The 72,089-nt window shown below is 44.0% G+C and overlaps 3 protein-coding genes across 3 annotated transcripts in view; all 3 read left to right on the top strand.

The window, feature by feature from the left end:
• The first annotated feature begins 9,040 nt into the window (after positions 1 to 9,040).
• On the top strand, positions 9,041 to 9,775 carry LOC115193466 (olfactory receptor 7D2-like). The gene has a single exon (XM_029752152.1). It carries the CDS (start codon positions 9,041 to 9,043, stop codon positions 9,773 to 9,775), a length of 735 nt encoding a protein of 244 aa, XP_029608012.1.
• A 24,681-nt stretch (positions 9,776 to 34,456) lies between these two features.
• chchd1 (coiled-coil-helix-coiled-coil-helix domain containing 1) lies at positions 34,457 to 39,557 on the top strand. Its single transcript, XM_029752849.1, has 3 exons — positions 34,457 to 34,770; positions 35,612 to 35,730; positions 38,285 to 39,557. The coding sequence occupies exons 1-3, from the start codon at positions 34,632 to 34,634 to the stop codon at positions 38,396 to 38,398; spliced, it is 372 nt and encodes a 123-aa protein (XP_029608709.1). The 5' UTR covers positions 34,457 to 34,631; the 3' UTR covers positions 38,399 to 39,557.
• Positions 39,558 to 57,708: 18,151 nt separating this feature from the next.
• The window catches only part of LOC115193808 (neurotrypsin-like), a 24,781-nt gene continuing 10,400 nt past the window's right edge, over positions 57,709 to 72,089 (top strand). Inside the window, exons 1-5 of the mRNA XM_029752848.1 lie at positions 57,709 to 58,147; positions 63,280 to 63,322; positions 68,824 to 69,066; positions 69,910 to 70,048; positions 70,172 to 70,350. Coding sequence (XP_029608708.1) covers positions 58,070 to 58,147; positions 63,280 to 63,322; positions 68,824 to 69,066; positions 69,910 to 70,048; positions 70,172 to 70,350 — 682 coding nt within the window. The 5' untranslated portion in view covers positions 57,709 to 58,069. The remainder of the gene's footprint in view (positions 58,148 to 63,279; positions 63,323 to 68,823; positions 69,067 to 69,909; positions 70,049 to 70,171; positions 70,351 to 72,089) is intronic.

Here is a 72,089-nt window from a genome sequence, read left to right as displayed (position 1 = left end):
TCGGAAAGATATCAGTTTGTCTCTGTGAATGGTTCGTCCTCTGACAAATCAATTGTAAATTTCGGTGTTCCTCAAGGTTCCGTTCTAGGACCACTATTGTTTTCACTATATATTTTACCTCTTGGGGATGTCATTCGAAAACATAATGTTAAATTTCACTGCTATGCGGACGACACACAGCTGTACATTTCAATGAAACATGGTGAAGCCCCAAAATTGCTCTCGCTAGAAGCCTGTGTTTCAGACATAAGGAAGTGGATGGCTGCAAATTTTCTACTTTTAAACTCGGACAAAACAGAGATGCTTGTCCTAGGTCCCAAGAAACAAAGAGATCTTCTGTTGAATCTGACAATTAATCTGGATGGTTGTACAGTCGTCTCAAATAAAACTGTGAAGGACCTCGGCGTTACTCTGGACCCTGATCTCTCTTTTGAAGAACATATCAAGACTGCTTCAAGGACAGCTTTTTTCCATCTACGTAACATTGCAAAAATCAGAAACTTTCTGTCCAAAAATGACGCAGAAAAATTAATCCATGCTTTTGTTACTTCTAGGCTCGACTACTGCAATGCTCTACTTTCCGGCTACCCGGATAAAGCACTAAACAAACTTCAGTTAGTGCTAAATACGGCTGCTAGAATCCTGACTAGAACCAAAAAATTTGATCATATTACTCCAGTGCTAGCTTCCCTACACTGGCTTCCTGTTAAGGCAAGGGCTGATTTCAAGGTTTTACTGCTAACCTACAAAGCATTACATGGGCTTGCTCCTACCTATCTTTCCGATTTGGTCCTGCCGTACATACCTACACGTACGCTACGGTCACAAGACGCAGGCCTCCTAATTGTCCCTAGAATTTCTAAGCAAACGGCTGGAGGTAGGGCTTTCTCCTATAGAGCTCCATTTTTATGGAATGGTCTGCCTACCCATGTGAGAGACGCAGACTCAGTCTCAACCTTTAAGTCTTTACTGAAGACTTATCTCTTCAGTAGGTCCTATGATTAAGTATAGTCTGGCCCAGGAGTGTGAAGGTGAACGGAAAGACTGGAGCAACGAACCGCCCTTGCTGTCTCTGCCTTGTCGGTTCCCCTCTTCCCACTGGGATTCTCTGCCTCTAACCCTTTTACAGGGGCTGAGTCACTGACTTACTGGTGTTCTTCCATGCCGTCCATGGGAGGGGTGCGTCACTTGAGTAGGTTGAGCCACTGACGTGGTCTTCCTGTCTGGGTTGGCGCCCCCCCCTTGGGTTGTGCCGTGGCGGACATCTTTGTGGGCTATACTCGGCCTTGTCTTCGGACGGTAAGTTGGTGGTTGTAGATATCCCTCTAGTGGTGTGGGGGCTGTGCTTTGGCAAAGTGGGTGGGGTTATATCCTGCCTGTTTGGCCCTGTCCGGGGGTATCATCGGATGGGGCCACAGTGTCTTCTGATCCCTCCTGTCTCAGCCTCCAGTATTTATGCTGCAGTAGTTTATGTGTCGGGGGGCTAGGGTCAGTCTGTTACATCTGGAGTATTCTCTTGTCTTATCCGGTGTCCTGTGTGAATGTAAATATGCTCTCTCTAATTCTCTCTTTCTTTTTTTCTTTCTCTCGGAGGACCTGAGCCCTAGGACTACCTGGCATGATGACTCCTTGCTGTCCCCAGTCCACCTGGCCATGCTGCTGCTCCAGTTTCAACTGTTCTGCCTGCGGCTACGGAACCCTGACCTGTTCACCGGACGTGCTTGTTGCACCCTCGACAATTACTATGATTATTATTATTTGACCATGCTGGTCATTTACGAACATTTTAACATCTTGACCATGTTCTGTTATAATATCCACCCGGCACAGCCAGAAGAGGACTGGCCACCCCTCATAGCCTGGTTCCTCTCTAGGTTTCTTCCTAGGTTTTTGGCCTTTCTCAGGAGTTTTTCCTAGGGAGTTTTTCCCAGCCACCGTGCTTCTTTCACATGCATTGCTTGCTGTTTGGGGTTTTAGGCTGGGTTTCTGTACAGCACTTTGAGATTTCAGCTGATGTACGAAGGGCTATATAAATAAATTTGATTTGATTTGATTTGATTTGTTGTGAGGGATTTTACAGTGGAGGCATTACACGGAATCCTGTCAACAAATGTTGGGTCCTCATAGGCCCCTGAGCCTGTGTAGGGATGTGATTTGGACTAAGACTGAAGGAGTGGGATGAGGTTTTGCATTTATTTAATTTTTATATCGCAATATTTGTTTTGTTTACTACAGTAGGTGGCGGTTCGCAAACAAACGTTAAAGGTGCATGCCACCACCTACTGTACTTGATGTAGACGGTAACTTGAGTGACACCTCCAGTGTTACAACACGTGATCGTACTGAAAGGTTGTTTGATAGTGATGAGATTGAGAGGTCGTCTGATGTGTGTGAAGCAGGATCTTCTCAAACTGCAACAAAGGGTGGTATATTTGTGAAGCTGGCATCTTGGGCTAATGTAAACAACCTCATCAGGGGATCATGACATAGTTTATTGGTAATTCTCAGAGAAGAGGGGCTGAATGTTCCAAAAAATGCACACACACTTATGCATACACCCAGAGAGTACAACACTGTTGAGCAGGGTATGGTGAACACTCTGGTTGTGCATCCAGATTTAATTGAGGAAGGCAATTAACTGGCGTAGATGTCGATTAAGGCAGTCCCCTGCACCTCTCTGATTCAGAGGGGCTGGGTTAAATGCGGAAGACACCTTTCCCAGATTATAGTTGAAAATGCAATAATTAAAAACTGCTGATTGTTACAAATGACTTACATTGTTCAAACCCTCACCCCACCAGTCAGAATCAAAACTGCAATGTGAAGACGTTGAAAATCACAGAAGCCAGTGATGTCGAAATCTCCAAGAGAAACTGAAAGAGAACTACATTCAAATAATTTAAAACTGGTATGTTAAAACATACAGCACATTGACAGTTTGTACATTGTTTACTTGGAATGGTTTTTATTCTGTAAATTGTGTGTTTAGAATTGCATGAGGAATGTAACTCCCACCACCAGCCACTACTGCCTCCAAGTTATGTAAATATGGTAGCCCGCAATGCTGATTACTAATCGACCCCTTGTCCCTAGCCACTGAACAACCACCTTGCCTTTTGATTGACAGGGAGACAATTTTAACGTATTACTTTAAGTGATCTTTTCAAATATCCAAGCGTGTTGCTAGTGAGAAGGTAGCCTTCATTTTCAGGAAAAGGTCTACCCAAGCCCCCACCAAAATATGCCCTGACGCACCAGAAAACCTGTGCCTCTGCTACCAAGAAGCAAAAGGCTAAACGCAGCACAAGCTGCATTTGAGAAAGGTATTCTAATTGTAAAAACAACTGGCATGATGTTGTCCAATCTTTAATTGCAGAGAATCATCTTGGTCTCTCACGTGGCTTAACAACGAAGCGTGAAGGCTCAAGGTCTCATTCTGCCTTCTTAATTGAGGAATCCCCCTCACCAAATCGAACCTTTTTCATGTGACAGACACAAGTATGAAGCTCTCCATTTAGAATGTTATATTTGGAAGTGGATCAATCTAAAATAACCTTGTTTCAGGAAATGTACATTTAGAGGAAAGTCGCCCTACTCTGGTTGAGGAATTTGACTTCAACCTGAACGAGACAGAGGAAGATTTACTGAAGGTAAAAGAGCAGCTAACGGAGAATGATTTTCGAAAAATACATGGTGAGAAATGAAATGTTTCATTGGTATGAGTTGAATTACATTATATTGCCATGTAGTACTGGATGAAAAAAAATCCTGTACATGTGTAATGCATTAGTGTCCTTTTATAAAATAACCGCTCAAATCTCATGTGAAGAGAGCAATGCACCGGTAAACTATTACCATATTTACCATATTTGTTTCACTTTCAAATGAGGTCATGGTGTATCGCTTGTAAAGTACATATGTTGTGTTCTATACAGAATCCCGACGAACGGCCTCATGTCAACGATGAATATGAAAGGAAACAATGGGAAGAGGGCCTTTGAGGACCTTTGCAGCGTCATTATTAGGTACAGTGGAGTCCAAATCATGACATTTGAATAACTTCTCTACCTAATATGTTTTCCAGCTTTACAGCAGGCGTGAGTCTTGGCGAATCAAAGACTTCAGGCGATGTCAACCTGCCTGAAATATGCACCTGACCGCAAGGGGGGCAGTGGGAAGGCCAATGAGTAATGGGAAGAAAGATCTCTTAAGAAGTTAAAAGCAGCGAAGCTTCTTCCAACTGTGTCTTTTCTTGGGGTTTATTGTATTTTTACATTTGTGTTTCCAGAAGCTTTTTTGGGACTTGTACATCTATTGAGGTGCAATACATTTTCATTTAAACTTTTCCTGACTTTGACAAAGAAAAATTGCATAACAGTTTTTACATGGACAAAGGTTTACACAATGCTGTTCCAAATTATTGCTCTTATGGTGATAGACAGAATTTGTATGGAAGCAACAACTACTACTGAGGCTTAATAGATGTTGGAGGATACATTTGTAGAAGCTATTTGACTACGAACTTTCTGTGCCCAATCATTGCCCCTTGCTGATGACTGTCAAATCCCTGACACTGCACTGACCCCTTCCTTTAGGCCTCCGTGAACTCTGCTCCTCATCCTAAAGCTTCTTAAATCCTACCCAAGGTGAATCCATTCATTCAAACCCTCTCTCCATGTTAATTCAATTTCATGCTGGTTCACGCTTCTTCACTCTCCCCACCTCTCCACTTACATCCTATATTCCATAACTCCTCACAATTTCGTTTCTCTGAAGAGTGTAAAACTCGCCCACTCTGACACAAGCAACTGTAAAAGAGGTCGGGGCAATTTCTTGAGGCATAAATTCTCATTAAAAGTACGACACTGTAACGCTTGAAATGAATAGGCGTTTTTTTTCGCCTCCATGTTCAGAAAATCTCTCATTATAAGTATGTGAGCATCCCGAAGGAGAAGGAACAACAGAGGAAGCTAGAGGGACTCATGGTTCAATATGAAGCATGTACCATATATTAATCAGACAGTTAGCTGAGCCTGACTTGCATTAAATCGTCTGTATCAATGAAACTGGAACATTGTCAATTAGATCACAAACACCCTCCGCTCATTAAAAGCTACTGCTGCCCACACATGCTTTTCTTTTCTCTTATAGAAAGGCCTCCTTATGTCTCTTCAACATTTGAGGTCTAGTCTTATAGCTTATTCATATATTGTGTGAAATTGCATGCAATTTAGTAGGTTGTGCATCACAATGTACAGTATGTTAACATCAATCCACAAGTGCTTGTTATTACAGTAATAACATTTACATTTACATTTACGTCATTTAGCAGACGCTCTTATCCAGAGCGACTTACAAATTGGTGCATTCACCTTATGATATCCAGTGGAACAACCACTTTACAATAGTGCATCTAAATCTTTGGGGGGGGGGGGTTAGAAGGATTACTTTATCCTATCCCAGGTATTCCTTAAAGAGGTGGGGTTTCAGGTGTCTCCGGAAGGTGGTGATTGACTCCGCTGTCCTGGCGTCGTGAGGGAGCTTGTTCCACCATTGGGGTGCCAGAGCAGCGAACAGTTTTGACTGGGCTGAGCGGGAACTGTGCTTCCTCAGAGGTAGGGAGCAGGCCAGAGGTGGATGAACGCAGTGCCCTTGTTTGGGTGTAGGGCCTGATCAGAGCCTGAAGGTACAGAGGTGCCGTTCCCCTCACAGCTCCGTAGGCAAGCACCATGGACTTGTAGCGGATGCGAGCTTCAACTGGAAGCCAGTGGAGAGAGCGGAGGAGCGGGGTGACGTGAGAGAACTTGGGAAGGTTGAACACCAGACGGGCTGCGGCGTTCTGGATGAGTTGTAGGGGTGTAATGGCACAGGCAGGGAGCCCAGCCAACAGCGAGTTGCAGTAATCCAGACGGGAGATGACAAGTGCCTGGACTAGGACCTGCGCCGCTTCCTGTGTGAGGCAGGGTCGTACTCTGCGAATGTTGTAGAGCATGAACCTACAGGATCGGGTCACCGCCTTGATGTTAGTGGAGAACGACAGGGTGTTGTCCAGGGTCACGCCAAGGTTCTTAGCACTCTGGGAGGAGGACACAAGGGAGTTGTCAACCGTGATGGTGAGATCATGGAACGGGCAGTCCTTCCCCGGGAGGAAGAGCAGCTCCGTCTTGCCGAGGTTCAGCTTGAGGTGGTGAGCCGTCATCCACACTGATATGTCTGCCAGACATGCAGAGATGCGATTCGCCACCTGGTTATCAGAAGGGGGAAAGGAGAAGATTAATTGTGTGTCGTCTGCGTAGCAATGATAGGAGAGACCATGTGAGGATATGACCGAGCCAAGTGACTTGGTGTATAGTGAGAATAGGAGAGGGCCTAGAACAGAGCCCTGGGGGACACCAGTGGTGAGAGCACGTGGTGCGGAGACAGATTCTCGCCACGCCACCTGGTAGGAGCGACCTGTCAGGTAGGACGCAATCCAAGCGTGGGCCGCGCCGGAGATACCCAGCTCGGAGAGGGTGGAGAGGAGGATCTGATGGTTCACAGTATCAAAGGCAGCAGATAGGTCTAGAAGGATGAGAGCAGAGGAGAGAGAGTTAGCTTTAGCAGTGCGGAGAGCCTCCGTGACACAGAGAAGAGCAGTCTCAGTTGAATGCCCAGTCTTGAAACCTGACTGATTAGGATCAAGAAGGTCATTCTGAGAGAGATAGCAGGAGAGCTGGCCAAGGACGGCACGTTCAAGAGTTTTGGAGAGAAAAGAAAGAAGGGATACTGGTCTGTAGTTGTTGATATCGGAGGGATCGAGTGTAGGTTTTTTCAGAAGGGGTGCAACTCTCGCTCTCTTGAAGACGGAAGGGACGTAGCCAGCGGTCAAGGATGAGTTGATGAGCGAGGTGAGGTAGGGGAGAAGGTCTCCGGAAATGGTCTGGAGAAGAGAGGAGGGGATAGGGTCAAGTGGGCAGGTTGTTGGGCGGCCGGCCGTCACGAGACGCGAGATTTCATCTGGAGAGAGAGGGGAGAAAGAGGTCAAAGCACAGGGTAGGGCAGTGTGAGCAGGACCAGCGGTGTCGTTTGGCTTAGCAAACGAGGATCGGATGTCATCAGCCTTCTTTTCAAAATGGTTGCCGAAGTCATCCGCAGAGAGAGAGGAGGGGGGGAGGGGGAGGAGGATTCAGGAGGGAGGAGAAGGTAGCAAAGAGCTTCCTAGGGTTAGAGGCAGATGCTTGGAATTTAGAGTGGTAGAAAGTGGCTTTAGCAGCAGAGACAGAAGAGGAAAATGTAGAGAGGAGGGCGTGAAAGGATGCCAGGTCCGCAGGGAGGCGAGTTTTCCTCCATTTCCGCTCGGCTGCCCGGAGCCCTGTTCTGTGAGCTCGCAGTGAGTCGTCGAGCCACGGCGCAGGAGTGGAGGACCGAGCCGGCCTGGAGGATAGGGGACAGAGAAAATCGAAGGATGCAGAAAGGGAGGAGAGGAGGGTTGAGGAGGCAGAATCAGGAGATAGGTTGGAGAAGGTTTGAGCAGAGGGAAGAGATGATAGGATGGAAGATCACACTTCTTCTTGCACTTGTTTTTTCTTGTATGTGTGGGAATGTTATTCGTTCAAGGTCCAAGGTCTGATGAGGACAATAATGGCAAATAGAATGATTAACTGTGGCTATATTTAACCATCAACACCATTTGTCCATTCCTAGTCTTCATCTTCTGGGGAAAATAAAGATGTGGGATCAACTTGTATAAAGAGGTGAGAGTGTTGTCACTATTATTAGAAATCTTTTTTCGCTGTTATAGGTCAGTATCTCTCTTCTTTCTTTCTTTCTTTCTTTCTTTCTTTCTTTCTTTCTTTCTTTCTTTCTTTCTTTCTTTCTTTCTTCCTTTCTTTCTTTCTTTCTTTTTATTCTCCATTCACTCTGAAGGACAGTATGGCAACAAACATTGTGGCATATTTCATGTCCAAATCATTCCAAAGTGTCGGAAATTGATTGTGTAGCTCAAAGTTACAGTACATGGCCATAGCTAGAGCTGACAAGAGCTCTTGAATACGCTTTGGCGCGAGAAGATCACAGGCCAAACAGGTGAAACTGTGGATTATGATGATTTTCAGTGACACTGGACACCTGAGCCCTGTTGTAACCCCTCGATAATTGTAGCCTTGTTTAATCAACTGCTTTTTACATATGCAAACAATACCTTCTGCTGTCTCTTCTGGCCATGGTTCTTGTGATGGATCATTCAGCCCAAACCCCACTGTCTTATGTCAGGGTGACAGTCGTCTGCTCCGTCGACTGAGCGATTGCGCACTAATGATTCCACCTGTCAGAAGACAATGCCCAAATCTAAGTTTCTTATAACAATCTGAAACTGTGGGGATGCTACTATTGCTAACAACCGTGATTAGAGTGGTGAGGGTTGCCGTGGGTCTTGTTGATGTTTGCCATTTTTAACAGACTGAAAAAATGTCCTCATCGGCTGCTGTATAAACGAGGTGTAAATGTCCATGTCAAACTTGTACTTGCTTGTATATTCAGTAGTCATCACTCACCTAAAGGCACTGCCTGATTTCCAGAACACAATGGAAGTGTGGTTATTTGCACTTGCAAATCACCTGAATTCACTGATTATTCAATTCTGCATGCGGGCTAAATGTTTAAGATGAAAAGGTAGGTTGTGTGATTATGAATAAACAACATCACAAGGGACCAAAATTAATTGGTTTTAAGTTACTGCTAACAAATTCACGAAGTCCTGTTGCTTAAGGATGCTTGAGGCCAACTGCCTTTTCACCTTTTAACTCCTCCCCTAAACTCTCCTTAATCTGTGTCGCTCAAAAGGCGACAGACACTGTCCAAATAAAAGACTGCCAGTCCTACCGCCCAGTTGTAACTGCAATATGGACTCCATGGACCTGAATACAACCAACTGCTCTCACATGGTCCTCTCTCCTCTCAACCAGAACCATCAGTTTCAACAAGGCAAACCCATGTCTCCTCGTGTCTCTTTTGGCAAATCGTACAGAACGAGACATCCCTGGTCCTTTTGGTGTTGTTGTTCATGACTCTTTTCCTCTTCCCTGTGATGGTGAACAGCTACCTGCTGATCACGCTGAAGAGCTCAGATAGCTTCTCCTGGCGGCCTCGCTATACTCTGCTGAAGAATCTGATCGTCAGTGACCTCCTGCTGTCTCTCGCTCTGTCGTCCACTGTGCTCCGCTGCCTGTTGACCAGGCACACACTGGTGTTTGGAGGCTGGTGCCTTTTGCAGGTCACTGTCTGTAGCACAGGCATCCTATGCTCTCTGCTCACTCTGACCCTCATGGCCGTGGAGCGTTTCATCTTTATATGCCACGGCCTCCGTTACATGGTCATCTTGACTTCCAGGCGACTACGTCTGGCCATAGCGCTGACCTGGGTACTTTCAGTGACCGTAGCTGCTGTCCGAGTTTGTCTTCTACTCTCTGGACAGACCTCTTTTGGCAGAGCCATTCCAGGGCTACTATGCAATCCCATAATTATGGATAAACTACCTGGCCTTCACTGGGCAATGAAGATGTTCCACACAGTCACCATCATTGTTGTACTTCTCGTCTGCATCTTGACCTTCTCCATCTGCTACAGACGCATGTACCAAGCGGCCCGCAGAGCCGTGGAACCCTTCCACTCTGACAATAGTCTCGCCCGTCACACCATCACCTTCTATTCCTTCATGTTCTTCCTGCAGCTGCTGCCCATCATGGGGAATATAGCCAGATTGGTGCTAAGGAAAACCAATGTCCATGACACCTCCTGATCATTTGTCACTGGCGGAGCGCTCAATGTTTTTAACTGCGTTAGTGGCGTTCATGGTACCGCCATGCATCAACCCACTTGCCTACGGTATTCGGAACATGGAGGTACGGCACACACTGGCACAGCTGTTCAGACTGCAGCAGAGGAGGCGGGGAGAAGTGGCCTAACCCTCCCAGTTTACTTTATTGAATCTCCTTGAGGAAATGTGCAGAGGGAGAGGTGGGACAGCCAGTGTGTCTTGAGGGTAAAAGTTGTACTTTTCAGAACCTCCCCCATGATATCTACCTTTACCATGTACAGTCAGGTCTGTAATTATTGGCACCCTTGATAAAAATGGGTAAAAAAGACTGCATAAAATAAAGAATACAAATACTGAGCTAAAATGTATGCTCAAAACAAATGGGGAAACTATATTATTTTATACTAATACAATTGCTCAGAGAAAGAGATTTTGTTTAACAAATAATAAAAACATATTTTTTTTACTTGCTTTGCTTTTAGGCCCATGGGGAAGGGTGGTATGAAGAGGGGTTTTCTGGTTGCTAGGGGGGTGGGATGGGGTGGGAAACATGGTTTCCGGGTGGGTGGTTGGAGGGAGACGTACTGTAGGATGGGTGGGGTTGGAGTAATGAGGTGGGAGGTTTAGGGTAGAGGCTCACTTTGTTTTTCTCTTACATAGCTACTCAATTTATTCTTCCTTTTTGGCTCTGTGATGCACAGTGACTATTCCATTGTATGCATTTTTACATTGTGCATGTAGCCCACAAGAAATGCAAAAAATATAAAGATTTGGTCACACAAAAAGAAGATAGGGGTCAAACTTATTGGCACCCCTGTTTTCAGTACTCTACCATCCTCCGAGTATAACGACACTGAGCTTTTTTCTGAAATGTTTTGTGAGATTGGAGAACACATTGGGAGGGATCTAAGACCATTCCTCCACACAGAGTCTTTCCAGATCCTTAATATCCTTCATCTGATCTTATGGACTGCCCTCTTCAATTCAAACCACAGATTTTCAATGGGGTTCAATTCCGGGGAGACTGAGATGATTTGCATGGCCAAATAGCTCTATTTTCATGTCATCTGAACATAGCATCGCATCCGATCCAAGTACCAATGCCATTTATCAAACTCCAAGCGGTGCTATGGTCAGATGACATGAAAATAGATCTCTTTGGCCATGCACACCAGTGGTGAGTTTGGCGTTGAAAAAGACAAGCATATGCAGAAAAGTACCTCATACCTATGGTTAAAATATGGTGGTAGATCTTTGATGTTATGTGGCTATTTTGCTTCCATCATAAACTTAGTCAAGTATGAGGACATTTTAGACAAAAACATGGGCTAGGTTTCCCATAGCACTAACAGCATCTTAATTCCATTGAAAATAAATGTAACAGTGTAGGTTCCGTCCCTCTCTTCGCCCCAACCCAGGCTCGAACCAGGGACCCTTGCACACATCAACAACTGACACCCACGAAGCATCGTTACCCATCGCGCCACAAAAGCTGCGGCCCTTGCAAGGGGAAACCCTACTTCAAGTCTCAGAACGAGTGACGTCACTGATTGAAACGCTATTAGCGCGCACCACCGCTAACTAACTAGCCATTTCACATCGGTTACATAAAGATGATCTTAGTGTTACGATGTTTTAGGGAAACCCAGCCCAGATTGCCTGTGCCTGGAGGCTGACACTTGGCCATAAGTAGATCTTCCATCAAGACAATAACCCCAAGCACTAATCAAAATCCACAGTAAAATGTTTAATTGACCACAAAATCAATATTTTGCAATGGCCATCTCAGTCTCCGGACTTGAACACCATTAAAAACCTGTGGTTTGAATTGATGAGTTCAGTATATAAGAGCAGACGAAGGATATCAAGGATCTGGAAAGATTCTGTATGAAGGAATGGTGTAAGATCCTTCCCAACATGTTCTCCAATCTAATAAAACATTTTAGAAAAAGGCTCAGTGTCGTTATCCTCGCAATGGGAAGGTGCTAGAGTATTGAAAAGAGGGGTGCCAATAATTTTGACCCCTATCTTTGAAAAAAAGAAATATTACTTGTTAAACAAAATCTCTTTCTCTGAACAATTATATTAGTGTACAATTATATATATATTTTTGTATACAGTATAGTATAGTATTTGTATTATTTATTTTATAAAGTATTTTTTGAACATCTTTATCAAGGGTGCCAATAATTATGGACCTGACAGTACCTCTGATGTGCATCTCTTCAGTCAGACTGGGCCTTACAGTAAGCTTTTACTTGGACCCTCCATCATAAACCCTACTCATACGACAGCTAATGACAGCTAATGACAAGAAACTTGAAGATTCAAGTGTTACAGATTGTACTTGTATTTGAATGTACTTGTATGTAATGTTTTATTTAATATACCTTATGATTGTGTATATAATGTATGTTGTACCATGTATTTGTGTATAAAAAACAACTACATTTTATGTACTGTGGTCATGAGGATGTTGCCGTAGACTTGGTAGCTACAGTATTTATCGTCTAGCTAGCACTACAAGCAAATATAGTTTTCTTCCTATTAGAAAACACTAGCAAACATGATGGATGCACAAACGTACATTCTTTATAACTAGGATGGCAAAACTTTCGGTAATTTATCAAAGAAAAAAATCTTAATCTTTATATCTGTGTCCATATTGCCCATGAGTTTATAGTGGATACACCAGTGATGATGGCCAAGCGGTCGATCGAGGTCGACTGGTTGATCATCAAGGCATTCCTAGTCGATCACCAAACATTTCTGTAAAGAACCCAACGATAAAGCCTTGCTTTCCTCATTTTTTTTATAAGTCTCGCGCTGTTGAAGGTAGGTGCACTTGATTCAGCAGCCCTAGGCAAAGTGTTCGCATTTTTAACCATTTCATGTGTCTGAAGGTAGAACTCCACCTACCTGGCAGACCCAGAGAGCAAATCAAGTGCACCTATAGGGCTACCGCTGGCCAATCACCTTGTCTGCACAGTTTCCTTGAGCCATAGACTGTAAAAAGAAGCCATGAACGCACAGCGAAGTTGTTACTGTGAAATGTTAAAACTTTTAAAACCATTCATAGAGAGACTAAACCAATACAGCAAAGAGCTACTGTATTTATAAATAAATCAAATCAAATCTTATTTGTCACATACACACGGTTAGCAGATGTTAATGCGAGTGTAGCGAAATGCTTGTGCTTCTAGTTCTGACAATGCAGTAGTAGCCAACGAGTAATCTAACCTAACAATTTCACAACAATTACATTATAAAGGAATGAATAAGAATATGTACATAAAAAAATATATGAATGAGTGATGGTATAGAACAGCATAGGCAATATGCAGTGGATGGTATAGAGTACAGTATATACATATGAGATGAGTAATGTAGGATATGTAAACATATAATAGTGGCATTGTTTAAAGTGGCTAGTGATACATTACATCAAGATGGCAAGATGCAGTAGATGGTATAGAGTACAGTATATACATATGAGATGAGTAATGTAGGGTATGTAAACATTATATGAAGTGGCATTGTTTAAAGTGGCTAGTGATACATTTATTACATACATTTTTCCATTATTAAAGTGGCTGGAGTTGAGTCAGTATGTTGGCAGCAGCCACTCAATGTTAGTGATGGCTGTTTAACAGTCTGATGGCCTTGAGATAGAAGCTGTTTTTCAGTCTCTCGGTCCCTGTACTGACCACGACTTATGGATGGTAGCGGGGTGAACAGGCAGTGGCTCGGGTGGTTGTTGTCCTTGATGATCTTTTTGGCCTTCCTGTGACATCGGGTGGTGTAGGTGTCCTGGAGGGCAGGTAGTTTGCCCCGGTGATGCGTTGTGCAGACCTCACTACCCTCTGGAGAGCCTTACGGTTATGGGCGGAGCAGTTGCCGTACCAGACGGTGATACAGCCCGACAGGATGCTCTCGATTGTGCATCTGTAAAAGTTTGTGAGTGTTTTTGGTGACAAGCCGAATTTCTTCAGCCTCCTGAGGTTGAAGAGGCGCTGCTGTGCCTTCATCACCATGCTGTCTGTGTGGGTGGACCATTTCAGTTTGTCCGTGATGTGTACGCCGAGGAACTTAAAACTTTCTACCCTCTCCACTACTGTCCCGTCGATGTGGATGGGGGTGCTCCCTCTGCTGTTTCCTGAAGTCCACGATCATCTCCTTTGTTTTGTTGACGTTGAGTGTGAGGTTATTGTCCAGACACCACACTCCGAGGGCCCTCACCTCCTCCCTGTAGGCCGTCTCGTCATTGTTGGTAATCAAGCCTACCACTGTAGTGTCGTCTGCAAACTTGATGATTGAGTTGGAGGCGTGCACGGCCACGCAGTCGTGGGTGAACAGGGAGTACAGGAGAGGGCTGAGAACACACCCTTTGTGGGGCCCCAGTGTTGAGGATCAGCGGGGTGGAGATGTTGTTACCTACCCTCACCACCTGGGGGAGGCCCGTCAGGAAGTCCAGGACCCAGTTGCACAGGGTGGGGTCGAGATCCAGGGTCTCCAGCTTGATGGTGAGCTTGGAGGGTACTATGGTGTTAAATGCTAAGCTGTAGTCGATGAACAGCATTCTTACATAGGTATTCCTCTTGTCCAGATGGGATAGGGCAGTGTGCAGTGTGATTGCGATTGTGTCGTCTGTGGACCTATTGGGGCGGTAAGCAAATTGGAGTGGGTCTAGGGTGTCAGGTAGGGTGGAGGTGATATGGTCCTTGACTAGTCTCTCAAAGCACTTCATGATGACGGAAGTGAATGCTACAGGGAGGTAGTCATTTAGCTCAGTTACCTTAGCTTTCTTGGGAACAGGAACAATGGTGGCCCTCTTGAAGCATGTAGGGACAGCAGACTGGTGTTGTGTCTTTGGGCACCATTAACTGAAGACATGTTTATCAAAATAACTCCCTGTTATTATTATTACGCGATTAAACTGATTAATCGTTTAACTGTAATTAACTAGGAGATCGGGGCACCAAGGAAAATATTCAGATTACAAAGTTATAATTTTCCTAATATAACTTTCCTATATTATAACATTATATATTCTATTATAGTATAGGCCGATTATCTTCTGGTTTAAATTGTGTATTTTACCTCGCGTCCGTCTCATTCCAAACGTCGTAAATTGTTGTATCTGCATGAACCCAGTCTTTATTAAAAGTCATCCATACGTCAATTGTCTTAAAATCATTTATTTACTAAACTAAATAATTCACAGAAAGCATACAAACAGTAGTTATCGTAATGTGAGTAATGTGCCCTAGTGGGCTAAACAGGCATGGCGGCCTGTTAAACAAAGGGTCATAAAGGGCAGCTGAGGAGGCACACAGAGTTCATTAATATTAACAATTGATATGCTAATCCTTTGCACATGAACGCTCACTCATTCGGGAACAATTGCAATCAATATATATTTACGCTCAGTGTGTGTCGGGATCCTTGTTGGAGAGTTCTGTTCTGTTGGAGAGTTTTGTCCGCGTTCTCTCTCTCTCTCTCTCTGTTAGAATGGATCTTTCAAAGTGACATTCATTAATGTCGTTATAGAATGGATGTTTCGTCGGTCTTCGCATTCAATGATACCGAATTCTAGCTGCAGACTAGTACTTAATATCAAAGACTTGTTCTTATTCTGTATCGATAGTTTAACCACGTGGTATGGTTAAAGTTCAGTAGAGGAATGTATGGTCAAACCTATTGGCCAACTCGTAATGGAGTGGAGGCCTGGTCTGAAGAAAGTAATCCTGGGTGGGGGTTTTATTCGGAATGACAGAAAAAGGCTGTCTCATGACGCCAGGTCTTGTCTGTGTCCCTGGGGGCGTGCCGATGACTGAGTTAAGCTTTGAACAGAAATACAATTCTATCACATTAACATCAGTACATAGCCTCTCAACATATTCCAAATAGCTTTAATCTTATTAAATCATTGTATACAACCATTTAGATGCAAGTCCCATAGCTGAGGCTATTATATAAACCTTAGTATGGTAATATAGTACTATTGTCTCCAATGGGTATCACAAAATTGTACCAAGCGGACCAGTTCGTAGCTGTATTCTTCACCGATCTTTTATACCTTCTCCAGAACATAAATGTCGTTCGGTTCCCCAATTCTGTGAGTTGAAAGAATTTCCTTTGTCTCTCTATGAAACCCCTCTCTGTCTCAACTGGGCCATGCGGCAGGACATTCTCCTTTGGAATTTTACGACTGCCTTCACAGGGCCTGGGTAGGGAGAGGTAGGTAGGGGGATGGTGCAAGGGGGAGGGGGTCAACTGTGCTCCCTGTTCCCAGAGAGAGGGCAACGTCATGACACTGGGATAAGGATTAATTGAATATGTCCGTAAACACACCAGCCAGCTGGTCTGTGCATGCTCTGAGGACGTGGCTGGGGATGCCGTCTGGGCCTGCAGCCTTGCGAGGGTTGACACGTTTAAATGTTTTGCTCACATCGGCTGCAGTGAAGGAGAGCCCGCAGGTTTTGGTAGCGGCCCGTGTCAGTGGCACTGTGTTGTCCTCAAAGCGAGCAAAGAAGTTATTTAGTCTGTCTGGGAGCAAGACATCCTGGTCCGCGACGGGGCTGGTTTCCTTTTATAGTCCGTGATTGACTGTAGGCCCTGCCACATACCTCTTGTGTCTGAGCCGTTGAATTGCGACTCTACTTTGTCTCTATACTGACGCTTAGCTTGTTTGATTGCCTTGCGGAGGGAATAGCTACACTGTTTGTATTCGGTCATGCTTCCGGTCACCTTGCCCTGATTAAAAGCAGTGGTTCAGTTTTGCGCGAATGCTGCCATCAAACCACGGTTTCTGGTTTGGGAATGTTTTAACAGAAGCTGTGGGTACGACATCGCCGATGCACTTGCTAATAAACCCGCTCACCGAATCAGCGTATTCATCAATGTTGTTGTTCGCCGCATTGCGGAACATATCCCAGTCCACGTGATCGAAGCAATCTTGAAGCATGGAATCCGGTTGGTCGGACCAGCGTTGAACAGACCTGAGCGCGGGAGCTTCCTGTTTTAGTTTCTGTCTATAGGCTGGAAGCAACAAAATGGAGTCGTGGTCAGCTTTTCCGAAAGGAGGGCGGGGGAGGGCCTTATATGCGTCGCGGAAGTTAGAATAACAATGATCTAGGGTTTTGCCAGCCCTGGTAGCGCAATCGATATGCTGATAGAATTTAGGGAGCCTTGTTTTCAGATTAGCCTTGTTAAAATCCCCAGCTACAATAAATGCAGCCTCAGAATATGTGGTTTCAAGTTTACATAGAGTCAAATGAAGTTTGTTCAGGGTCATCGATATGTCTGCTTGGGGGGGATATATGCGGCTGTGATTATAATCGAAGAGAATTCTCTAGGTAGATAATGCGGTCGGTATTTGATTGTTTAAGTTAGTATTCAACACTTTTATAAGCCATAAAATGCGTGTTCTCCCTACTTCCACTCACACTACAGACCAACAACATTGGCAGGGAAATTCAAACATATCCAAAACGCAGTGATAATGTATTGGGCCTATAGTCTACTGCACAAACCTCATTGCTACAGAACTGTTTTTAATTGGTTAATGTTGCAAGGCTTACGTTTTTTAAGTCATGTCAGCTTGCATTTGACTCAGAAAGTGATCTTGACTCAGAAACATTTGGTGACCACTGTAACGCCCTGGCCATAGAGAGGGTTTTTTTGTACTTTATTTTGGTTAGGCCAGGGTGTTACATTGGGTGGGCGTTCTATGTTCCTTTTTCTATGTTTTTGTATTTCTTTGTTTTGGGCCGTGTGTGGCTCCCAATCAGGCACAGCTGAAGCTCTTTGTTGCTGATTGGGAGTCACACATAAGGAGCATGTTTTTCCTTTGGGTTTTGTGGGTAATTGTTTCTGTTAGTGTGTTTCACCTGACAGGACTGTTTGGCTGTCAGTTTCTTGTTTTTTGTAATTGTATAGTGTTCCATTCAAGTATTAAATATGGCGAACACTAACTCCGCTGCGTTTTGGTCCACTCTCTCTCATGGTAGTCGTTACAGAATTACCCACCACAAAAGGACCAAGCAGCGGAGGAAGGAGCAGCACCAGGAGAGCAGCATGATGGACTCATGGACGTGGGAACAAATCTTGGACGGAGAGGGACCATGGACTCAGGCTGGGGATTATTGCCTCCCGCAGTGGGAGATCGAAGCGGCGAGAGCGGAGAGGCGATGGTATGAGGAGAGAGAGCGCAACAGGCACGAGAGGCACTCCCCAAAAAGGTGCACACGGGGAGTGTGGCAGAGCCAGGATTTAATTCTGGGCCAACTCCCCGTGCTTACAGGAGGCAGCGCAGTACTGGTCAGGCACCGTGTTATGCGGTAAAGCGCACGGTATCCCCAGTACGCGTTGATAGCCCGGAGCGCTACATGCCAGCCCCCCGCAAGTGCCATGCGAGAGCAGGCATCGAGCCAGAACGGGTTGTGCCAGCTCAGCGCGTCTGGTCTCCAGTGCGCCTCCTCGGTCCAGGTTATCCTGCGCCGGCGTTGCGCACTGGGTCTCCAGGGCGCTGGGAGGGTCCAGTTCGCCCAATGCCTGTTCTCCGCCCGTGCCGGGCCGAAGTGGGCATTCAGCCTGGGGTATGGGTAAAGAGCGTAAAGGCCAGAACTCCAGTGCTCCCCCACAGCCCGGTTTATCCTGTGCCTCCTCCTCGGTCCAGGCCTCCAGTGGATCTCTCCAGTCTAGTCCGTCCTGTGCCACCTCCCAGGACTAGGCCTCCAGTGGGTCTCCCCATTCTGGTTAAGCCTGTGCCTCCTCCTTGGACCAGGCCTCCAGTGGGTCTCCCCATCCTGGTCAGTCCTGTGCCTGCTCTACGGACCAGGTCTCCAGTGGGTCTCGCCAGTCCGGAGCCGCCAGAGCCACCTGCCAGTCAGGAGCTGCCAGAGCCGCCTGCCAGTCAGGAGCTGCCACAGCCGCCCGCCAGTCAGGAGCTGCCAGAGCCGCCCGCCAGTCAGGAGCTGCCAGAGCGGCCCGTCTGCCCGGAGCTGTCAGAGTGGCCCGTCTGCCCGGAGCTGCCAGAGTGGCCCGTCTGCCCGGAGCTGCCAGAGTGGCCCTTCTGCCCGGAGCTGCCAGAGTGGCCCGTCTGCCCGGAGCTGCCAGAGTGGCCCGTCTGCCCGGATCAGCCAGAGTGGCCCGTCTGCCCGGATCAGCCAGAGTGGCCCGTCTGCCCTGATCAGCCAGAGTGGCCCGTCTGCCCGGATCAGCCAGAGTGGCCCGTCTGCCCGGGTCAGCCAGAGTGGCCCGTCTGCCCGGATCAGCCAGAGTGGCATGCCTGCCCGGATCAGCCAGAGTGGCCCGCCTGCCCGGATCTGCCATCGCCGCCCGCCAGCCGGGCACAGCCAGGGTCGCCCACCAGCCGGGCGCAACAAGGGTCGCCCGCCAGCCGGGCGAAGTCAGGGTCGCCCACCAGACCTTCGGTGCGGCCAGGTGCGCCACCTAAGAGGGCGACGCCAAGGGTGGGGCAGAGACCTGAGCCGCCGCCGTAAGAAGGCCCACCCAGACCCTCCCCTTCAGTGTCAGGTTTTGCGGCCGGAGTCCGCACCTTGGGGGGGGGGGGGGTACTGTAACGCCCTGTCCATAGAGATGGGTTTTTTGTTCTTTATTTTGGTTAGGCCAGGGTGTTACATTGGGTGGGCGTTCTATGTTCCTTTTTCTATGTTTTTGTATTTCTTTGTTTTGGGCCGTGTGTGGCTCCCAATCAGGCACAGCTGAAGCTCGTTGTTGCTGATTGGGAGTCACACATAAGGAGCATGTTTTTCCTTTGGGTTTTGTGGGTAATTGTTTCTGTTAGTGTGTTTCACCTGACAGGACTGTTAGGCTGTCAGTTTCTTGTTTTTTGTAATTGTATAGTATTCCGTTCAAGTATTAAATATGGCGAACACTAACTCCGCTGCGTTTTGGTCCACTCTCTCTCATGGCAGTCGTTACAACCACTGGGATAGGCCATACAGAAATTAATGAAAAAAAATGATGGATTTTTTATGTTATGGCAAAAGTATAATTTGCTATTAACTCTGCAACTCCTCCAACTATTTACTTTTTTCCAAATTTGCCACCAGTTTGGAGCCAAACCATTTACAACAAAGTCATATTGGGCCTATTGCAACCATCACTGGCCACAAGATTATTGCCAGCTTATCTCTCGTGAAACCATCAATATGCGTTTAAATGCACCCTTACAGCTGATCTCAATTGCAATCATTATTGGTCACCTAATTTCCGCTCCCTAAAAACTGATGTCGGTGTTACCTTAGGCTTGCTACCAAAGTCTTTCAAGATATGTTTGCCCTCTGGTGGGTAGGCCTTATTCCATCGGACCAATTTAGTATTACTTTTTGAGCCGACTAAGGGAGATTTACAGTATATATTTGACAACCATTCCGTACAAATAAAATAAAGGATTTCCTTGTTTACTATGGCAAATCTACTGTGGCAATTTGTGGCAAACAAATGTTGGTGTAGCATCTCTCAGTCTTATAATTTATTTATTTTCTAATTTATGTGATCCATTAAATACATACAACTGTCTTTAAAATAGAAGTGTCTGGTACGATCATTTTTTTTCAAAATCATAATCATTTGACAAGATAACAATGAGAGATTAACTGATCTACTGATTTATTCTTGTGGGTGTTAGGTTGCAAGCAAGTTTGTTTTAACACGCAAGTGTAAATCATCCCCGTTAGTAACGTTTTAAGTAATCCAGTTGTATTGTGTAGCTCAGCGCTACATTCTGCCTGTTGGTTGCAATGCACCCACTGTAATTGTAAAATAAATACGTGTGTAAAATGATTAAAGATATTTCATGCTGAAACTCTGATATTAAACACCAACGGTATTCACTAAGTCGATGGGTTATATTTAGGGTAATGTTTCACAGCTTTGTCATTACATTTTTTTTAAATATAAAAATCATCATGTTTTATTATTTTATATATATTTTACATGTTATGAAAATCCCATAAAATCCTTGAATGTTTCTCAAATTCAGGTAGTTTACTGATAAACTTTGAGAGTTATCCTTAATATACCCTCCCTTTGTAACCCTATTTATAGCACATGTCTATCCTTTAGCCCGTTGTGAAACTCTGCTGCTGTTGTTTCAGTCTACATTCCTCATTGTGAAAAATTGCCTGAGATAGAATATATTTTGTTAACCCCCTCTCCTTTGTCTAGTGTGGACAATCACTCCAATGGCAACAGGGAGGTCAACTTGTTTGTGTAAATAGAGGGGACCAGGTGAAAAGTTAGGTTAACCTCTTGAAAGATGGTCATTTTGACCTTTGTTTTGATCTATACGTATAAATAGACAGATACAGTATACTCCAAGTTTCCAACATAAGAATCTCCAAAAAGAGGCACAATTAAAACTAGTGAAACTACAGTGTGGAGGAAGAGGACTTGAAGTTCTCCACAGTTTATAAACATAGTTTGTATAATGATGGGGAAGTCTGAGGCGTACAGACAGTGTTGTTATTTCTTTGTTCGTAGCCAGTGAACCCGTCTCTCAGGCACACTACAGAGGTGAGAGGCTGAGAAGGCAGAGCTGACCTTAGCAACGGCCAGCCACCCCCTCCCTGCGAGGTCACTAGTCAATATGCACATTTACAGAGAGTTCAGAGGGATCCAGACGTACCTGGGTGCAAAACTGTACAAGACAGTACAGGTTAAAGGTCATCCTACAGCTGTAGAGGCAGCACCGTCATCCTGACAAACACAAAATCAACCCTAGAACAGAACGAGCATTCCTGAAGCTACCAATTCAACTGACCCTCCACTTAAAAATTCCTTCAATTAACAGACAGTATACAGTAAGATTATATCCCACTATGTGTACATCTGCAAATGGTTAGCACCAAAAACATTACTGCATCATTACTAGGGCTGTGACTGGAGAATGGGGCCAGCAACTCCATGTGGGTTCCAGTTTACCAATTAACTGTTGACTTTCTTAGAGCTTTTTCCACACCAACAGTCTTGTAATTGACAGGCCAGCTCCGTTCTGGTTGGTAGGCAGGGGGTCATAGTCGGTGAACATTGACAAGTGTCAAGGGCAGGCACTTGACACTGAGTTTGATAGCCATGCTTGATGAAATAAACATTCCATTGTTTGTCAACATTTTAATTACATAATCTCAATCTATCGTACTGTTTGTTGCATCATTAGGCCATAAGCGATGTCATACGTTTGGCAAATACTGTGGTTCACAAAGGCATCATCTACATCAAGCTGTCAAAGGCCCGATGGCTGTCTATGTTTTTACAAGGCATTTATTTCATGACAGCCATATACCACAAGACAAGTGTTTCCTGTTCCGATTCAGCTTATATTCATTATATTAACTACACTGAAATGTTGGGGTTGTGTTACAACTTGACTTATCACTTGTTCCTGGCATGGATGATAATAACCTCAGGTTAGAATCACTACGAGCTATGGAATTCTTCTTTATTATATATATTTTTTAGATATGCAAAAAAAGTGTGATTACTTGTGTTTAAAGAGAGATGGGAAAAGAAGGGTAAACTGCTTAGCCAACAAATCAGAAAGAATGCTCAAATAGAAAGTGTTGGATTGATTTACGATTAGAATCTTCACAATTGGAGGAACTTCACGAATCTTCCTGAGAGTGTCTTTCTTTGTAAGTGTGTGTGTGTGTGTGTGTTTGGTTTTACTATCCTTGTGGGGACCAGAAGTCGCAGTGGTGGTTAATATATGGGGCTTTGGTGACAAAACGGATGGCACTGTGATAGACTACATCCAATTTGCTGAGTAGAGTGTTGGAGGCTATTTTATAAATGACATCGCCGAAGTCAAGGATTGGTAGGATAGTCAGTTTTATGAGGGTATGTTTGGCAGCATGAGTGAAGGAGGCTTTGTTGCGAAATAGGAAGCCGATTCTAGATTTAATTTTGGATTGGAAACACTTAATGTGAGTCTGGAAGGAGAGTTTACAGTCTAACCAGACACCTAGGTATTTGTAGTTGTCCACATATTCTAAGTCAGAACCGTCCAGAGTAGTGATGCTAGGTGGGCGGGCAGATGCGGGCAGTAATCGGTTGAAGAACATGCATTTAGTTTTACTAGCATTTAAGAGCAGTTGGAGGCCACAGAAGGAGAGTTGTATGGCATTGAAGCTCATCTGGAGGTTTGTTAACACAGTGTTCAAGGAAGGTCCAGATGTATACAGAATGGTGTCGTCTGCGTAGAAGTGGATCAGAGAATCACCAGCAGCAAGAGCGACATCATTGATATATACAAAGAAAAGAGTCGGCCCGAGACTTGAACCCTGTGGCACCCCCATAGAGACTGCCAGAGGTCCGGACAGCAGGCCCTCCGATTTGACACACTGAACTCTATCTGAGAAGTTGTTGGTGAACCAGGTGAGGCAGTCATTTGAGAAACCAAGGCTATTGAGTCTGCCCGAAAAGAATGCGGTGATTGACAGAGTTGAAAGCCTTGGCCAGATCGATGAAAACGGCTGCACAGTACTGTCTTTTATCTATGGTGGTTATGATATCGTTTCGAACCTTGAGTGTGGCTGAGGTGCACCCATGACCAGCTCGGAAACCAGATTGCATAGTGGAGAAGGTATGGTGGGATTCGAAATGGTCGGTGATCTGTTTGTTAACTTGGCTATCGAAGACTTTAGAAAGGCAGGGCAGGATGGATATAGGTCTATGACAGTTTGGGTCTAGAGTGTCTCCCCCTTTGAAGAGGGGGATGACCGTGGCTGCTTTCCAATCTTTAGGGATCTCAGACGATACGAAAGAGTGGTTGAACAGGCTAATAAAAGGGGTTGCAACAATTTCGGCAGATCATTTTAGAAAGAGAGGGTCCAGATTGTCTCGCCCAGCTGATTTGTAGGGATCCTTGGGCAAATTGCTGCGGGGGGTGCAGAGCTGTTGGCCGGGGTAGGGGTAGCCAGGTGGAAAGCATGGCCAGCCGTAGAAAAATGCTTATTGAAATTCTAGATTATTGTAGATTTATCTGCCTCAGTGCAGTTGGCAGCTTGGAGGAGGTGCTCTTATTCTCCATTACGGTGTCCCAAAACCTTTTGGAATTAGTGCCACAGGATGCAAATTTCTGCTTGAAAAAGCTAGCCTTAGCTTTCCTAACTGACTGTTTATATTGGTTCATGACTTCCCTGAAAAGTTGCATATCGCGGGGGCTATTCGATGCTAATGCAGTACGCCACAGGATGTTTTTGTGCTGGTCAAGGGCAGTCAAGTCTGGAGTGAACCAAGGGCTATATCTGTTCTTGGTTCTACGTTTTTTAATGGGGCATGCTTATTTAAGATGGTGAGGAAAGCGCTTTTAAAGAACAACCAGGCATCCTTCCAGGATACCCGGGCCAGGTCGATTAGTAAGGCCTGCTCGCTGAAGTGTTTTAGGGAGCGTTTGACAGTGATGAGGGGTGGTCGTTTGACCGCGGGCCCATTACGGACGCAGGCAATGAGGCAGTGATCACTGAGATCCTGGTTGAAGACAGCAGAGGTGTATTTAGAGGGAAGTTGGTCAGGATGATATCTATGAGGGTGCCCATGTTTATGGATTTAGGGTTGTACCTGGTAGGCTCCTTGATCATTTGTGTGAAATTGAAGGCATCTAGTTTAGATTATAGGATGGCCGGGGTGCTAAGCACATTCCAGTTTAGGTCACCTAACAGTACGAACTCTGAAGATAGATGGGGTCAATCACTTCACATATGGTGTCCAGGGCACAGCTGGGGGCTGAGTGGGGTCTATAACAGCGGCAACAGTGAGAGACTTATTTCTGGAAAGGTGCATTTTTAAAAGTAGAATCTCGAACTGTTTGGGCACAGACCTGGCTAGTCTTAGCTGCACTAGGAACACTATTGAGGGGCTGAGCTTTAGACTCGCCGTCATCATCTTTTCTGTGAGGTTTTGTATCCTGAATGTTACTGCTATGGAAAATAATGTTTTCAACGCAAGGCGTGTTTCTGAAAATCCTTCATCTAAAATAAACTGAGTACTATTTTTCTACAATGATGGGTGTTTCTTCCCATCTATCACCTCCCTTGGCTACTCTGGTTCTACTATTCTACAAGTAGTCCTTGTGAATAGAGTTACCGTGGAATCAGTGATGCTAACTTAGCAATTCTGTTGCTAGATTTAGCAACTTTCAGAGTACCCTGGCAACTTTTTTTCAAACAGCACCTAGCAGCAAAGTTGGCTACTTTTAAAAATGTATTTGGAATGTTTAGTGACTCAAACGCTAAAATGCATGCATTTTCCCTCTAAATGACACAAAACCGATTGTCTCTGTCACACGCTCAGTCACAACACACGTGCCTGGCTGCAAAAGTGCATTGTGAGCAGCAAGGGCTCAGCTCGTGCACAGGCAACAGCAGGCCAGCAGCAATTTCAGCAAATTGCAAATCATTGTTGGCTGACTGCAGCTGCAATAGTATGCATTCGACGAGACAACCCCAATTAATATAGTTAGTCATGAATGTTTGATCTTGAACAGAACTTACAACATCAATCAACATCTCTCAATCAAAATTGTACAGCCAGAAGTACAGAAAAGAGTGGGAGTCTGTACCTGAATTTAAAGGGTGGCTGAAGCCAGTAATTGGGGATGATTGTTGGGCATACTGTGCATATTGCAAATCAGATATGCTTGCAAAAATTGATGACATCAAAAAACATTGTGCTACAGCAAAGCATATAATAAATCAAAACCGGACAACCCCGCAATGCAGTCTACATTACCACAGATGGTTAAGAAAGTGGATAACTGCAAAAGCGCAGAAGCTACTATGGCAATGGCCATTGCGGAGCATTGTTCGCTGCTAGCATGCCACCATTTAGGTATGGCTTGCAAAGCTGCCTTTTCAGATTCTGTGGCAGCAACAAACTTATAAATGTACCGCATCAAGTGCACAGAAATGATTAAGGGAGTACTGGCTCCTTATTTTCTCAAAAGGATAACATCAGATGTGGGGGATGAGAAGTTCAGTCTCCTTTTGGATGAGTCCACTGATGTCAGTGTTTCGAAATACCTGGGTGTGGTGAATCGGTATTTCAGTGCTAAAAAAGAACCGTTGTATCCACATTCCTCAGGCTGGTTGAATTGGAGGGGGGCGATGCCAGATCAATAGCAAAGGCGGTAGTTGAGTTTCTTGAAAAGTGTAACCTTAAAAAAGAGAATCTTCAGGGTATTGGCACTGATAATGCGTCCGTGATGACTGGGGTGCACAACGGGGTGCACAACGTTTTAAAGGAAGAATGTGCATTGCCCAATTTGATACTCATCCGCTGTGTGTGCCATACAATTGGCTGTCTGTGCAGCATCCAAAGAAACTATCCCTAGGAGTGTTGAGTACTTAATCAGGGAAACCTACAACTGGTTTTTGATTTCCCCAAAACGGCGCAAGACGTACAAAGCAGTGTATGCCACCATTAATTGCGGCCAGAAACCCCTGCAGATCACCAAAGTGTGTGCCACGCGTTGGCTATCGATTGAGCCTGCGGTAACTCATATATTAAGCCAGTGGGAAGAACTGAAACTCCACTTTGAGGTGACCAAGGCCAGTGAGCATTGCTACATGGCGGATGTGCTCCACGCCATGTACATGGACAAGACCAACTATGTCTACCTGACATTCTTGAAACTAATCCTGTCCGACGTACAAGTTGCAGTGAATTCATTTGAGGGAGAGCAAACAGATCCTGTCAAGCTTTTGGACAATCTGGTACACCTCTTAACATCAATTTGCAGCAGAGTAGTCAACTCTATGGCAAAAAATGATGTCCTGAAGGATGCCATTAATGGACATCTCAGTCCATCACCATACCTTGGGTACCTTTTCGAGGGCACGGTGTACCAACTCAGTCTTGCGCCAGAGGACAAAAAGGTCATTCGGAGACAGTGCATCAACTACATTGTTGCTTTAAGCAAGGAGCTGCAAGCAAGGCTCCCAAACAACCTTGAAGCCTTGCGAAACATGGCCTTGTTCAGTGTTAAGGAAACGCTGAAGCACAATAAAGGCACCACTGAAATTATTTCAACTGTACCGGGCAGAGGGCAGATAGTGTGGATGGCGTCATGTGGGCGTGTGGTTTGCTGATGTCAACGTTGTGAACAGAGTGCCCCATGGTGGCGGTGGGGTTATGGTATTATCAGGCATAAGCTACGGACAACTAACACAATTGCATTTTATCAATGGCAATTTCAATGCACAGAGATACCGTGACAAGATCCTGGAGGCTGTTTCAGCATGATAATGCACGGCTCACAGATCACAAGGATCTGTACACAATTCCTGGAAGCTGAAAATGTCCAGGTTCTTCCATAGCCTGCATACTCACCAGACGTCACCCATTGTGCATGTTTAGGATGCTCTGGATCGACGCGTAGGACGACATGTTCTCGTTCTCGTTCCCGCCAATATCCAGCAACTTCACACAGCCATTGAAGAGGAGTGGGACAACATTCCACAGGCCGCAATCAACGGCCTGATGAACTCTATGCGAATGAGAAATATCACGCTGCATGAAGCAAATGGTACGTTAAAGGTTTAGAAAATTACAAATGTTATTAAAACCTATTTTCCAGAAATGATCAAATAATTTAGTTTGACAACACTGTTTGTAAGCTTTTAAATGATATCAAACTCACCCGTTTATCTTTTCCAGTGATGAAGACGGCTGTTTCATGGTATAATAAGGAATTATCATGGTCCACACACCAACACAGTCATGAAGAAGCCACAACACTGCCTCTTCCCCCTCAGGAGGCTAAAAAGATTTGGCATGGGCCCTCAGATCCTCAAAAAGGTTTACAGCTGCACCATTGAGAGCATATTGACTGGCTGCATACCCGCTTGGTATGGCAACTGCTTTGCATCCGACTACAAGGCGTTACAGAGGGTAGTTACAGAGGGTAGTGCGTACGGCCCAGTACATCACTGGGGCCAAGCTCCCTGCCATCCAGGACCTCTATATCAGGCGGTTTCAGAGTCAAGTCATTGACTGTTCTCACTGCTACCGCACGGAAAGCGGTACCAATGTACCAAGTCTGGAACCAACAGGACCCTGAAAAGCTTCTACCCCCGAGCCATAAGAATGCTAAATAGTTAGTTAAATAGTTAACCAATAAATACCTGGATATCTGCATTGACCCTTTTTGCAACTCTTTTGACTCATCACATATGCTGCTGCTACTGCTACTGTTAATTATCTATTATTTATCCCTAGCTATGTACATATCATATTAAATTACCCCGTACCCCTGCACATCAACTCGGTACTGGTACCCCGTGTATGTAGCAAAGTTATCGTTACTTATTGTGTATTTATTCCTTGTTATTATAATTTTTTTATCATTTCTCTTTTTTTTCTTTCTGCATTGTTGGAAAGTTAACATTTTACTGTCAGTCTACACCTGTTGTTTACGAAGCATGTGACAAACAAAATTAGATTTGACTGTATGGTGGGGTATGCAAAATGGGTCAACTTTGAGCACCTTTATCTCCTGAATGTTTTGGCATTCAGGTCCAAAAGGTCACTTTCTGAATTCTTCCACGGGCAAACATGCATGGAAAGTTTTGTTTAAATCATGCAGTCAAAAGTGATTAAATTCAAATGGATTTACCCATTAATGTCCATGTGTCACAAAGTCCACAGAAGGTGGCGCCTCTCCCCGGTCGGACGGTGCTCGGTGGTCGTCGTCGCCGACCTACTAGCTGCCACCGATCTTTGTTTCTGTGTCTTTTTGGTTATGTCTGTCTAGGTCAGCACCTGTTCTGTGTTAGTTAATTAGTGGGGTATTTAGTTTGCCTGTTTTGTTTGGGGATTTGTGTGATTATTTTATGTCATTCCTTTTGAGCTAGAAGGGGAATTGTTTGGCCTCTCTACGCTGTGCATTCTTAGGCATTAGGGTTGCCGGGCTGCGTCCCGTTCCACTGTAATTAGGAGCTGTTCTCCTATTTTTGTTTGCGTGTGCGCCCTGCCTTGTAGCGGCATTTTTGTCTATATATTAAAAGGTGTGTTTCACGGACCTCAGTCTCCTGCGCCTGACATCACCCCTCCTGCTATTCAAGTGATACATGACAGAATCCCGCACCAGAACATGGAGTCAGCAGGAGCAGAAGCGCCAACTCCATCCATGGCTGAACAGGTGACCCAGCATGCCAACGTCCTCCACCGCCTGGGCGCAGCCATGGACCAGGTGTTGGAGCGTTTGGAGAGCTGGGAGAGAGGTGCTCCCCCACCCACACCAGCGCCGGTTCACTACCCTGCGCCCCTACCAGCATCGACGGAACCCAGCCAAAGTGGGATCAGGATCACGCCACCCAGGGAGTTCGATGGGACGGCCCCTGGGTGTTAGGGGTTTATACTCCAGCTAGAACTATACCTAGCAACCCCCCCCCCCCCCCGGAGAGGAGAGGGTGAGTGTCCTCGTCTCGTGTCTCACGGGTAGAGCCCTTGAATGAATGGGCCAACGCCGTCTGGGAGGGTCCAGACTCGGCTAAGGACGACTACCCGGAGTTCACCCGCCGCTTACAGGCAGTATTCGATCATCCCCCGGAGGGCAAGGCGGCGGGGGAACAATTGTTCCACCTGAGACAGGAGACGAGGAGCGCTCAGGACTTTGCCGCTGGAGCGGGGTGGAATGAACGGGCCCTGATTGATCACTACCGATGTAGTCTGAGAGAGGACGTCCGCCGGGAGCTGGTATGTCGGGACACTACCATCCCCCTGGACCAGCTTATTGATCTGTCCATCAGGCTGGACAACCTGCTGGCTGCCCGGGGGCGTTCCAATCGGGGCCTTTTTGTTCCACCTCCCAGTCCTCCTGCTCCAACGCCCATGGAGATAGGAGGGGCTGCAGCTAGGAGGACCGGAGATGAGGGGGCCTCTCCTGCACCCACTGTGGTCGTAGAGGGCACACTGCCGACCGGTGCTGGAGAGGCTCGCCCGGGAGTTCAGATGGCAGGCAGAGCACCACTTTGACGCTCCAGGTGAGTCAGCAACAGCCACACCCAGAGCCCCCTGTCGGCCACATGTATTCCTCAGTTTGTTTTCCTGAGTTTTCCCCTCACTTCCAGCATAAGGCACTAGTCGATTCAGGCGCGGCTGGGAGTTTTATGGACCGTGGGGTCGCCAAGAAGTTAGGGATTCCCCTGGTTCAGCTGGACCAACCCTTCCCGTGCACGCCCTAGACAGTCGACCACTAGGGTCAGGCCAAGTGAGGGAGGTCACAGTGCCACTGGTTATGGTGACGCGGGGGGTCATGAGGAACGTATAAGCCTTTTCCTCATCGATTCCCCGGCGTTTCCGGTGGTACTGGGAATTCCCTGGCTGGCCACTCACAATCCTAAGATTTCGTGGAGGCAGAGGGCTCTTAAGGGGTGGTCGATGGAGTGCTCAGGCAGGTGTATAGGAGTTTCCATCGATGCGACTACGGTGAAGAGTCCAGACCAAGTCTCTACCGTGCATTCCCTCAGAATATGCCGATTTGGCTATCGCCTTCAGTAAAACAAAGGCGACTCAATTACCCCCTCACTGACGAGGAGATTGTGCGATAAACCTCCAGGCTAATGCTGCCCTTCCCAGGAGTCACGTGTATCCTCTGTCTCAGGAGGAGACAGTGGCTATGGAGACATACGTCACTGAATCCTTGAGACAGGGATACATTCGGCCATCCAAATCACCCGTCTCCTCGAGCTTCTTTTTTGTGAAGTAGAAGGAGGGAGGTTTTCGCCCGTGCATTGACTACAGAGGTCTAAATTCCATCACGGTGGGTTTCAGTTACCCGCTACCTCTCATCACTACGGCAGTGGAGTCATTTCACGGGGCGCGCTTCTTCACAAAACTAGATCTCAGGAGCACGTATAACCTGGTGTGTATCCGAGATGGAGACGAGTGGAAAACCGCATTTAGTACCACATCTGGCCATTATGAGTACCTCGTCATGCCGTATGGGTTAAAAAATGCTCCCGCCGTCTTTCAATCCTTTGTGGACGAGGTTCTCAGGGACATGCTCGGTCAGGGTGTGGTGGTGTACATTGATGACATTCTGATCTACTTCGCCACACGCGCTGCGCATGTGTCTCTGGTGCGTAAAGTGCTTGGGCTTCTGCTGGAGCATGACCTGTACGTCAAGGCCGAGAAAACCGAGTTCTCCAAACGAGCTCTTTTCTGGGATATCGCATTTCCACCTCCGGGGTGGTGATGGAATGTGACCGCATTGCGGCCGTGCGTAATTGGCCGACTCCAACCACGGTTAAGGAGGTGCAGCGGTTCTTGGGGTTTGCCAACTACTACGGAGGTTTATCCGGGGCTTTGGGCAGGTGGCGGCTCCCATTACCTCACTGATGAAGGGGGGTCCGGTGTGGCTGCGGTGGTCGGCGGAGGCGGACAGAGCCTTTTGTCGTCTGAAGGCTCTGTTTACCGGTGCACCGGGGCTGGCGCATCCGGACCCCTCTTTGCCATTCATAGTGGAGGTGGACGCATCCGAGGCTGGGGTTGGATCGGTGCTGTCGCAGCGTTCGGGCGCGCCCCCGAAGCTTCGCCCCTGTGCTTTTTTCCCTAAGAAGCTGAGTCCGGCGGAGCGTAACTATGATGTGGGGGACAGGGAGTTGCTAGCCGTGGTCAGGGCCCTGAAGGTGTGGAGACATTGGCTTGAGGGGGCACAACACCCTTTTCTCATCTTGACTGATCACCATAATCTGGAGTACATCCGGGCAGCAAGGAGACTTAATCCTCGTCAAGCCAGGTGGGCTATGTTTTTTACGAGGTTTCAGTTCACCCTCTCGTACATCCCAGGTTCCCGGAACCTGAAGGCAGACGCACTGTCTCGTCTCCATGACGCCGAGGAGCGGTCCATTGACCCCACTCCCATACTCCCAGCCTCCTGTCTGGTGGCATCGGTGATCTGGGAGGTGGATGTGGACATCGAGCGGGCATTGCAATCAGAACCCACTCCATCTCAGTGTCCCGCAGGTCGGAAGTACGTCCCGCTCGGTGTCCGCGACCGACTGATCCGGTGGTCGCACACCCTACCCTCCTCGGGTCATCCTGGTATTGAGCGGACTGTGCGGGGTCTGAAAGGGAAGTACTTGTGGAGTACTTGTGGCTCACTTTGGTTAAGGACGTGAGGCGCTATGTCTCTTCCTGTTCGGTGTGCGCCCAGTGTAAGGCTCCTAGGCACCTGCCTCGAGGGAAACTACAGCCCCTCCCCGTTCCACAGCGACCATGGTCCCACCTGTCGGTGGATTTCCTCATGGATCTCCCGCCGTCTCAGGGGAACACCACGATTCTGGTCGTTGTGGATCAGTTCTCAAAGTCCTGCTGTCTACTCCTTTTGCCCGGTCTTCCTACGGCCCTACAGACTGTGGAGGCCCTGTTTACGCATGACTTCCGGCACTACGGGGTGCCCGAGGACATCGTCTGATCGAGGTCCCCAGTTCACGTCTCGGGTGTGGAGGGCGTTTATGGAGATACTGGGGGTTTTGGTCAGTTTGACTTCGGGTTTTCACCCCGAGAGTAATGGGCAGGTGGAGCGTATTAACCAGGATGTGGGCAGGTTTCTGCGGGCCTATTGCCAGGACCGGCCGGGGGAGTGGGCAAGGTTCGTGCCATGGGCCAAGATGGCGCAGAACTCTCTTCGCCCCTCCTCTACTAACCTGTCGCCCTTTCAGGTGGTGTTGGGTTACCAGCCGGTCCTGGTGCCATGGCATCAGAGCCAGACCGAGGCTCCTGCGGTGGAGGAATGGGTACAGCGCTCAAAGGAGACCTGGAGTGCCGTCCAGGAATCCCTTAAACGGGCTGTGGGACGGCACAAGGAGAGCGCTGACCGCCGCCGCAGTGAGGCCCCCGTGTTTACCCCGGGGGACAGGTTCTGGCTCTCGACCCGGAACCTGCCCCTCCGCCTGCCCTGCCGGAAGCTGGGTCCGCGATTTGTGGTGCCGTTCAAAGTCCTGAGGAGAATAAACGAGGTGTGTTATAGGTTACAGCTCCCTTCATATTACCGTATTAACCCCTCGTTTCATGTGTCTCTCCTCAGGCCGGTGGTAGCTGGTCCACTGCAGGACGCTGAGGTGCGGGAGGTCCCTGGACATCGGGGGGCCCCGGCGTACACAGTCCGGTCCATCTTGGACTCCCGGCGTCGGGTAGGGGGCCTGCAGTAACCCGTGGACTGGGAGGGGTACGGCCTGGAGGAGAGGTGCTGCGTCCCGGTGGGGGACATTCTGGCTCCATCGCTGTTGAGGGAATTCCACAGCCTCCATCCGGATCGCCCTGCGCCTCGCCCTCCGGGTCGTCCTCGAGGCCGGCGTCAGCGCGTCGGGGGGGTACTGTCACAACGTCCACAGAAGGTGGTGCCTCTCCCCGGTCGGGCGGTGCTCGGTGGTCGTCGTCGCCGGCCTACTAGCTGCCTCCGATCTATGTTTGTGTGTCTTTTTGTTTATGTCTGTCTAGGTCAGCACCTGTTCTGTGTTAGTTAATTAGTGGGGTATTTAGTTTGCCTGTTTTGTTTGGGGATTTGTGCGGGATTATTTTATGTCATTCCTTTTGAGCTAGAAGGGGAATTGTTTGGCCTCTCTACGCTGTGCATTCTTAGACATTAGTGTTGCCGGGCTGCGTCCCGTTCCACTGTAATTAGGAGCTGTTCTCCTATTTTTGTTTGCGTGTGCGCCCTGCCTTGTAGCGGCATTTTTGTCTATATATTAAAACGTGTGTTTCACAGACCTCAGTCTCCTGCGCCTGACTTCACCCCTCCTGCTATTCAAGTGAGAAGTGACACCATGAGATTTGTGTGTCATTTCCTGAAGATTGCCCTCTCTGTATTGGGAGTTGAGGTGAGTTTGCCTGACAGAACTATCAACACTAATATCCGCTGATTTTGCAGCTTTGATACAACGTGCCTGGAGAGGTGTCCCAATGTTTGGACTTGCCCTACATTCTAACAAAATGTCACACTGCCATATTGGGGAGTCTACATATTTCTCTTTGCATGCCTACCTTTCCACTGGATACTCCAGGTAACCTTGAGGCAGAATGTGTATAATTTAGAATGTGCCAATGCCAGTAAATTATTGCAGCCCATGGGCAAGAATGCAAAAGCTCAAGAAGGCTCTTAAAATTGGCAATCTATAAATTGGACAAGCAAGTTATGTAACTCCTTTGAGACAATATTATTAAACAAATATAATTTTGTTATTAAAGGGATAATCAGCAGTTAACAATAAAATTGCCACACGCCACTGTTTTGGTAAAGAGCTGAGGGATGGGGCTGGAGAAATGTATTCATACAGCGCCATGGATGCAAGGACTGACCGTCCATTATATCAAAATTATAGTTTTATTCATATTCTGAGGCTATACAGTGTTTGTTTACAATTACATTGTTTACAAATAACGGTAAAAAAAGCTTATATTTTTAGTTCTGATGGGGTACGACAGTTGAACTAAGCTCATGAGGCTTTTATAAATTATACTTCAAGAATCAATGAGTATATCATTTATCAAAGTCCAAAAATGGAAGTACCAATCGCATTTTGCCGCTTTAAATATATTTCAAATGTGCAGCTCATTAGACCACAGAAAACTACAAACGCTTTACGTTAATCTTTCGTAATGTGTGGTCACAACATAGTCATTACTACAGTAACAGCAATATACGACCAAAGATGGCGCTCCACGTTTGTGTCTTATGAGGAAATGATGTTAGAGAAAATACAAATTCACGTATCTAGGCTGTTTTGCGATAGTTTATTGTGAAAGCAAGATATTACATTTTTTATTTTCGCTATTTACGTGTGATAATTATATTGTGCAAGCCGCAATGGCGATGCAAGGTGGGACTGCACTTCAGGAGAAGGTCAGTCGGATGTTGAGCAGAAAGCATAAAAAGCCCGTTCTGAAACCCAACAAGCCGCTTGTTCTGAAAGATGAGGTCGCCAACAGGAAAATTAAAAAAGGGGGTAAGGCTTTTTTGTTTAAGGCTTCCAAAGTAACCTGTGTAATGACATGTTCTATCCAGTGGACACGCCTGTAGACATAACACAGTCAACAGCCCAGTACATTTAGTTAGCTAATTGCACGTTTTGTTATTTATTGCTTTACGATTTGTACTGAACGACACGTTTCCCCTAAACGGTGCGCACCGTTCTTCAACAGTCTTGTGGTACGTTTGCTAGCGGTTGGCAAGGTGTGACCTTATCAATATGGGTGTGAATGACCATTTTTAAATCGCAATCTCGTGCAGTACACAGAACACACGATCCTCCTCTGGCCCACCATAATCACGTCGTTCTTCAACTGGGGTGTATTCATTCCGCCAAACAGTGGCAAAACGTTTTGCAACTAAAACGAGTTTATATTTGAGAAATTCAGCTAGGTTCCTCCATGTTTCATTTGCTTCTGTTTTAAGAAACGTTTTGGAACATAATAGGCGGAATGAATTCCCCCCAGGTTGTACATTCAGTACAGTATAGTTTCGGTGGAATTAAACATTGCACACTGTTCTGTCTACTGAACGTGCCCCAGCCCTCTACACTCTGATTGGTCGGCTGTGTTGACTGTTACATCTCTTATTTACAATGTGCATAAATGACACACTCTTGAAATCATTGTAGATCAGTCATCAGCATGCTGAATTAGTAGTACCTTATAATTACGAGAAAAAAAAATGTATGAAATGAATTGAAATGTATGCATTCATTACTGTAAGTCGCTCTGGATAAGAGCGTCTGCTAAATGACTAAAATGTAAATGTAAATTTTGACAACAGCATTGGAAAGTGATTACACTGTTTTCCCACAGAGGCCACATGCGTCACAGAGATGTCCATGATGATGGCGTGCTGGAAGCAGAACAACTTCGTCGACACCCTCTGCTCCAATGAAATGCAGTCCTTCTATAAGTGTGTTGAGAAAGCCCAGGTATGTTGCTGCTACTCACATTGTACAGGAAATCCTTGCTCCAGGCTTATTGCACACACCCCTCTCTCCCGACCCCCTGTTGTTTTAAACTAGGTCAGCACTGTTATGCTCTTCATTAAACATTTTGCTAGGAGACAAGGGCCAAGGTAATTAGACAGCATGGGTAACATCATTTTCTCTGCCGTTTACTGGCTTGAGACGAGTCATAACAAAACTCTCCCCCTGCCAGTTTCCTTTAGGGTCTTCCGGCCTGTTTTGCTTTTTATATGTTTCAGGGCTAATTTCCCCTCTTCAGCTGACGTGCCCAGCTACAGCATGCTACTATAGTGCCGCACAGATGGATAACAAGTTATTAGCTTAATTACGCTTTCATTTTAGTGTCTACAAGGAGTTATTTAGAAATGTGAATAAATACACTATATTTACAAAAGTATGTGGACACAACTTCAAATGGGTGGATTTGGCTATTTCAGCCACACCCATTGCTGACAGGTATATAAAATCAATCACACGACCATGCAATCTCCATAGACGAACATTGGCAGTAGAATGTTTTCACTGAAGAGCTCAGTGACTTTAACTTGGCACCGTCATAGGATGACAGCATTCCAACAAGTCAGTTTGTCAAATTTCTGCTCTGCTAGAGCTTCCCCAGTCAACTGTAAGTGGTATTATTGTGAAGTGGAAACATATAGGAGCATCAACAGCTAAGCCGGGAAGTGGGAGGCCACACAAGCTCACAGAACAAAAATTGTCTGTCCTCGTGCAACACCCACTACCGAGTTCCAAACTGCTTCTGGAAGCAACGTCATCACAATAACTGTTTGTTGGGAGCCTCATGAAATGGGTTTCCGTGGCCGAGCAGCCGCACTCAAGCCTAAGATCACCACGCGCAATTCCAAGTGTCGGCTGGAGTGGTGTAAAGCTCGCCGCCATTGGACTTTGGAGCAGTGGAAACGCGTTCTCTGGAGTGATGAATCACTCTTCACCATCTGGCAGTCCGACGGACGAATTTGGGTTTGGCAGATACTAGAAGAATGCAACCTGCCCGAATGCATAGTACCAACTGTCAGGTTTGGTGGGGAAGGAGTAATGGTCTGGGGCTGTTTTTAATGGTTCGGGCTAGGCCCCTGGGTGAAGGGAAGTCTTAACGCTACAGCATAACATTTAACATTTACATTTTAGCAGACGTTCTTATCCAGAGCGACTTACAGTAGTGGATGCATACATTTCATACATTTTTTTTCTTCTATTTTTTTTTTTTCTTCGTACTGCATACAATGACATTGTAGACGATTCTGTGCTTCCAACTTTGTGGCAACAGTCTGGGGAAGGCCCTTTCCTATTTCAGCATGACAATGCCCCTGTGCACGAAGTGAGGTCCATACAGAAATGGTTTGTCGAGATCAGTGTGGAAGAACTTGACTAGCCTGCACAGAGCCCTGACCTCAGATGAAGATGGCGCCGATGGATATGGCAGCATCGCGACTAGCCCTTAGGAAACTTTGCAGTATTTTGTTTTTTTATGTACTATTTTTTTTTTTTACATTATTAGCTCAGGAAATGTTTTGTGTCATTACATACAGCCGGGAAAAACTATTGGATATTAGAGTGGCGGTAACTCAATAGAAGTGTCAGCATTACGACCAGGAATACGACTTCCCTGGAGAAGATCTTTGTTCACTCTCCCCAGAGCAATTGAACTTATTCCAGAGGCCGACCCAAAACATCGCCGGCGGAGGAGATACATATCTGTCATTACTCATCTCATGTGTATATACTTTTTCTATGGTATCTCATTCACTTAATAATGTTTACATATCTTGTATTACTCATCTCATGTGTATATACTGTTTTCTATACTATTCTACTGTATCTTAGTCCGCTCCGCTCTGACATCGCTCATTCATATGTATAGTCTTAATTCATTCCTAATTAGATCTGTGTGTATTGGGTATATGTTGTGTAATTTGTTAGATACTACTGCACTGTCGGAGCTAGAAGCACAAGCATTTCCTTTCACCCGCAATAACATCTGCTAATTACGTGTATGGGACCAATTAAAATGTGATTTTGATTTGAGCCCCATCCAACACCTTTGGGATGAATTTGAACGCCGACCAAGAGCCAGGCCTAATCGCCCAACATCAGTGCCCCAACCTCACTAATGCTCTTGTGGCTGAATGGAAGCAAGTCCCCACAGCAATGTTCCAACATCTAGTGGAAAGCCTTCCCAGAAGAGTGGAAGCTGTTATAGCAGCAAGGGGGGGCCAACTCCATATTAATGCCCAAGATTTTGGAATGAGGTGTTCGATGAGCTGATGTCCACATACTTTTGGTCATGTAGTGTATCTCAAGCCGATATGTTTTAAATTAATTAGTATTTGTATTTATTATGGATCCCCATTAGCTGCTCCCAAGGCAACAGCTACTCTTTCAGGGATCCAGCAAAATTAAGGCAGTTATAAAATGTTTAAAACATTATACATATCTATAACACAAAATACAGTATTGAATGAGGCCACACGTTTTTTTCCTATGTATTTCCTTACAGATTGCAGTGAAAAACAAATCAGAGCAACACACCATCGGCCAGAGTGGACGCCTTCAACCCAAACAAGCTACTGTCCTGTTGAAAAGATACCCCAACTTACACATAGAAATCTAGGACAACTCCCAGCCCTACTACTACGATGTATTAATTGACAAAGGTTGTGGGCCAGAGAATCTTAACCACCCTGCCCACTGGCCTCTGTTATCATGCTTGGCCTTTGTGGCCAACTGAGGTCTCTGCTGGTTCTTACGGTAAAGAGGAAGTCTCTTAGATCACAGAAACATCACTAATGTTCCACGAATGCCAGACGTGATTAATCAACAAAGTGAATTAAGTGGATTTATTGTGCTGCAGATGCACTTCCTGTGATTGCCGTGTTAAATTGAGTACGCTGTTATAGGTCATCATATAAAACAGTACCATTAAAATGGCTTCAGTCACAAAAGAAGGTTCCTAGAAATATATAACTTCACTCACTAGTATTTTGAAGAGCATTTTCATTACACATTCAGTTATTGCTATATTATTGCATGGCTTTTTACGATGCCCTACTAATTTACATTTCTCAAATAACGATCAAGGACATTTGTTTTCATAACTTGACATGATATTGTGTGTGCCCTGGATGAAATATAGTGTGACTGACTTATCTCAGTGTCCTGAGTTGACTCCCATAAAAATGATTTCCCTTAAAAAATTATCTAAATAAATCCATGCTGCACAGACAGTGGTTGCTAACGATATTAAGATATTAGTGACCTCTGCAGTATTTAATTATGGTTATTTTGTTGCATTTCCTCTGGAGTGCACCACCACCGGACGATCACCTCCATAGGATACCTATTTTGAGTTTCCAGTGGATCACTCAAATGTAATTTGAAACACTCCTGATATAGTTGAACTGCCTAGCTGTTCTGTATTATTGGCCAATTTGCCAGATAGTATTACATGCCAGGAAGCAAAGCCCATTGCAGGTCATAGTCTTACAGGTATTGGAAATCGTATTAAGATGACTGAGGTACCGAGACAATATCTCAGTGGCTGACTAATGTCTACTGGAATTTCAGCTCCAGTTTGCATTACCTTATAATTCACTCCTTTTTATAACTCGCTCCTTATAATTCAAGTCCTTTTTATTCATGCAATGGTTTTTATTTTGCGCTAATTAAGTTTGAAGTCTGTCAGCGTTGGGATGTTGGATGCACTGTCATGTCTGCCATCCAGGAAACTGCTAAATCCTCTATCAGATTTGGGTAGATCCTCATTATAAAAAGAGAAAACTTGCCATCTCGCCCCACCCACACTGCCCACCATTTCCTTGCCATATTTACTTCCTGCTATACGTGCATACTGAAATGGAAATGCTTTCCTTTGTCATCAGCACTCGTACAGATGGGTTTGATCAAACCACCACAAAATAGCAGTTCACTCTAGGTCTGATTCCGACCTGAGTTAAGCTTACGTAAATGGAGCGCAATTCCCTCATGAACTTTTCTCTATATGCGTATTCTGGGCTTGAATTTAAGCATGAGAATAGCATACTATTCACCTGCTATTCATTTGGGTGGAGATCAGATAAATAAAGGTGTGGTGGAGGTGTCTACAGATACGCAGTATTCTGACCTTGACTTAATTTCCTAATAATTCCACCACCTTACACACAAGGAAACCGTGAATAAGGTCTAGTGAACCTACCGGTTCCAAGTGGAAAAAGCATCTACTTATTTTTTTTTGACTGAAATGACACCATTCTCCATGCACTGTAATTTACAACTTGATAAGAGCTAGGTAAATTAGTAATATGTTTGGGTAAGGGAATTGTAAATATAAATGACTTGATTTAGATCTATACCAAACATAAATATAAACGCAACATGTAAAGTGTTGATCCCATGTTTCATGAGCTGAAATAAAAGATCCCAGAAATTTTCCACACTCACAAAAAGCTTATTTTTCTCAAATTTTGTACAGAAATTTGTTTACATCCGTGTTAGTGAGCATTTATTCTTTGCCAAGCTAATCCATCCACCTGACAGGTATGGCATATCAAGAAGCTGATTAAACAGCTTGATCATTATGCTGGGGACAATAAAAGGGCACTCTAAAATGAGGAGTATTTCTTGTCTGTAAAAAAACCCTTTTAAGGGGAGAAGCTCATTCTGATTGGCTAGGCCTGGCTCCCAAGTGGGTGGGCCTATGCCCTCTCCGGCCCACCAATGGTTGTGCCCCTGCCCAATCATGTGAAATCCATAAATTAGGACCTAATGAATATATTTAAATTGACTAACTCCATAAAAATATATTTTTATATTTTTGTTCAATATATTTGATCTTATAATCACTGGAGACAAAACCAGTCATATGACAGCAAACTGAAGCATATCAACAGTAAAGTTTATGAATTTAAATTTTACGGCCTTTTAACTTGCTGGAATAGGCACTCTCAAATGTCTTAATTATAGGCTACCCTGACTTTTTCTGTTTCCTATTTCTATTATGTTAAATATTAGCCACTGTCAGTATCGACCGTCTGCAGGCCTAATAGCCACATATTCAACTGCCAATTTACTGTTAGCTCCCTTCAGTTGGTATAGTCTACATTATCATTCCATTTAATTTCATTGTTTTGTTTACCTTCATTTGCTTCTTCTGTAAACGCCGCCACGGCTGTGTGGTTGTTGTTGAGGATCATTAGTAACAGTTGATAAAACAAATAGGAGAAATGTGGTGGACCCTCTGTTAAACTACACATTTCTCGAGGTTAGAATATCGCAAAAAATATGATATCTTTCATTCGAAAGAAGACAACCTCCCACGTTATAACATCGGCCAGTATTAAAATCTGAAATGTATGATAAACATTTTGATGATCTAAATGTAATATTCCTATTAACTTCCAGTGTAGTTAAGTGGCTTTATTGCAATGCTATATCATACGGGCCTAATTTCTGCCTGCTTGAACGACAATAGCTCAGATAGCCTACATGAAATGACCCCGGGAATCGATAAATTCATTTTTGTTTGCATACATTTTTACAATACAGCCAATTTTGACTTTGCAGCTGTCCCATCTAGCGGAAATTGCTCAGTTCTGCCTCAAGGACCCATCCCAATAAATGTCAACCTGCTTAAGAGGCATAGAGCCCCAGAGTGGAGGTGTCATAATAGCCATAAAACCTAGCGGTCAAACAGGGAAATGGTTCCAATCGTTTTTCCACCATTCATTTTTCCTGTAGGGGATTTTAGAAACACTTAAAATAAGGGCTGTGTTTTGTGTAGGCTTACCCTGGCGTGACGTTTTGATAACCATGTAAATCTCTCTCGGATAAGGTGACTTTTCTCAATATACAGTGGGGGAAAAAAGTATTTGATCCCCTGCTGATTTTGTACGTTTGCCCACTGACAAAGAAATGATCAGTCTATAATTTTAATGGTAGGTTTATTTGAACAGTGAGACAGAATAACAACCAAAAAATCCAGAAAAACGCATGTCAAAAATGTTATAAAATGATTTGCATTTTAATGAGGGAAATAAGTATTTGACCCCTCTGCAAAACATGACTTAGTACTTGGTGGCAAAACCCTTGTTGGCAATCACAGAGGTCAGACGTTTCTTGTAGTTGGCCACCAGGTTTGCACACATCTCAGGAGGGATTTTGTTGCCTTGGCCGTGTGTTTTGGGTCATTGTCATGCTGGAATACCCATCTACGACCCATTTTCAATGCCCTGGCTGAGGGAAGGAGGTTCTCACCCAAGATTTGACAGTACATGGCCCCGTCAAATGATGCGATGAAGTTGTCCTGTCCCCTTAGCAGAAAAACACCCCCAAAGCATAATGTTTCCACCTCCATGTTTGACGGTGGAGATGGTGTTCTTGGGGTCATAGGCAGCATTCCTCCTCCTCCAAACACGGTGAGTTGAGTTGATGCCAAAGAGCTCCATTTTGGTCTCATCTGACCACAACACTTTCACCAGTTGTCCTCTGAATCATTCAGATGTTCATTGGCAAACTTTAGACGGGCATGTATATGTATTCTTGAGCAAGGGGACCTTGCGGGCGCTGCAGGATTTCAGTCCTTCATGGCGTAGTGTGTTATCAATTGTTTTCTTGGTGACTATGGTCCCAGCTGCCTTGAGATCATTGACAAGATCCTCCCGTGTAGTTCTGGGCTGATTCCTCACCGTTCTCATGATCATTGCCACCCCACGAGGTGAGATCTTGCATGGAGCCCCAGGCCGAGGGATATTGACAATTATTTTGTGTTTCTTCCATTTGCGAATAATCGCACCAAATGTTGCCACCTTCTCACCAAGCTGCTTGACGATGGCCCATTCCAGCCTTGTGTAGGTCTACAATCTTGTCCCTGACATCCTTGGAGAGCTCTTTGGTCTTGGCCATGGTGGAGAGTTTGGAATCTGATTGATTGATTGCTTCTGTGGACAGGTGTCTTTTTTACAGGTAACAAGCTGCGGTTAGGAGCACTCCCTTTAAGAGTGTGCTCCTAATCTCAGCTCGTTACCTGAATAAAAGACACCTGGGAGCCAGGAATCTTTCTGACTGAGAGGGGGTCAAATACTTATTTCCCTCATTAAAATGCAAATCAATTTATAACATTTTTGACATACGTTTTTCTGGATATTTTTGTTGTTATTCTGTCTCTCACTGTTCAAATAAACCTACCATTATAATTATAGACTGATCATTTCTTTGTCAGTGGGCAAACGTACAAAATCAGCAGGGGATCAAATACTTTTTTCCCCCACTGTATTCAGCTCTGTTAACTCTCAGATTCTGAAATGCTATTTAGCATCAAAGTAGACATCATGCAAGCTCCTACACATCATCTCTAGCTGATACCTTTGCTAACAGGTATTGTGACAATTTAAAACTTCACGAGACAGTTCACAGAATTGTCCATTTACATTTTTTTGGCCCAATTTATTAATTACTAAATGTAGCTAACATTAGATACTAATGGTCATGTGTAGCTCAGTTGGTAGAGCATGGTGCTTGTAATGCCAGGGTAGTGGGTTTGATTCACACGACCACCCATATGTAAAATGTATGGATGCATGACTGTAAATTGCTTTGGATAAAAGTGTCTGCTAAATGGCATATATAGATTAGTTAATCCAGAGATTATTACTTTTGCCTCGATTCGGCAGTCTCGTCCAGATCATCATGGCATTTGTAGTTATAGAGATTCTTACCAAAAGACTGCCAGTCTCATGGTAATTGACTGTTAATGAACATAAACACATTTTAGCATCTCCAGGCCTCCACACATACAATCCACTGATGCGCCCTTTGGAACATTTAAAAAAGTGTACACCATCACAATAAATCCTTTCTTTATTTTAGGCAGGTTGAAAGAAACATTATGATATGAAGAATATTTATTTCAGAAGAACAGAATATGAGTTGGCCTATTGTATGTTATCTGGCTATGCGCCCTGCCATAGGCTGTAGGCTTGTTCATTTAGCAGACAAGATATGCGTATAAGTGCCGTGCCATTATTTTACATGATTTTATAGTCAGAAGAATATAATTGAATAATTGAATAGACAGGATATTGTAAATAAGAATTTGTTCTTTACTGATTTGCCTAGTTAAATAAAATAAAACATTTAAAAGAGCGTGCAGCCTCTCGCTGCACGACGGTTGATATTCTGCCCAAACTCTGTATGCCATGGGCTCTCCAACCCTGTTCCTGCAGCTACCCAGTGCTTCATTTGTGCAACCATGTGTAATCTGTTTAGGAACATCGATAGTATCATGTTGTCACAACTAAACATATTTCATTAAACTGTTGACAGCCCCTCTCTCTGCATGGTCGAGAAAGGAATTAACTAGAGAGAGGAGGAGATGGAAACACACGGTAGTGAGATATTCTGTAACTAAAGGTAATGTGACAGCCTATTAATTATGAAAATATAAAGATCCCCCATTACTAAACTATTCAAAACCCTACAATTAGTGAATTTGTATTTGATATCTCTGTAAGCCGCCCTGCACAATCAATGAACTAACAGCATCTCCTAAGCCTATACATTCTCTCCCAGACTCATGGATTGAAAGTTTGGAGCATGGCATAAGGTAACCAGTCCATGCAGTATGGATAATAATACAGTCCACACTCAAAGGCGATTAGTAAAATGTGTTTAATTTTGTAGTATAGGCTAGACCAATTATGTACCAAAGACATCATAAATCTGTTGTTTTTATGCCATGCGTAATATGCGGTAGGCTATGTATTGTACAATGGCACAGTCATTATTTTAATTCACATTTATTTTCGGGCTTGGCCTCATAGGCCTCTGCACATGCGTAAGCTCTAGTATGCATATGGTTGTTTTGAATGAGTCATCACCTTAGAAAGCGCTGTCCATTTCGTTGTGTTAGGCTTTGAAACAACACCCACAAGGACCATGTTTTCCCACTCAGTTTCAACCTGTTGTTGAACTTCTTTCTTCAAATTGATCAATCACTTTTTTAAATCTACCGGTTGGTGCTGAAACGGAGACGAATATGCATATATTTAGATGGATTTCTTTCATTGATCCCTATATTCTGAACCCGTTCTGTTGATATATTGTAGTGAGTCTGTCGACAAAATTATACATTTTTTATTTATTTCACCTTTATTTAACCAGGTAGGCAAGTTGAGAACAAGTTCTCATTTACAATTGCGACCTGGCCAAGATAAAGCAAAGCAGTTCGACACATACAACAACACAGAGTTACACATGGAGTAAAACAAACATACAGTCAATAATATAGTAGAAAAATAAGTCTATATACAATGTGAGCAAATGAGGTGAGATAAGGGAGGTAAAGACAAAAAAGGCCATGGTGGCAAAGTAAATACAATAGAGCAAATAAAACACTGGAATGGTAGATATGTAGTGGAAGAAAGTGCAAAGTAGAAATAGAAAAAATGGGGTGCAAAGGACCAAAATAAATAAATACAGTAGGGGAAGTGGTAGTTGTTTGGGATAAATTATAGATGGGCTATGTACAGATGCAGTGATCTGTGAGCTGCTCTGACAGCTGGTGCTTAAAGCTAGTGAGGGAGATAAGTGTTTCCAGTTTCAGAGATTTTTGTAGTTCGTTTCAGTCATTGGCAGCAGAGAACTGGAAGGAGAGGCGGCCAAAGGAGGAATTGGCTTTGGAGGTGACCAGAGAGATATACCTGCTGGAGCGCATGCTACAGGTGGGTGCTGCTATGGTGACCAGTGAGCGGAGATAAGGGGGGACTTTACCTAGCAGGGTCTTGTAGATGACCTGGAGCCAGTGGGTTTGGCGACGAGTATGAAGCGAGGGCCAGCCAACGAGAGCGTACAGGTCGCAGTGGTGGGTAATATATGGGACTTTGTTGACAAAACGGATGGCACTGTGATAGACTGCATCCAGTTTATTGAGTAGGGTATTGGAGGCTATTTTGTAAATGACATCACCGAAGTCGAGGGTCGGTAGGATGGTCAGTTTTACGAGGGTATGTTTGGCAGCATGAGTGAAGGATGCTTTGTTGCGAAATAGGAAGCCAATTCTAGATTTAACTTTGGATTGGAGATGTTTGATGTGAGTCTGGAAGGAGAGCTTACAGTCTAACCAGACACCTAGGTATTTGTAGTTGTCCACATATTCTAAGTCAGAACCGTCCAGAGTAGTGATGCTGGACGGGCGGGCAGGTGCAGGCAGCGATCGGTTGAAGAGCATGCACTTAGTTTTACTTGTATTTAAAAGCAGTTGGAGGCCACGGAAGGAGAGTTGTATGGCATTGAAGCTCGTCTGGAGGGTTGTTAACACAGTGTCCAAAGAAGGGCCAGAAGTATACAAAATGGTGTCGTCTGCGTAGAGGTGGATCAGAGACTCACCAGCAGCAAAAGCGACATCATTGATGTATACAGAGAAAAGAGTTGGCCCAAGAATTGAACCCTGTGGCACCCCCATAGAGACTACCAGAGGCCCGGACAACAGAGTATCCGATTTGACACATTGAACTCTATCAGAGAAGTAGTTGGTGAACCAGGCGAGGCAATCATTTGAGAAACCAAGGCTATTGAGTCTGCCGATGAGGATGTGGTGATTGACAGAGTCGAAAGCCTTGGCCAGGTCAATGAATACGGCAGCACAGTATTGTTTCTTATCGATGGTGGTTAAGATATCGTTTAGGACCTTGAGCGTGGCTGAGGTGCACCCATGACCAGCTCTGAAACCAGATTGCATAGCGGAGTAGGTGCGGTGGGATTCGAAATGGTCAGTAATCTGTTTGTTGACTTGGCTTTCGAAGACCTTAGAAAGGCAGGGTTGGATAGATATAGTAGGTCTGTAGCAGTTTGGGTCAAGAGTGTCCCCTCCTTTGAAGAGGGGGATGACAGCAGCTGCTTTCCAATCTTTTGGAATCTCAGATGACACGAAAGAGAGGTTGAACAGGCTAGTAATAGGGGTTGCAACAATTTCGGCAGATAATTTTAGAAAGAAAGGGTCCAGATTGTCTAGCCCGGCTGATTTGTAAGGGTCCAGATTTTGCAGCTCTTTCAGAACATCAGCTGACTGGATTTGGGAGAAGGAGAAATGGGGAAGGCTTGGGCGAGTAGCTGTGGGGGGTGCAGTGCTGTTGACCGCGGTAGGGGTAGCCAGGTGGAAAGCATGGCCTGCCGTAGATAAATGCTTATTGAAATTCTCAGTTATAGTGGATTTATCGGAGGTGACAGAGTTTCCTATCCTCAGTGCAGTGGGCAGCTGGGAGGAGGTGTTCTTATTCCCCATGGACTTTACAGTGTCCCAGAACTTTTTTGAGTTTGTGTTGCAGGAAGCAAATTTCTGCTTGAAAAAGCTAGCCTTGGCTTTTCTAACTGCCTGTGTATATTGGTTTCTAACTTCCCTGAAAAGTTGCATATCACGGGGGCTGTTCGATGCTAATGCAGAACGCCACAGGATGTTTTTGTGTTGGTTAAGGGCAGTCAGGTCTGGAGAGAACCAAGGGCTATATCTGTTCCTGGTTCTAAATTTCTTGAATGGGGCATGCTTATTTAAGATGGTGAGGAAGGCATTTTTAAAGAATAACCAGGCATCCTCTACTGATGGGATGAGGTCAATATCCTTCCAGGATACCCGGGCCAGGTCGATTAGAAAGGCTTGCTCACTGAAATGTTTCAGGGAGCGTTTGACAGTGATGAGTGGATGTCGTTTGACCGCTGACCCATTACGGATGCAGGCAATGAGGCAGTGATCGCTGAGATCTTGGTTGAAAACAGCAGAGGTGTATTTAGAGGGCAAGTTGGTTAGGATGATATCTATAACTAAAAGGTACACTGTATTTAAAGGGATGGCTTAAGATAAATGTACTGAAAACCCTATTGAATGAAAACTCCACGAGAAAATCTGTTGGCCAGCAAGTGGGAGGGTTTTCAGGGGTTGAATAAAATTGATTCAGAGTGTGCAAGGTAGCCACACCTGCAAAGTGAGTCACACGACTGAATTAGATAAGCTAGGAAAGGCATGCTATCCTATGTCTGAATTGGCCCCTATATATTTATGTATACAGTAAGAAACAGTAAGGTAGTGGATTGATTTCCTTTATTTCTATATTTCTGCACTCGGACTGGCAGTCATTTTAAGCATGTAAAAGGAACAAGGCCTCTCCATCCCAACAATGACCTTGACTTACACATTGCCCAGGTGTCAAATGTGGTGTGAAAATATTCTAGACCAGTTCCAACAGTTTACCTTTCACCTACTCTTTGACTCTGTGTAGCCATGTCACATCAAGTCCAAATTCATATTCATAATAATATGATTATATTTACTTCAGACTGACACGCCTAAAATAATTAACTGTCCAATACTCAAGGAAACTCAATAGGTCTTTTGAAGATCATATCAGAACCTAGAAGGCCTTTCTGCTTTTGTTAGGCCCTCTTTGATTCCTTGTTAAGACCAGAATAGAACTTCAGAAAATACATTGTTGTTTCAATAGTGTATATATAAGAAATAATGGGCTATCTTTGCATCTTAAAATATTACCAGCAGAGCATGATAGACTGCCAACTCCCAAGTTGCACAGCAGTATTTAAAAATCCTTGGAGGAGATGTTGATTTTATTAAGCTCATCTTGTAAACCCTTCTGACTTTATGTTGGGATGCCAGAGAAAACAAGCGGTGCTCCTAAAGTAGGCCTAATCACACCTTGATCAGTGGGAAACAAATTCTATGGTTTGACTTTCTCCTTTAAAATAGCCTAAAGGCATATACTAGAAATTAATCTCATTATTGCATATTTATTTATGTTATAATAATGATCATCTTCTCTGTAATAGTGAGAAGGTTAGTTGTGGTTTAAACTTGGTTTATTTCTTGCTGCAATATATGTGCGACCTAACAAAATTCACTTAGAAATGTGTGTTATAGATCTGTCATTCTCATTGAAAGCCTAAGAAGCGGTAGATATGTTCTATGTGCGCTATTCCTATGCTTCCCGTTCTTAAATGTATTATATATTTTTTTCTTTGGGTTTTGTACAACAGCTTCAAACAGCTGAAAATAAAATATGTTGGGATATGGAAAATATATTTCACAACGGTTTAGATGGTACAATGATTCACTACACTATACATGCTTGTTTTGTCACATAAACTGAAATTAGGCAAACTATTCGAATTTTAGCAACCAGGAAATGTCAGATTTCTGCATATTGCGTCTTAAAATTTGTATTAAAACATGTTTCTTATTAAGTATGCTGTAGGTTTAGGTCACACTTCCCCATAGAAAAAAATAGACTACTGTATTAAACTCGGGACACACCTTTACCTTTAGCACAGATATTGATAAGAGATAGCCAAAAGGCGTAGTCTATTACAAGTTCGAAAATGTGTCAAGCTCACTAATTTAAATAATCTATAGTTGACAAGCGGGCATATAGGGTCCAACATGCCATACAACCTGGCTTTTAAATAAGTTCTGCACACAGTAGGCAATACTGCTGCTGTTACATGTGTTCATATGTGTTCAAAGGCTCATAAAATGTTTCCACTGCTGCCTCAGGTTGTGAGCAGTAGCCTAGTCTACTACTGGAACGAATTAAGTGAGCGAATAACGTGTACCAGCCTATTGCCAAGTAAGGTACCATAACGGAAAAGTCAAACAGAACCCTTGGCATGTCCCAACTCTGACCTCACCCCATTGAAGTAAACATTTTAAAGGGTTAGGGTAGGGGTTAAAGTCCAGGTAGCAGATAATGGACCTGTATATTAACTAATATATACATGGGTTCTAACTTGACAAATTCTTTGTTAGTTTACAATTGTACAATTTATCCTCCAGCGTATGAAGATGAAGAAGACTACCAGAAAGCTCCGAACACAAGATTGTATGAGTCACAAGATGGCGGAATATATTGCCTGTAGTCTACTGTACATGGTAATATATTGCCTGTAGCCTACTGTTCATGGTAATATATTGCCTGTAGTCTACTGTACATGGTAATATATTGCCTGTAGTCTACTGTACATGGTAATATATTGCCTGTAGTCTACTGTACATGGTAATATATTGCCTGTAGTCTACTGTACATGGTAATATATTGCCTGTAGTCTACTGTACATGGTAATATATTGCCTGTAGTCTACTGTACATGGTAAGCTAATGCGCACCAAGTGTCACTTCACTTTTGGAAAGTGAAGTGAAGTGGAAAACTGCTATGAGGATCTTTCTACAATATTCATATTGACACAATTACAATCTTTATAGAATAAAAAATCTAATTTCATAAATGATGTGGAAAAACTAATTTGCATGAAAATTAGCTAGCCACCAGCAGATGAAACAGAAAGTGAATTCTCTCCTCCCTCTCACAGCTTGTGGCTACCACTGTCTAACTGGCTAGGTTTAGAATTTTTACTAGCCCTTACCAGGGACAAACTTAGCTATATTATTGACATTTGGCAGTACGCAAACAAAATCTAGCTCACTTATTTTGCCAGCTAGAAAGAAATAGCCACCAATTCATTCAGACACAGGAGGAAGAGGATAGCAAGCAAACGTTATCTGCTGCCTCTTCAACAAAAAGCAACTGTGCGGGCGTTTTATAGGCTCCTGACCAACTATGCTTTTTTGTGTATTTTTTTTGCGCTGATCAAAACTTTTTTTGTGCATAATGTTTCTGCCATCGTTTCCAATTACCGAAAAGAGCTTCTGGACATCAGAAAAGCTATCACTAACTTCGATTTGGATGAGGACTTCTACTTCAATGAGTCGGAGGCGAAAGACATATTGATTTATCCCGGACCAGGCCCAAATCCCCGACACTCAAAGAAGGAGACGGCGCTATAGAGGCCAGCGTGCAGGACACCTGGCGAGACTACGTCGGAGAATGGAAAACAATCACCTCTACCTTTGGCAAACGTGCAATCACTGGAGAATAAACTGGAGGAGCTCCATTCGAGACTATCCTATCAATGTTGTCTGAAGAACTGTAATATCCTATGTTTCTCCGGACATGGTAAATATAAATCTAGCTGGGTTTTCTGTACATTGGCAGGACAGAACGGCAGCGTCGGAGAAGCTCAGGGAACAGGGGGTGTCTGTCTCTTTGTTAACTCTATATTTTTACCACAAACCGATGCTGGCACTAAGATCGCACTCAACAAACATTATAGGGCCATAAGCAAACAAGAAAATACTCACTCAGAGGCAGCGCTCCTAGTGGCCGGTGACTTTAATGCAAGAAAACTGGAATCGGTTTTTACCTCATTTCTACCAGCATGTCACCTGTGCAACTAGATCATCTTTACTCCACGCACACAAAGCTCTCCCTCACCCTCCATTTGGCAAATCTGAATATAACTATATCCTCCTGATTCCTGCTTTCAAGCAAAAACTCAAACAGGAAGTACCAGTGACGCACTCAATACGGAAGTGGTCTGATGAAGCAGATGCTAAGTTACAGGACTATTTCGCTAGCACAGACTGGAAAATGTTCCGGGATTCATCCAATGACATTGAAGAGCTTACCACATCAGTCACCAGCTTCCTTAATAAGTGCATCGACGACATAGTCTCCACAGTGACCATATGTACATATCCCAACCGGAAGCAATGGATTACAGGCAACATCGGCACTGATCTAAAGGCTAAAGCTGCCGCTTTCAAGGAGCGGGACACTAATCCGGACACTTATAAGAAATCCTGCTATGCCCTCCAATGAACCATCAAACATGCAAAGCATCAATACAGGACCAAGACTGAATCTTACTACACTGGCTCTGACGCTCGTTGGATGTGGCAGGGTTTGCAAACTATCATGGATTACAGCCCCGAGCTGTCCAGTAACGCAAGCCTACCAGACAAGCTAAATACCTTCTATGCTCACTTCGAGGCTAGCAACACTGAACCATGCATGAGAGCACCAGCTGTTCCAGATGACTGCGTGATCACATTCTCTGTAGCCGATGTAAGACCTTTAAACAGGTTAACATTCAAAAAGTCGCAGGGCCAGACAGATTACCAGGACGCATACTCAGGGCATGCGCTGACCAGCTTGTAAGTGGCAATCCACTTGTTGTTGGTTGGCTCGCTCCGACTGGCCGTTAGACTGGGAGTGGAACCTGGAGGACAGGCTGGCCGACGACCCAATGAGTGTGCAGAACGCCTTCCAGAACCGGGACAAGGACTGAGGACCCCGGTCGGAGACCATGTCCACTAGCAGTCCATGGATCCGGAAGACATGCTGCACCATGAGCTGGGCCGTCTCTTTGGCAGAGGGTAGCTTGGGGAGAGGAATGAAGTGGGAGGCTTTGGAAAACCGATCCACTACGGTCAGGATGGCGGTGTTGCCCTCAGACGGGGGGAGACCTGTGACAAAGTCCAGGGATATGTGAGACCAGGGACAGGCACAGGTTGAAGGAGACCAGGAGCTTGCCAAAGAGTCTTGTTCTGTGAACAGATCGTGCATGCGGCAATGAACGCGGAGACGTCAGGAACCATGGTAGGCCACCAAAAGCGTTGTCGCACAAAGGCCAAGGTCCACCGGGAGCCAGGGTGGCAGGCAAACCTAGAGGAGTGGGCCCACTCCAGGACTGAGGAGCGTACCACGTCAGGAACGAACATCCGGAACAAACCTGTCGGATGTGGAACACGTGCTCTTGGGCGGAACAGGAGAAGACGAGATGACGTCGAGGTAGACGAAGATGAACCGGTTCAACATGTTGCGGAGAACATCATTAACCAGAGCCTGGAACACAGAAGCGCAGTTCGACATGTTCCTGCACGGAGTATCCGAGGAAGTAAAGGACGAGCTTGCAGCCCGGAAACTACCAACTGATCTCAACTCGCTCATCGCCTTGACCATTCGGATCGATGTGCGACAACAGGAACGAAGGAAGGAGAGGAGATTCGATTTCACTCACCCGTCCAAGGATTCGACCTCGCCTCCGAGGCATCCCGGAAGTCAATGACGGATTTGTTGCCGAGAGAACCCGAGGCTACCCGAGTTCTCCAGAGAGTCTCCGAAGACTGCAGATTCACCTCTTCCCGAGCCTATGCAACTAGGTAGAGCTAGGCTGTCTCCAGCTTAGGCTTCACACTAGGAGTTGCCTGTATTGTGGGATTACTAGCCAGTTCATACTATCACGTTTCAGGTAAGACCCAGATGCAGACAGTGTCAAAGTAACAAAAGTTTATTACTAGTAAAGGGGCAGGCAAAACGACAGGTCAAGGGCAGGCATATGTCAGTAATCCAGATAGGGTGCAAAAGGTCCAGAATGGCAGGCAGTCTCAGGGTAAGAGCAGGCAGGGGACAATAATCCAGTGTGGTGTGGCAAGGTACAGAATGGCAGGCAGGCTCAGGGTCAGGGCAGGCAGAATGGTCAAAACCGCAAAAAACTAGAAAACAGAAACTAGAACAGACAGGAGCAAGGGGAAAAACGCTGGTAGGTTTCACGAAATAAAATGAACTGGCAACAGATAGACAACACAGGTAGATTGGCGACACCTGGAGGGGTGGAGACAAGCACAAGGACAGGTGAAACAGATCAGGGTGTGATACATAAGTTACGTTACGTTTGGTATGGTTACATATGTTACGTTTGGTATGGTTACATAAGACAGATGTAGGGTGGGTGGTTGGTCGGGTAGATGGGTGGGCATATAACGCAAACATCTAGCAACAGAAAGGTTGCGAGTTCAAATCTCATCGCGGACAACTTGAGCAATTTAGCTAATTAGCAACTTTTCAACTACTTATTACTTTTTAACTACTTTGCATCTACTTAGCATGTTAGCTAACCCTAACCTTAATCCTTTTAGCTAACCCTTCACCTAACCCTAACCTTAACCCTTTTAGCTAACCCTTCCTTTAACATTAACCTAACAACTAACCCTAACCCCTAGCCTAACCCTAAGATTAGCCACCTAGCTAGAATTCATAACATATCATATGTTTTGCAAATTCATAACATACTGTCCATTTTTTTTTTTTTTTTTTTTTTTTTTTTTTAACATATTGTACGTTTTACAAATTGGTAACATACTGTATAATAAGATTTGTAATTTGTAACATACAAAATGGGTGATGGACATCCACACATTAATACATACAATAAAAAACTTAACATATCATACTAAATGTGCCCCACCACCTTGATTCGGTCTTATGTAGCAACATTTTAAATGGTGTTTTTTAAATTGGCTAACAGTAAAGTTTCAGAGCTAGAAAATGGTATATCATATACTGCAGTTGAGGAACAATGGGAAAGTAAATATTCTTTGAAGGTTGATAAACTTGTAAACCCACTTTTGAGAAAATGGCCTTGAATGTTTTGGTACACCTACTGGAGAGCTCATCTTTGTCTACACCCATTCAGCATCGTTCACACCATTTTATGCCTTAGCCCCACCCATCTCTTTAAGGATTCACATGTACTAAAAAGAGTAACATATTGTAGTAAGCAACCAAAGATTTCAAGATTTAAAAGTGGTGAAAGGAGTAGCAAAAAGTAGTAGTAAAAATATTCTTTATCTAGTCCTATATCCTAATCTGACTTTGATGCAGGTCATGTTATTCCTCACATTACCGTCTCTGGTAAACACACACTATATCAAATAAAATCAAAGTTTATTTGTGACATGCACAGGATACAGAAAGTGTAAACGGTACAGTGAAATGGTTACTTGCATAGTGGAGTCTTTTGTTTAGACATGTAGCTAGGTAGCTAGCTAACTAAACATTGAACCATAATCCCAACCCATACTTCCATGCATGAATCTGCAGGTAGCTAAAGCTAACCAACTAGGTTCAATGTTAGTTAGCTAGCTAACATTAGGCTATAACTAACAATGCAAATGGCTTTCTGAGATACAAATAATATTACTGCACAGATCATACACGTAACGTTAGCTAGTGAGCCAGCCAGTTTACGTTATCTAGCTAGCTAACAGTATGCTTTAATTTGCAATGATAATGACTTTATGACAAAATCTGAAACGTATAATATCTGAAAATGTTGCTAGACTCTTGCCCATATACATGGATGAACCATTCTCCCTCTCTGTCATTGATGCCATGGTTGCCCGTAGTTTGAAGATGTAATCCAGAGACAGGTGTTTTATACAACAGCCTTCTGTGTTATCTTTTCGACTCCCTCCACATTTGCAATCATTGCCGTTTCTTCCCCATCACTGTCATCAGAAGAATCTACAATGTCTGGTTCAATGAAAAATGTTTCTACCTAAATCATGCATTTCCTCATTGTCTGATTCATTTTCAGAATCAGAGTGAGTCAGAATGGCACGATCGTCCTCCAGAAAGTAGTCCATCACAACTTTTCACACTGATCTTTGTCGATAGCGGGCAGCGATGTTGAGAGCAGGAGCAACACTTTTGCAGTTCTTAAAGACATCTTTCAAAAAAGCTGCGGTAGCAAGGATTATCTACACATACTGAGCATGTTGTAGACAGAAGTGTACTACATGGCAGACCAATCCAATCTCATCTCTCGGTATGTCCAGCCCATCCATTATCTCAGCAAATCATGGCTAGCGGGAATATTCCTGTCTTTTTCTGTGGCTAAACCAACTAGGCTCAATTGACCTATTTTATTTGTATTTTCAGATGTCATACAAGTGTGTTATTAACGCATATGAAAGTTCACATAATCCAAAAGGTATTTCTGCAACAACAACAAAATATATTTTTTATATATAACAAAATATATATGTTCAAATGCCTTTCCTGTGAAGTAGTGACCTGAGACAGAAGCCTAGCTTCCTGGAACAGGTCACAAATGGAGTGCCTAGGATTTCTGTACAGAATAATACTAAATGCTCTGAGACCAGGTTAGGTTTCCATCCAACCTTCTTATGTGAGTAAAGTAACGTTACATGTCAGAAAAAAATAAAAATAATGACAGTCCTAACGGAAACAACATTTTTCTGGAAACTTTCCTAATGTCGACAAAACAAAATATGCTAGACAAGGTGGGATATTTTTTTTATGCGAGAAATGTTGGTGGAAAAGCTTTTATGCGCAAATATCGATGTAATAACCATCACATCAAAGTAAACTTGGAGTCACGCGGTGACATGTTGTGTGGTCCTCCCACTATGACTTGTCTGGAAAGCATGCAGTTTATTAGGCTACAGATTAAATACATTTTGATTACTGTGCATTGTTGGGTTTAGAGCTTGCAAGAAAGGCATTTCACTGTACTTGTGCATGTGACATTAAACGATTAAATACATTGTGATGAACTTCACAGGGTGGTGAAAATGTAAGGTGATGAGCTTGATGTTCCATTCCAATAGATATTGAGGGTGTTATCAACAATGCTTGCCTGCTTTTTGAAAAATAAAATAATCTTGCTCTTTTGTCCATATCATCATGTAGGCTATCTGCGCACACTGTATCTGCAAGCAATTGGCTAGAGCGCACATGTCAATACCAGAGTGGGCACACTCGCTATATAACGCAAACAACATTTATGAAAACCATCCGTAGAGTTGAAAATGCGATGAAAACCATTTAACTTTGTATTAGATACATGGAAATGTAACCGCAAAAGGTATTTTTATGTGTACCATGTCATCACGCACAGACTTATCTGCAACCAGTCAATTTGATGGAAACACATCTCTGGTGGGAAAATGCGCATATTGTTTTTATGTGGATTTTAGAATATTTGCGAGATAATCTGTCATCAATTGGATGGAAACCTAGTTAGGGATAATGCTGGGTCTCTGCTTGTGCTTCTGACTGTTGGAGATGCTTTAGAAGCAACATTAATGGCAGTGGTGGAAGAAGTACCTATTGTCATACTTGAGTAAAAGTAAAGATACATAAGATACATACCATTAATAGAATCAAGTAAAAGTGCAAGTCACCGCGTAAAATCCTACTTGAGTAAAAGTCTAAAATGGTTTTAAATATACTTAAGTATCAAAAGTAAATGTAATTATTCAAATATACTTAAGTATCATATGTAAAAGTACAAATAATTTTAAATTCCGTATATTAAGCAAACCAGATGGCACCATTTTCTTGTTTTTTTTAATGTATAGACAGCCAGGGGCAGGTTCCAACACAGACATAATTTACAAACTGAAGCATGTGTTTAGTGAGTCCGCCAGATCAGAGGCAGTAGGGATGACCTGGGATGTTCTCTTCACAGGTGTGTGAATTAGACAATTTTCCTGTCCTGCTAAGCATTCAAAATGTTATGAGTACTTTTGGGTGTCAGGGGAAATATTTATTTAGAAATATAGTGAAGTAAAAGTTGTCAAAAATATAAATAGTAAAGCCCAATTCGCCCACCTCACAAATGTATCCCACTTTTTACAAAGTTTTTCATTCACAGTGTTACACTGACCATAGGGCCTTATCGGATTACAACATTACAACGTTATGACAATTGATTTATGAGTTTGTAATTTGGGAATGTTTTCTTGGGGTGCTCTAAATTACTATTATATGCGTTTCTGGCCTTAAAAAATAGGTGCTACAGGTTAGGGGTTAAGGTATGGACTTCCCAAGAAACCCGAATTGCACTAACCTACCTTTCCTAAATGAGGATGCAACATTGATTTATGTTAGAGAATGTTTTTAGCTCTCATTACTGGAAGGCAATATGCATTTAATTGATCATTGAGTTGTTTTAACTGCCCATGCCTTGAAAGCATGTTCTGGAGATGCGTAGGGCTAATTTAATGTTTTTTGGTTTTGGTGATGTGGGTTGAATTCACCGTGCACATCAAATTTTGGCTTCAAAATCCCACAGCAATATGCAGTTAGGGGCCTACTCAGCTCAATCGCATATTCCTTTATAAAACCTAAAACCCTTCACTAATTTACCTCTGCGCACAGCGACGCCCCATTACGCCAGTGAAATGCAACCAGACAGTGTTGAGCTCGCTGTGTGTGTTTATTCTCGACTTGGCATATGTGCATCGCACTGAAGGCGAGAGAGTGTGTTTCTCTCACCGGTGTCTGCTTTCAGTGACACTTCCTCACGAAGGGGGTCGTCGTTTAAGCTATAGTCTATGCTTGAAGCACAGCTGGTACCACAGGGTGTGTAATGTCACATAGGAGTTTCGATTATTTTTGTATCTTTTTCCAGACACAGAAAAAACAACCACATCGGCTCATTGTCCCGTGCCTCGCCTAACTTTGGACGGTCCGTATCGGGCTCTCTTTATCCTGGTCAGTGTCGCTTGCACTTGTAGGCTGACTTTTTGCGCTGGATATGGGTGAAATCTGCTCAAGGCGCGGGCAATGACACATATAAAAGGATGATGGACAAGGAAGCTTTAAAGGGACTCTTCTCTCTGTCAATTGCATGGTGTTTTCTGATCTCACTTTCTGGAGAGGTATGTGCCTGCTTTTTCTTTCATTATCACTGCGTTTCTGTTTGGAACGGCTATTCATTTACAACAGAAAGGTAAACACAGGTGACCCATAGATAACCTAACCAAATTCCTTACGATTTACAGTCATTAAAATGTGTAGGCAATAGACTTCGCGTAGTTTATTAGTTATGCGTAGCCAATATACACTTACGCGAATGGCAATATCGATGCTGTGCGTGGCAATGTCCTGTGTGCCAGTAAACCCGAATTCCGAGGTTAAACATATTCACTTGAATTTTCACCTGAATATCATATTAGACCTACTGCTGCAATGCATCATTATTAAGCTTTTATTTTCATTCCAATGATTGTATCGTGCCCTATAGGCTACATTTTAATTTCACTAAGGTATTAGATCCCAAGAAAACTTGAGCGCCAGCAATTATTGCCTACCTACCCCTATCCGTTTGTTTCATTGCCCGTTGAAGGAAATACTTTGGACAGACCATTATTCTCAGCAATTGAACTTGGCTTGTTTTTAACATAAGGCTGTATAAGCCCACCCTAGTATAAATATATATACAGTACTCATCAAAAGTTTGGACACACCTACTAATTTAAGGGTTTTTCTTTATTTTTTACTATTTTCTACAGTGTAGAATAATAGTGAAGACATCAAACCTATGAAATAACACATATGGAACCATGAAGTAACCAAATAAGTGTTAAACAAATCAAAATATAGTTTATATTTGAGATTATTCAAAGTAGCCACCCTTTGCTTTGATGACAGCTTCATGAGGAATGCTTTTCCAACAGTTTTGAAGGAGTTCCCACATATGCTGTGCACTTGTTTGCTGCTTTTCCTTCACTCTGCGGTCCAACTCATCCCAACCATCTCAATTGGGTTGAGGTCGGGTGATTGTGGAGGCCAGGTCATCTGATGCAGCACTCCATCACTCTCCTTGGTCAAATAGCCCTTACACAGCCTGGAGGTGTGTTTTAGGTCATTGTCCTATGGAAAAACAAATGATTGTCCCACTAAGCACAAACCAGATGAGATGGTGTATTGCTGCAGAATGCTGTGGTAGCCATGCTGGTTAAGTGTGCCTTGAATTCTAAATAAATCACTGACTGTCCATGCTTCACGCTGGGAACCAAACATGCAGAGATCATCCATTCACCTACTCTGCGTCTCACAAAGACACAGTGGTTGGAACCAAAAATCTGGACTCAGACCAAAGGACAGATTTCCACCGGTCTAATTTCCATTGCTCATGTTTCTTGGCCCAAGCAAGTCTCTTCTTATTATTGGTGTCCTTTAGTAGTGGTTTCTTTGCAGCAATTCGACCATGAAGGCCTGAATCACGCAGTCTCCTCTGAACAGTTGATGTTGAGATGTGTCTGTTACTTGAACTCTGTGAAGCATTTATTTGGGCTGCAATCTGAGGCTGGTAACTCTAATGAACTTATCCTCTGCAGCAGAGGTAACTTTGGGTCTTCCTTTACTGTGGCAGTCCTCATGAGAGCCAGTTTCATCATAGCGCTTGATGGTTTTTGCGACTGCATTTGAATAAAGTTTAAAAGTTCTTGAAATGTTCTGGATTGACTGACCTTCAAGACTGTCATTTCTCTTTGCATATTTGCGTAAACAGACACCTCACAAGTCCTCAACTGGCAGCTTCATTAAATAGTACCCGCAAAACACCAGTCTCAACGTCAACAGTGAAGAGGCGACTCCAGGATGCAGGTCTTCTAACCAGAGTTGCAAAGAAAAAGCCATATCTCAGACTGTCCAATAAAAATAAAAGATTAAGATGGGCAAAAGAACACAGACACTGGACAGAGGAACTCTGCCTAGAAGGCCAGCATCCTGGAGTCGCCACTTCACTGTTGACGTTGAGACTGGTGTTTTGCGGGTACCATTTAATGAAGGTGCCAGTTGAGGACTTGTGAGGCGTCTGTTTCTCAAACTAGACACACTAATGTACTTGTCCTCTTGCTCAGTCTACACTATATTTCTGATCAATTTGATGTTATTTTAATGGACAAAAAATGAGCTTTTCTTTCAAAAACAAGGTCATTTCAAAGTGATCTCAAACTTTTAAACGGTAGTGTATTTTAATTTGTTTAACACTTTTTTGGTTACTACATGATTCCATATGTGTTATTTAATAGTTTTGATGTCTTCACTATTATTATACAATGTAGAAAATAGTACAAATAAAGAAAAACCCATGAATGTGTAGGTGTGTCCAAGCTTTTGACTGGTACTGTGTATATATAAATAAATTATTAACCTTCAGTCTATTTCTGAAGGCTGACTGTGTGTCCTATATGCGCAAAGTTAGCGCGCCTATCAATTAATAAAGAAAACGATAGTCTGTACATTTGGTTGAATAGGACCCGATTTTTTTTGTCATCTGCAGGCGATTAGATTTGATAGTGAGAGATCTTTTTGTCAAACCGCCCCATCCCTTGCACAAGTCATACGTCAGTAGGGAGTGATCTACATTAGCGTGATCAACACTGAGTTGGCTGATACCCCATTTCATGGGTGCACAATCCATAGGTTAGGCTGTACAGTGCATATAGCAGTGCATTCGGAATTTATTCAGATCACTTGGCTTTTTCCACATTTTGTTACATTCCAGCCTTATTCGAAAATGGATTCATTGTTTTTTTCCCTCATCAATCTACACATAATGCCCCATAATGACTAAGCAAAAACTGTTTTTAATAAAATTGTGCAAATGTATAAATAAATGAAATATCACATTTACACAAGTTTTCAGACCCTTAACTCAGTACTTTGTTGATGCACCTTTGGCAGTGATTACAGCCCCGAGTCTTTTTGGGTATGACGCGACAAGCTTGACACACCTGTATTTGGGAAGTTTCTCTCATTCTTCTCTGCAGATCCTCTTTAGCTCTGTCATGTTGGATGGGGAACGTCGCTGCACAGCTATTTTCAGGTCTCTCCAGAGATGTTCGATCGGGTTCAAGTCCGTCTCTGGCTGGGCCACTCAATGACGTTCAGAGACTTATCCCGAAGCTACTCCTGCGTAGTCTTGGCTGTGTGCTTAGGGTCGTTGTCTTGTTGGAAGGTGAACCTTCGCCCCAGTCTGAGGTCCTGAGTGCTCTGGAGCAGGTTTTCGTCAAGGATCTCTCTGTACTTTCATCTTTCCGTTCATCTTTCCCTCAATCCTGACTAGTCTCTCTGCCGCTGAAAAACATCCCCACAGCATGATGCTGCAACCACCATGCTTCACCGTAGGGATGGTGCCAGGTTTCCTCCAGACTTGACGCTTGGCATTCAGGCCAAAGAGATCAATCTTGGTTTCATTAGGCCAGAGAATCTTGTTTCTCATGGTCTGAGAGTTCTGTAGGTGCCTTTTGGCAAACTCCAAGCGAGCTGTCATGTGCCTTTTACTGAGGAGTGGCTTCCATCTGGCCACTCTATCATAAAGGCCTGATTGATCCAGTGCTGCAGGGATGGTTGTCCTTCTGGAAAGTTCTCCCATCTCCACAGAGGAACTCTGGAGCTCTGTCAGTGACCATCGGGTTTTTGGTCACCTCCCTGACCAAGGCCATTCTGGGGTATTGTGTGTAGATTGATGAGGACATGTGTTATTTAATCCAGTTTAGAATAAGGCTATAATGTAACAAATGTGGAAAAAGTAAAGGGGTCTGAATACTTTTCGAATGCACTGTAGGTATGCCCCCAATGCAATTCTGAATTCAAATACATCCACAGTGCGTTTACAACAGATTTATTTTTAAACATTCCAACCTTGTTTAGCATTATCTTGTCCAATTGTTGCATAATTACTCTATTTGTATCAGTTTGCATCAGTTTCAATGGGTGACTTTTATTTGAAGCCGAACCCTGCCGATTCCACTATTGAGGCTCACGCTGATGCTGTTCACAACACACTGGTGAGTTATCTCATGCGTTTTACAGTCTGAGCTGTGCAAGAGTGAGCCACCAATAAAAGTGTAAACAATGGAGCAAATGCATCCAATGATATCTTCATACTCACTTGCAAATAGCAATTGATGTACATAGCCAATGACATTCCTTGAGAGCAACGTTACATTTTTGTAAGGCATGGTTTCAAGCTATACATCAAGTGATAACAAAAGCACAAACAATGGAGTAAAATACAACAATTGTAGACTACTAATTGCTTGCTCTTTATGCATCAGTCTTATGAATAAGTCTTAAATGAATAAGCCTCATGAATATTACATACTATAAATGCTTTGCAAATTATTATAAGTTATAAATGCTTATGAACTGTATGCATGTTTATAGATGTTTAGAAATATTGAAATACGTATTTATGTATAATGTGTATAGGCTACTATTTATAAATAGTTTATTCAGTCTTATTAATGTTATTATAAAGTGTTACCCAATAGGCTAGGGAACTACAGCCCCTTGTCCCTTTCCCCAAAGAATATTGCTCAAAGCTATTTTTTCTCATTATAAATTTGTGCTTTAGATGTCTGCAAGCGGCACGTTTTTTCCTGCCGTTAAGTTGCAGGATGCTTCAGGCGTTACCCCAGCTGCCCCCGTCTCCATTAGATTGACAGATGCAATTATTAGAGTTCAACTGACTAATGTGCAGACTATGCTATACCGAAAGTAGACCTAGTCCCAGACATTGCGTCACCGCGTGCTGTTTCCCATGCGTGACAGTATTGATTTCAGTGGCCTCCGTTGTGATAATGGTGCCTTAAAGTAGCACCCCTTAACTTAACCCTGCAATAATTTTATTGCGTTCTGCATATACATTCTAAACTATGCCTCCTGTTCCCAGCCTCAGTGGTGACGAAGTCATTGAAAATATAGCAGAAGAGAAGAGAGATAAACATGGTTAACACAATGTTAAAACTATTTTCACTGATCCACAGAATAGCATGATAGAGTAATACCATATGACTACAAGTAGGCTACAATACAATATAATACAACAGTGAGAGAGAGATAATAAGTTGTTGGGTATGAAAGCTTCAAACAATCCGCAAGGCTACTTACAGGACATAAGGGGCTACTTATGAACAAGCATCCATAAGCTAATGTGGGACACTTGCTCTAAGTGGCATAGGCCTGAAGCTTCATATTCTGTTGTCTTGTTTTTTTGCAGGTCATCTCTCAAGACACCTACCTAAATACTCTGCAGAGTGCAGGTAGACACCGCTTTTCCTGTTCCTCTTATTTCTAATAGGTCTTGATTTCATCTGTCCATCATTGTGATTCTTCCAAATCATCTAAGGACATGGATAAACAACTAAGCAGCATTAAATGAATAGCTTAAATGTACATACTTAGTGGGATGATGTGGGGTGTGGATGTGAGATGGTGGTGTGTTGTTTCAGCAAAATGTCACGAATTCAGATTAAAAGCTTGAAAAAGCCCTTTATCAAAAATGCCCCCTTACTCTGCTAAAGCCGTTATTACCGAGTCCTTTGTCACCAGCACTGCTCATAATCAGATGGTGATTCTGATTGGGCCCCTGAAGGATGGGACGATAGTTAGGCAACGTTCAACATCTCTTGCTCTCGCTCTTGCTCTCTTTAACCTCATTTCAGAAACGTCTTATCCACAGCCAAAAGACTCATAACCAGCTTTAGTATTAGCACCAAACAGCTTTGAAAATGCAAGCTGCTTTTTCCTAGAAAAAAAAAGAGTTCTCCTTTTTGACGGTTAGGGATTCATCCAAGCCGGATCCCTGCAGCTAAGAAATAGGCAAAATCACACAGTGCTCAGTATTGCTGAGTATATGAAGGGAACACTTGATCTCTCGTTCAGCTTGTAATGTGATATGAATTTTAGCATGTACATGGAAATGGATGGTTATTAGATGAAAGAGTTGAGATGATAGATACAACATTTCATCTCATATACCAATTAGTCTTTGAACCATCACCACACCCTCCATGCCCAGGCAGGTCCAGTCCTTTGGATCCCTCGGGCGCGATGCTAATATCTTATCCAACACTACCAACCCCCCCTTTACCCATCCCACGCCTTAGACTCCTAGTTCATGCTCAGACAGAATGAGATTCCTACCAGATTGCCTCATGTTCAGGCTTTCACTTATGGAAATGCGAGTGGCCCTGATTTAAACAAGGCCCTGCTTTTAGAGCCCTGACATCATCTCTGATAAAGACTCCCACTTTCCATCAACCAGATACTGCATGTCTGGTTCTTGTCTTCGCTGAAGTTACTGTTATGTTATGGGGTCTCAACAGGAGTTCCAGTCTGGTTATTATAGATGGTTGTTTCCATTTGTGGCTCAACTATAGACACCCATCAGGGATAGAATGTGAGCTATGCTAAGAGACTTTAGAGCTTATTAAAACTAGGATGGACAGTGGAACATTTTTATGACACCCACGTGCATACTTAGTTTCTTGCTCTCAATGCATGCATTCATATACTCACTCAGCTCCTCTGCATGGGAACTGAGGTTATCCATACACATACACATTCGATACAGCACGTCTGCTTTGACGTGCTGGTGATCTTTTGATTTGTCTTTGGGGTTTTGTGTGTTCGTGTTTGTGTCTGCAGCGTAAGCTTGTCCATGTGTGTGTTTGAATCTGTGTGTGAGCGTGTGTCTGTTTGTGTGGCGCGTGCGTGTGTGTGTTTAAGGATCAGTGTGTTCCGGTAACCTTTCCTAATAACCTTTCTGTGTCTGGCACCCTCTCACTGTGTGAACTCTATCAAATATGTTTCTCTTCTCAATATGCCAGGCAGGGAAGCTGGATGAGGTGGAATCATTGTGAGATTGAGACATGTGCTGAGAAGAAACACCATCACAGATAGTGGTGACTCAGAAGGATTTAGGATCAGCTTAGTACATAAAAACATCTCACACATCTCAGTGTCTCAAAACCATATTTACTTTCTAAAATATTCAATGCCTTAGGGAATGGCAGATACAAATTGAAAAATGAGAACACAGTTTAGTTGAAGAGGAAAGAAAGGCACAGGCTCTGAGAGAATAAGATGTTTTGGCTTTGCTTTCTGGGGAGTCATTTAGACTGGGAGTTGGGACAAATAACTGTCAGTCACACTTGGTATTATTCAATGGTACCTGCCATGATGTTGACAGCATAGGAGGCCTTAGAAGACAAACTGTGCCTGAGACCGGTGCGTACAGCCCAGTACATCACTGGGGCCAAGCTCCCTGCCATCCAGGACCTCTATATTAGGCAGTGTCAGAGGAAGGCTCTACACAACACCCACTCACATACAATCATCATCTATGTTGCTGCTACTCTGTTTATCATATATATTGATACCTAGTCACCTAACCCCTGTACTGTACATATCTACCTCTATCGATCCAGTGTCTTTGCACATTGTAGGTATGGTACCTGAACTGACTCTGTATATATAATGCTTACTTACTTTATTGTGTTCTTATTAGTTCTCATTTTTTATATATTGCGTGTTTTTGTTCTACCTTGTTATTTTTTGTATTACTTTGTTATTAATTACAGCATTGTTGGGGTTAATGCATTTCACTGTACTTGTGCATGTGACATTAAAAGAAACTTGAAACTTGACTCTTCCAGCACTCATTGACCCCAACAAATCTCTCAATCTACCTCTGTGATCCATCTTGACAAAGACAGACTCCAACCCTTAGGCACTGCTGACATCTGAAAAGATTGGATAGGTGTTTAGAAAAATGCATATTCAAAACTATTCTATCTGGTCTATCTATCTAGTCTATCAAAGAGCAAGGTGGAGCTATTACCGTATTGCTCATACAGATGTCGGATCTTAATTTGAGCCAGTTTTCAACAGCAGGAAAATAATCCTGCAGCAACAGGAAATGTGGATTATAATTGATGGACATTTTTAATAGGGGTTGATACATTTTTCGTAAGGGAAAATCAAGTCTGAAATTACAAACTTCAGAATACTTTTTAAACCTGAAATACAGTACAAGTTTTAAATGTTCTGTTTCCTGCATGCAGGAATGTTCTTCTGCAACATGGTTATGAAATTAAGACCCTACATTTGTACCTAGCCAATCCTTTCAGATCTACATAAAGTGACCAGGATATGGGGCAAGACGTCAATCTGGAATTGAGCAGAGTATTCCTCCTTCAAGATGTCTTCTCTCTCAGGCATCAATCTTTGGACACCCTCTCCAGTCTTGTCTCTCACTGCTGGTATTTGGTGTTTTGGTATTTTTTTAGGATCCCTATTAGCTGTTCCGAAAGCAGCAGCTACTCTTCCTGGGGTCCACATGAAACATGGCATAATACAGGACATTAATAGACAAGAACATCTCAAGGACAGAACTACATCAATTTAAAAAGGCATACGTAGTCTACATATCAATACATTCACACAAACTATCTAGGTCAAATAGGGGAGAGGCTTTGTGCCATGAGATGTTGCTTTGTCTTGTTTTTTGAAACCAGGTTTGCTGTTCATTTGAGCAATATGAGATGGAACGGAGTTCTGTGCAATAATGGCTCTATATAATACTGTATGCTTTCTTGAATTTGTTCTGGATTTGGGGACTGTGAAAAGACCCCTGGTGGCATGTCTGTTGGGGTACGTGTGTGTCTCAGAGCTGTGTGTAAATTGACTATGCAAACAATTTGAGATTTTCAACACATCAATGTTTCTAATGAAAATAAGAAGTGATGCAGTCAGTCTCTACTCAACCTTTAGCCAAGATAGACTGGCATGCATAGTATTTATATCAGCCCTCTGGTTACAATGAAGAGCAGCTGGCCAGCTGCAGCTTAACTAGGTCTTTCCTTGCAGTATGAACTGCTTGCACCAAAACCAGCATATTCTGCAGGCTTTCAGTTGTAGCTTTCACTACACAGCAGCGGGATTTGGTTGGTCTTAACTAAGTCACTAAGCCTGTGCGAACGCTAACCGGCTGTCCCTCAAACAAACACAGACAGGGGTTAGACCACACGCTGGACGGGTGTAGATTTGCGAGCGATCGCTCACAGGTGTGAATGTTTGCCCAACGACAACTGAAAGGACTTGCGGCCCCTAATCCACTGGTTTAGAGAGTTCAGGAGGAGGAGTTTAGGTACGTGATGAGGGTGTCTTCCTTCCCTGGCCGGACCCCAGTGTCCATATCCACTTCCCTCCACTCTCCTCAGGGTTTAACACCTGGCTCCAGAGGGATGTTAGCGCGTCTCTCCTTCATATCATTTACAGTACGCACACACCATGGCCTGAGGTACTGCCATATCAGTTACACATCACAGGAAGCATGGACCTAAAGGTGAATATTAGCTACTACTAAAGATTGATTATAAGGCAGTTCCGCCCATACATAGCCCCTTGAAAAGGGACTGATAATTAGTCAACGTAACATCCAAGGCAAATGGAGACATTTGCCATAACTGCAGGCAACAGAGATTATGGAGTGTGTTGCCCTTTTTATTATGGAGTGTGGTGCCATCTATAGATTATTACTTATGTTTAGGCATTCATTCTGAGTGGTTCAATTTAGGGTTAAGGATGGGGTTCAAACAGAAAAACTAAAATTACAAAACGAGTGCCTAGCACTGGGATTAAACACGCGATGCTCAGAGCCATGGAAAGGAACTCAAAATTAAGTTGGAGACATATTTTTTCTGGATTTTCTTTAACTGACTAATTCAATAAATTGTCTCCATTTTTTGCATGATGTATTACCAGACATTGATCAATTGGAAATACATGGGTTTATGGACCAGGTTCAGGGCTCACCCTGGCTCTGGTTATCATTAAACCACAGACCCTCCCCTCTTTAAAACTCAATCTGTGGACCAGATGAATGTATGCTTGTGTTTAATGTCCCACCCCTATTTAATGTGATGGGTCAGCTTTATAGGTGGTCCCAGAGGCTCTTTAACCTGTATAGATTAGTTTGTAAAACTGAGTCCCTGAGCTCAGGTTTCCCATCACGATCCCAGCTCACGTCTTCACAAAGGCAATTAGAGGATAGAGCTGCAGCACTTGTAGACCCAGTCGAATGATTCTGGAATTAAAAAGGCCTGAATATTCAGAGGATTGCGTCGCAGTGAGTTTCAGTTTCCCAGTAAGCCCTGTAGGAACTCATGGCTAATGCACTGGATTCTCAAGACAAGCATCCACCCCTCTTGAGGAATTGTCGTCCACTCCAAAGTGGTATACAGTGTCTATGCTCTGATCAAACTATCCTTTCCACAGCATTGAGAAAATAATCATGAAGGATTTTAATGTTGAATATCATTTTAAGACATGTATGCCTAGGGTGCATTTCAAGGACAATTCCTAAGCCATACAGACACACAAGCATACACAGACACAGATGGGCTGTAGTAAGGGCTCAGGTTTTCAGGTTGTCTGAAGGTAGCCCGCCACGCTCTGTGACTCAGCAAAGCAGACCTACACAAATACTCTGGCCCCTGCACTGCAGCACCGGGCTGTCAGTCTGACCAGTCAGGTGACTCACTTCTATACCTCTGAGGATCGGAAACAAAAGAGAGAGACAAAGGAGAGGACATCTTTTTAAACCTTGCCTGGCTTATTGTGACTTCATTTTAAAACTCAGCTTTACCCCCCCCCCCCCACTTCGTCTCACAAAAATAATTATTGAGATACTGTGTTAAGAAGCTCATCCATTGATTAACCTATAGTATTGTATCTGAATGTGACTCTGTCTCCCTAGCTCCTCTGTCCTGTTCAGAGGGCTTCACTGAGCTGGGTTACTATAATGGCTCCGTGTCTCAGACTGACTCTGGCTCGCCCTGCTTAAAGTGGACAGAGTTCCCAGACTACGTCCTGCAGTACCCGAGCCGGGGGCTGGGCGACCACAGCTACTGCCGCAACCCCGACCGTGAGTCCAACCCCTGGTGCTTCTTCCGCCAGAGCTCTGGAGCCATCGGCTGGGCCTACTGCGACTGCCATCAGGGTGAGGATTTACCGACTAATACTTACTTCAAGGGAATCAGTACTGCTGGGTAACTACCTGGAACCAGATTATTTTTAGTGGTGTATGAATTCCAAAGTGACCAAAAAGTAATCGCTAGGTATCTTTGTATTTTTGCAGTGTTTTTGGGGTGATCATATTGCTCTGGCAGGAGATCTATGTCTCTATCTGTCTAGGCAACCTATGTGCCTGTCTGTCTATGTCTGTCTATGTCTATCTGTGTTTCTTGCCTATATGGTTTTTGTTTCTCAATCTGTCTACGCCCCAATATATCCTGTCTGTCTTCCAGTCTGTCAGTAAGCTCCTCCCACTGTGTTTTCCACCTATCCATCAGGATATTGTTCTCTCTGTGACTCCCGCCCCCCAATGGGAGTGTAACCCTGCCTGTCCATTAGACAACCGTCTCTCTTTTTACTGGCCTGTCAGAACCTTGCTTGTATGTAGTGCCAGAGGCAATACCCCCGTTTTGAAATCTGTTTAGCTACATCTGTATTTGCTGTCATTATCAGTCTGTCTCTGTCTAGCTCTCCCAAGCTTTCTATCAGTTAACGTGTATGTGTGTGAACGCGTGCGTGCCCATGTCTGTTTTTCGGGTGCGTGCCTGCCAGGTTGAAATATGTAAGTGTTCTATGCAATTATCCTGAGATAATCACACCTGTTGGATTTATGATTAACGAGGGAGCAATCTGTCTGTCTGCCTGTCTGTCTGTTTCTGATGGGTGTGAGAGAGAGATGTTCCACCTGTCATTTCAAATGATTTCACAATCTCTGGTGCTGTACCATACCTTAATGCCCTCTCTTCTCTCTCCTCTCCCTCCTCTCCAGGAGCTGCCAGGTTGGTAGGTGGGTCCTCCCCTCAGAGCGGGCGTCTGGAGGTATACCTAAATGGCCAGTGGGGGGCGGTATGTGATACACACTGGACCGACCGCGATGCCAGTGTGATCTGCAAACAGCTTGGACTGGGGTGAGTGCTACTGAGATACTTTTATAGCTGTGTGTATGTGGGTGTGTATGTCACATCATCCTCTCCACTCCTGACTGTCCATCTATCTTTCTCTCTCCGTCCATCCTGTCTTTCTGTCTGCAGTGAGATCGGCACAGCCCTCCAGCACTCCTATTTCGGGCCCGGCTCTGGACTCTTCCACTATGAACGCCTTGGCTGCCGTGGCAACGAAAACTCTCTGCTGGACTGCAGGAGTCGGAAGTTTGTCACTAGCGACTGTAACCATGGCAACGAAGCGGGGGTGGTGTGTGCTGCACCTGAAGGTGAGGGTGTTGGAGATTTCAAGTAGTGCAGATTTATCACAAGTGCTACACATATAAATATAGTACATACTGTATTGCTAGGCATATTACACATGTAGAGGTACTAAAGCAGCAAAGAGCCACTTCCCCTTTAGTTGAGTGAGACAGGGACAGAGAGAGACTGTTCCCTCTTTCTTAGAGCTCCAGTGTTCTTCTCCCACCTTAGTCAGAGCTGCGTGGGCCAGAGGGTGAGATTCATGGCTAAGATTCTCTGGCCCAATACTCATCTCCAAAACACAAACACTGCAAAGCTAGAACAAGAGCAGTTTCTTCTGAGCAGCACAGCCAAGAGGGAGCTGATGTTGCCTGCCTAGTCATTCACATAGCTTTTAGAGCTCTCTGAGCCTGCCAGTACGCCCTCGCGGCTTATGCAGCACTTGTGTCAGAGAGTCCCAAAGGGGCAGAGGGAACAACAACAGTGTTGTGTTAGAATGAGGGTATAGAAGGGAATGCCCAGAGGAGTAGAGGGTATATACATTGAGTGTACAAAACATTAAGAACACCTTCCTAATATTGAGTTGCACCCCTTTTTGCCCTCAGAAGAGCCTCAATTCGTCAGGGCGTGGACTCTACAAGGTGTCGAAAGTGTTCCACAGGGATGCTGGCCCATGTTGACTCCAGTGCTTCCCACAGTTGTGTCAAGTTGGCTGGATGTCCTTTGGGTGGTGGACCATTCTTGATACACACAGGAAACTGTTGAGCGTGAAAAACCCAGCAGTGTTGCAGTTCATGACACAAACCGGTGCGCCTGGTACCTACTACCCTACCCCGTTCAAAGGCACTTAAATCTTTTGTCTTGTCCATTCACCCTCTGAATGGTACACATACACAATCCATGTCTCAATTGTCTCAAGGCTTAAAAAGCCTTCTTTAACTTGTCTCCTCCCCTTCATCTACACTGATTGAAGTGGATTTAACAAGTGACAGCTTTCATCTGGATTCACCTGGTCAGTTGGTCATGGAAAGAGCATGTTTTGTACACTCAGTATATTTAGTGCAGTGCAGGGAATTATTCAGTCTGAAACTTTAGGAGGAGAAAGTTATCTGAGAGTCCTGAGGCCCTGCCAGGGAGGTGGGAGGGGTCCCACAGGGCACACATGCACCCCCCTTCTTACCCCCCTTCTTACCCCCCTACCCCAAACAACCCCCACCTCCTCAACTTCTCTGTCAGGGCAGCTCACATATTCAGATTGCATAACTCATCTACCCCTCTTTCCTTCTCCCTGCATCCCTCACATACTTATACTTGCTGTAGTTTCTAATGACTTGCCTGAGCTTTGAACCAAACTCTATGGTTAGGGGTCATTGCACTCCAACAGTTCTGTGGTTTGGATTGCTTTATTTATCATGGCACTGGGCAAGAAGTTATTTACATTTGCATTCATCAAGGAGACCAAGAGATCCATAAGTCGATAACTGAGAAGAACAGTTGTTTCTATTGTAACATGATGCCAACATGTTCTGCCTAGTAACTGCGTGAGCCACCGCATTTAACTACGGTAAGGTGACTGGGAACATGGACGAGTACTAACAGACCAGCTATGACCTCCATACAGTGCCTTCAGAAAGTATTCACACCCCTTGACTTTTTCCACATTTTGTTGTGTTACAGCCTGAATTTAAAATTGATTACATTTTGATTTTGTGTCACTGGCCTGCACACAATACCCCATAATATCAAAGTGAAAAAATGTTTTTAG

This window comes from Salmo trutta, chromosome 5 (assembly GCF_901001165.1).
Source record: "Salmo trutta chromosome 5, fSalTru1.1, whole genome shotgun sequence".
Lineage (NCBI taxonomy): Eukaryota > Metazoa > Chordata > Actinopteri > Salmoniformes > Salmonidae > Salmo > Salmo trutta.
This window is presented reverse-complemented; position numbering and strand designations above follow the sequence as displayed.

Bases quoted from the DNA above. Each gene is read 5' to 3' on its own strand.
- chchd1 (XM_029752849.1), top strand. From the start codon at position 34,632: ATGGCGATGCAAGGTGGGACTGCACTTCAGGAGAAGGTCAGTCGGATG. The intron at 34,771-35,611 runs GTAAGGCTTTTT...GTTTTCCCACAG, and splicing joins CAGGAAAATTAAAAAAGGGG to AGGCCACATGCGTCACAGAG. The intron at 35,731-38,284 runs GTATGTTGCTGC...ATTTCCTTACAG, and splicing joins AGTGTGTTGAGAAAGCCCAG to ATTGCAGTGAAAAACAAATC.
- LOC115193466 (XM_029752152.1), top strand. From the start codon at position 9,041: ATGACTCTTTTCCTCTTCCCTGTGATGGTGAACAGCTACCTGCTGATC.